General features: G+C 41.1%; 1 protein-coding gene and 1 pseudogene across 4 annotated transcripts; both read right to left on the reverse strand.

Moving 5' to 3' along the window:
- Nucleotides 1-12080: 12080 nt before the first annotated feature.
- SAMD13 (sterile alpha motif domain containing 13) lies at nucleotides 12081-60587 on the reverse strand. Of its 4 annotated transcripts, none has more exons than XM_029229739.1 (4): nucleotides 60515-60587; nucleotides 55680-55764; nucleotides 29193-29304; nucleotides 12081-13710 (listed from the first exon to the last, which is right to left on the reverse strand). In XM_029229739.1, the coding sequence occupies exons 1-4, from the start codon at nucleotides 60522-60524 to the stop codon at nucleotides 13567-13569; spliced, it is 351 nt and encodes a 116-aa protein (XP_029085572.1). In that variant the 5' UTR covers nucleotides 60525-60587; the 3' UTR covers nucleotides 12081-13566. The 4 variants fall into 4 exon arrangements, with proteins under 4 accessions (XP_029085572.1, XP_029085575.1, XP_029085574.1 ...); XM_029229742.1 differs by lacking the exon at nucleotides 60515-60587 and adding an exon at nucleotides 57165-57258; XM_029229741.1 differs by lacking the exon at nucleotides 60515-60587 and adding an exon at nucleotides 56272-56313.
- LOC114899224 lies at nucleotides 17228-18351 on the reverse strand (annotated as a pseudogene).
- Nucleotides 60588-60948: the final 361 nt, after the last annotated feature.

The following is a 60948-nucleotide window of genomic DNA, read 5'->3' on the forward strand; positions in this document are numbered from 1 at the left end:
GCTTAATCAGTAACTGCCTACATCCTTGCCCCCTGCCCCAGCTGCTGGTTTCCCAGGTAAGTGATGAGCCAACCTGACGTCAATTCCCCCTATAAATGGTGGCCTCCTTCTCCCCCAAGAAGCGAAGATCGCCGCCATGTCCTGCCTGCCGTCTGCCGGACGCGGTGGACCCTTTGTTTTGGACGTGTAAGACCCCCTATCCCCTACCCAATAAGCCACTGATGCCTCTGTCACTGTCTCTGGGCTCTTTCCTCATTCTCAAGGCCGGGCAATTACAAGGCTTGCAGGCCTGCAGGGTGCAGCCCAATAGATGTCTTTTTGTGGTTAGAATTGTAAATTATATGCAGAAAACCAGGCTTCCTGTTTCACCTGCTCCTCTCGGCACTGGCAGAGGAGCAGGCTGTCCTGAGCTGCAAACACCTGTGAGGTAATTTGTATCAAAACACTTTGTAATTTTGTTATGGAGGGTCACATGGACTCTATTCCAATTTTCTGGGAAGCAGAGCTGCTCTCACAGCACTTTTCCCTCTCATCGCCGCATGTTTAGTCCAACCCCTCAAGTACTTTCATAGAGGAATAAAGCAGGCGATTCTAGCCCATTCACTACCTGGGAGGCAGTCTGCATGGTCTCGGTGGAGCAGCTGTCACATGGGGCTTGGGGTTTTGGCAGCCAAGATTCTGACTAAGACTTATTCCAAATCCTCTAAATCTCATCTCATAGGTTTTCATAGAGACGGGCTCAGAAAATGTCCCTTCCTTTCCTTTTTACAGTTAGACTTAAGTTCATACCATTCTTTACTCTTAGTAACCTGCTTTTTCTCCCTTTTCCCCCCCAATATAATAGAAATAACTCTTGAGACAACATTTTACTTTGTCATTGAAACAGAATATACCCTTTTCAATCACCTGCGAGATTCAACTGCAGAAGTCTGAATTTCTCTAACCTCCTAACCCTCTATTCAGAGAAAGCACTCTCTTTCCTTTGGACGTGGGGCTGTCTGGACTTCTCGTTTTGTAGTCTCCTTTATGAAACCTTTGTAACTCCTGCTTCCTCACCTGCATGTATGAGGAAACCAAAGCTTATTTCTAAAGACATGGATTTCCAGTCTTCTAACCAGACGCACTGGGTTATTCCTGCTTCCAAATACTGGAATCTTCATCTTTTATTTTTTATAGTCTTTGTTCTTGCTTCTCCCAGAGCTCAGGTGCCTCTCATTCTTCCATTTGCCCAACTCTGTCTCAGAAATTCTTAATGTTCTTTGGAGCCTATGGAGACCCTATTGTACATATAATGGCTATGGACCTTCTTCTCAGCAAAACATTCATTCACATCTCTACAGATGCTCAACATCTGCTAAGGAAAAAGTTTACACTCTGTCTTTAAAGTATAAAGGATTCCATTAGAAATTTACCACGTAAGGAATATATTCAATCAAATGTAGAAGAAAGGCATACTGATTACCTTTATATGAGAAAGGATACATGTGTGTTTAGAATAAAAGAATGGTCGCAGATGTATTAATTTACTGAGGCTACTGTAACAAAGTAACACAAAGTTGGTGGTGTGCATAACAATAGAAATTTATTCCCTTATTGTTCCGGAGGCCTGAAGTCCAAAATCAAGGTGTTGGCAGGGTTGTGCTCTCTAAAGGTGCTAAGAGGAGATGGTCTTTACTCTTTTAGCTTTGGGTACCTTTAGGGATTCCTTGGTTGAGGCTGCGTCACTCCAAGCTCTGCCTTCACAATCACATCACCTCTTCTGTCAGTCTCCACTGTTTGACCTTTATAAGAACACTTGTCATTGGATTTAGGGCCCACACAGACAACCCAACATGTTCTCATCATCTCAAGATCCTTAACTTAATGACCACTACAAAGACCTTTTTTCCACATAAGGTCACACTTATAGGTCCTGGCAATTAGGATGTAGACACAGGATTTTGGAGCCACCACTCAGGGAACAGTAAGCTTCCTGAGGGCAGCTCTTCTGGTAAATATTGAATCTTTAGCTACACACAGGCTACTGCTCCTTTCAGATCTGGGGATGTCACATCCCCTTCCCAGTTTGATCACATAGATGTTTTTAAAATGGAAAAGAGCATGGACTTTGGATTTAGATAGTGTGACATTTTAGACTAGGCTCCAGCAATTTCTAAGCTGTATGACCTTGGAGAAGTTACCCTAAACTTTAATTCTCTAATTTTGAAATGGGAGTAATAATACCTACTTCAGAGTAACTGAGGATTAACTGAGATAATGCATGCATGGGTTAGAATGCTTTTGGTTGCCAGCAACTGAATACCTTACAGTGTCTTAAACGGAAAGGCCTTCTTATTAAGTTTAGAGAGAAGCTATCCAGGATTGATCTGGCAACTCGGGCTCATGCCATCTTTTGCTCTGCTGTCTCCAGTGTGTGGTAATGGTTCCCCCATGGACACAACATGGGTGATAAAGCTCCTATTAAAGATGCTGTAGTATATTACCCACCCAGGTCTCCCTTGGGACCAAAGCACTCAGATGGCAGAAGTGTTGGTCTCTGATGGCCTATAGTTGGCTCCCTCTGCAGGAATTGCCCTTGGCTGAAGGAGGTTGTCTCACCCAAGTTTAGAGCCACTCCCCAGGAGCAGCTCATATCCAGTGCTGGTCAATGTGGGAGATACAAAATCTTCATTCTCTTGCCTCAATTGAGACAACCCATCAGGGGCATTCCAGCTCCATAGCTCCTGATTGGCTGAGGCTTCAGCAACTGCATCATAGCTCAAATTCTCCCTCTGCCCAATCCTGCTTCCCTGTCTGCTCACAGGCATTGTTCTGGAGAGCACTCCTCACTAAACGTCCTGCATGAAAATATCAGGGTCTCACTGTGTGTTTCATGGGCAAGACTATCTGTGATAGCAGGGTATAGGAAGGGGTCTGTAAAATGGGATTTTAGGAGCTGGGACACCCATTGGCCAGCTGGCAATGAGCCCCTGGAATGTTGTAGTCATGCCATTGTTACAACTTTTACCAGAGTTGAATTGGGATGTGATACTAGAGGCCAGGAATATACTGGCAGGGGCAATATCAGATGTTGCTGATACAGCCAGATGGCAGAAAGAGTTAGGACTGGGCCCAGGACTTAACTAAGAAAAGCAGAGCTCCAAGAAAGATTGAGTTTTCAACCCTGACAGGTCTGCCACCCCAAGGTTAGGGTCCTGACTGATGCATCTGACATCTTGAATCCTCAGATCTCCCTCAGCTCTCTGGACCTGCAGAAGTGACCTAATCCTCCCTGTTAAAAGCTAGCACTGCACTCCTTGCCTGAAGACAAGGCAGAGGCTTCTGCCTGGCAAGGAAACATATGCCCCCTTGAGATGTATCCCCACCTCCCCTCCTAGCTACCAGACCTATAAATAGGATCAATTCACATCGTACACTACCCAGAGACATGCTGGGCCTGCTGCAGGAGGAAAGGGACTATAGGCCAAAAGAGTAGCAAAGACTCGATCAATATATACAGGATCTGGAGGATTATACATGGGACTTGATACTGAGGGTGCTGATGGGATAAAACCTATCAGACTTTCAATCAAGGAAGAAAAGAAGTGGTTTCCATTTGCATGGGATGGATCATTGTACACATTTATGGTTTTGCCCTAGGGCTACATTAACTCTCTTGCTATTTGTATATGTGACCTGGACCATCTGGACATTCCTCAGAACATCACATTGGTCCATTGTATCCATAATATCATGTTAATTGGACTGGAAGAGCAAAAGTGACATTTGTTCTCTGGAGAATGGTAGAGAAACCCATCACAGGCCTACCATATTAGTGAAGTTTTTAGGAGTCCAGTGGTCTAGGGCAAATCTGTCCCACAACCTATTTTTGTAAGTTTTAATTGGAACACAGTCATGCCCATTTCCTTATATATTGTCATGGTGGGTTTTGTGCTACAATGGCAGAGTTGGGTAGTTATAACAGGCCGTTTGGCCCACAAAGCCTGAAATATTTACTCTGGCCCTATATAGAAAATGTTTTTGATCCCTAGTCTTGGGCATTCCAGGACATCCCTTCCAAAATAAAGGACACATTACTGCATTTCAAATTTTCTACCACGAAGAAGAAAACACTGTGCCTAGTAGTCTCTCCGGGTTTCAGAGGCGTCATGTTCCACTGGGATATCCCAATGGGAATATTCACCCAACCCATTTACTGAGTGACAAAGAGGGCTTCCAGTTTTGTGTGGGCCCAGAGCAGTAAAAGGCTCTGCGACAGGTCCAGGCTGGGTACGAATATTCCTGCTACTTGGGCCATAGGAATCAGCAGAGCCTATGCTATTAGAGGTGTCTCTGATTGTGGAAGATATGGGATTTATGGTAAGTCCCAGTGGGAAAATTATAAGACAGACTCCTAGGATTCTAGAGAAGGTCTATACTATCTGTAGCAGAGAATTACTGACCGTTTGAAAAATAGCTCCCAGTGTGTTATTGGATTTTGGTAAAGACAAATGTCTGACTAAGGGGAAGCAAGGGATTCTGTGGTGGAGCTGGTTTCTATCAAACCTATCAAGTATTACTGTCTGGCGGCCTAGCAGCAATCCATTGTAAGATGGAGGTGATAGATCCAGGATTAGGCACAAGTAGGGCTACAGGGCACAAGAAAGGCATATGGCCCCAATCTCCATGTCATATACCACTGCTTCAGCACCTCTCGTGGCTGTAAGAGCCACAGTCTTCTTGTGACAGTGGTGATGGGAAATCCTTCTAACGAATAAAGCTTCAGGAAATGCCCCAAAGGGTCATCTACTTTGGGGGAAAAAAGTGGTTTTAGATAATATATATAAACTCATGGGCAGTGGCAAATGCCCTGATTGGTTGGTAAGGATTCTGAAAAGAGAAAGATTGGAAGGCTGGGGAGAAAAAAAGAGGCTTGTGAATGGATCTGTGTATATTAATCATGTTTTTAATTTTCTGTATTTTATGTTTTGACATCTTGGGGGCCTTAAAGACCCAGGGAGAGATTGCTCCTCCCACAGGTAGCTAGTACCTAAAGAGAGAAAACAACTTACTTGACAGCATGCCTCTCATATGCAAGTCAACCACCTCCTTATTGAACAATCAAACACCAAGCCAATACTTCCCCTGCCCTATGTCAACCCAAGGCCAGGAACCAGAGAGCTAGAGATAGCCCCTATGCCCCAAAAGCCTGCTGGAATTATTCAAACCAGACAACCTTACACTATTTACTCTGCCCTGCCTGGTCTTTACAGCGGTTACCCCAACAAAACCTAGGCTTTCCCCTAGCTTCTGCTTCTGCCTCCTAACCAAAACCTTATGTTTCCATTGTGGCCCTGCATGGCATGGCTTGCCCCCTTTTCTCAGGAAATGTAGGTAATACATTTTTTTAAGTTAAAACCTGGGCACAAGTCTCTGTGGGAGTGGTCATTAAATGTGAATATTTTTGTATTGCATAACCTCTACCAAAGGGCATCAACCATGGAAGAGGCACTGGCCAATCAAGTAGACAGAATGACTTGGCCAGTTGATGTCAGTCGGCCTCTGTCATTGGCAATCCCAGTGCTGGCACAATGAGCTCATGAATAGAGTAGTCATGGTGGCAGGGACAGAGGCTATGCATGGACCCAAAAGCATGGAATCCTGCTTTCCATTACTGATCATAACTGTTGCTGACAAATATCCAACTTTCTAGTGGTAGAGACCCATATCAAGTGAGATCTCTATGGCACCAATCCTTGAGAAGACTGATCAGCTACTTGGCAGCAAATTGAATACATAGATTCTTTTCACTCTGAAAGGAACAGTGACTCATCTTAACTAGAACTGATATATATTTTGGATATAAGTTTCCCTTTCCTGCCAGTGGGGACTCAGCCGGCAGCACTGTCCAAGGGCTTACACATTAATCTTGCATAGCATTACTCAGACTAAGGGACGAAAATGCCTATTTTAAAGGAGATGTGGCAGTTTGTAAATGACCATATGATCCACTTGTCCTAGCACATACTGCACCATCCAGAAGCTGCTGGCCTGATAGTGATGGAGTGGTTTTTTAAAGGCATAACTGGGGCTCCAGGTTGGGGATGATACTATGTGATGATGGGGTATCATCCCCCAGGATGTAGTACATTCCCTAAACACTTGATTCTTAGATGGTGCTGTGTCTCCCAAAAGTAGAACACGTGGATCTGGTAAACAAAGTGTAAAAATAGAAATGGCCCCACTTACCATCATCCGAGTGACCCACTTGGGAAGTTTGTGCTTTCCCATCCTCTCAACTCCAGGCTCTGTTTGTGTAGAGGTCCTATTCATAGAGAGGAGATACTTCCACCATGGGTTTAAAGTGAGAGTAGTTTAAAGTGAAAGCTACGGGGTTGTACAATAAGCAAATTTGACAATTCTCAAGAAAGGCAGCTGTTTCCAGCCCACTACACAGCCAAGAGAGAATCGTAATCAGACTGAAACCACAGGACATTTATGAAGGGGAAATGACATTGTAAAACGTGACAGTGCTGTGAGTTTTAATCGAATGGTGGAGAGAAGCAGTGACACATATAAATCAAACAATTGGATTCTTAGAAAATCAAAGACATTGAGTGCTGAAATAAACTTCTAGTTGAACCTTTTATTTTACATGGGAGGCAGTTGAAGCAAGAGAGGTTGAGAGGCTTGTACAAGGTCTTATATAGATAAGTCGGCAGTGGATCCAGGACTAGAACCCAGGTCTCCGGACCCCTAGGTCCAGTGTTCCCTTCCTCTTCTGTGGATTCAGATCTGCAGTTTTCCCTTTTAACTATGTGTGGATTAGGCCAGTGTTAACTTACTCCGCATTCTACGTGCACACCACACAGAAGGCTGATGAACAACCTACAGACATTCCGGTGGCTGGGAGAAGTCACGTTAGCATTAAAAATCCATTATAAAATCAGCCCAAATAGACAATTAGACAAACTGATGTCAACCTAATTGGCTCAAATTAATGCAGATCTACTGATATTTTTTAAAATTTTATTAAAAAAATTTTTTGGCTGTTTATTATTGACCCACACGTCTTCATTAAAATCACAAAGGTATCAGAGGTCTCCCTTTCCTTTGTCTCACAAAACCATTTTGAATGTCATTGAATGTTCATTTTGGATTAGGAAGAGGATGTATTTAGAATGCACCAAATGCCTCAAACTAACTTCTCTACGTCTTTGGGGACCAATAAAAGCTTATATACATTTTGCTGAGCACATTTCCCTTAACTCAGCATAACAATTTTTCATGGAGCTTAAATTATGCAAGTTTTTTCCTTTTATGTGCCTTTATGAAGATAAAGCATCTAGAACCACCCAATATCCAAGGACCTAAGAAAGTAATTATTTTATATTTCAGTAATATTAGGGTGCACCAGATGAACAGTATTGGAGTTTAGCATGTGTTTGTTAATTCCGGGACTGGGCTGGGTTTAAAATGGAGTGAGATCATAGTGATAAAACCACACTTTAAAGCACTCGTCATGTAATACTAATGACTGTATAATGTACTCTCAATCAATCCTCCATCAACCTTATGAGATTGGTAGTATGGAAGGATTGCTAGCTTCCCCCCCAGTATCCATCCTCCTGTCCTTGTTTAGCTGAATACTTGGCTGCCTGAAAGAAAGACTAGATTTCCCAGCCTTCCTAGCAGCTAGGTATGGCCAAATGACTAAGTTCTGGTTAAAGAGATGCAAGTGGAAATGCTGTATGAAACTTCTCATAATAGGTGTCTTTCTCTCCTCCACCTCCTTCTTGGCTAGAATACAATTGTGATACTGAAGCTTAAGCAGCCATCATGGACCACATAGGAAGCTATGTGTTGAGGATAGTAGAGCAAAATTCTAGAAGACTGGGACCCAACGATTATGGAGCCATAGCAACTCTTATCTGCTTACCTTGAGACCTCATATATACTGCAGAGAAATTCTGTCTTGTCTAAGTCACTGTTATTTGGGTTGTCAACTGAAATGAATCCTAACTGATACATTGAGGCTGTCTGTCCTGAGATGTACTGTAAGTATAAAATACACAGTGGATTTTGAAGACCTGAAGAAACGATTGTAAAGTACATCATTAATAATTTTTATATTGATTACATATGGAAAATGGTAATATTTTGGATATACTGGGTTAAATATATTCTCCTGTTTCCTTTCACTTTTTAAAATGTGACTACTAGAAAAATTTAAATTGCGTATGTGGCTCATGTTTATATTTTTATTGGACAGTGCCAGGCTAGTGCTGCTTTGCTCTCTGTATCTGCACTAGAGAATAGGTGAGGTACCTGAGGCTAAGAGGAGCCGTACAACTTACCCAAGTTCCCATGTCAAGTCAATGATGGGGCTGGATTCATGCTCAGAACTCTCTGGAGCAGCCCCAGTGCTTCCACCATTGTACCACAGTGCTTTTCAACTGGTGTCACTGGGTTCTGGCACAGCAGAGAGGATACTGGCCTGAACATTCTTTTTTTTTTTTTTTTTATAAATTTATTTATTTATTTTTGGCTGTGTTGGGTCTTCATTGCTGCGTGCGGGGTTTCTCTAGTTGCCGCGAGTGAGGGCTACTCTTCTTTGCAGTGCGTGGGCTTCTCATCGCGGTGGCTTCTCGTTGCAGAGCATGGGCTCTAGCCACGTGGGCTCAGTAGTTGTGGCTCGCGGGCTCTAGAGCACAGGCTCAGTAGTTGTAGTGCACAGGGCTTAGTTGCTCCGCGGCATGTGGGATCTTCCCAGACCAGGGATCGAACCCGTGTCCCCTGCATTGGCAGGCGGATTCTCAACCACTGCACCACCAAACATTCTGAAGCCCCAAACATTCATTCTTAAAGGCAGGAACTGCTGGTTGTTTGAAGAGTGTTACTGAGTTTTCCTCAAAATACATTTCTATTCTGATAAATTTTATAGTCTTATTTTCAAATTGTCTATTTCCCAGTATATAAAAATAGAGTATAATCCACTTTACTTATTCTGTGGAAGAAGGACATATTTTTTATTTGGAGATTGCCTGGCACCCTCAGCTTTTGTGATTTCTCCCTAAAGACAACTGTAAACAGGAACACCCGGTCCAACTAAGGTAAAGAGACATCAACCTAGCTACCTATTGTGGGTAGCCAAAAACTGCTCTTGCTTTACTCACAGAGTCCTCCATTATTCTGCCCCTCTGTTAGACTAGACACTATTTTCTTGAGGTTCACAAAGACACGGCAGCCACAGTCACCAAATGAGCCTGGATGTGATCATTTTAATCTCTTTCTGTCTGTATAGAACTGCCAGTACTGGCCAGAAATGGTACACAAAATACTTAATTGCCTACAGAGCTACAGCATGAAGCTAACAAGCTGCTCATTAATGCACCCATTGCATGCTCTTTCCTTCCTGTAGATTCTGTTCCTGGTTTAGAAGCAGAATTAACAAGTTTTTTTCTAAGAGGCACATCAGTCCTATAGCAGTCAGGTATTTGAACATTTAACTTCATCTTGCAAATCATTACAGAAAACACTTAATGGCTCTCTGCCCAGACCTGACCCCTGCAGATCCCATTTGTAATGACCGTCAAAGACAGATGGTTCACCATCAGCAAGTACTTTTTGCATTCGGCTTCTAAATATGGGAGTGGTTGGGCAACTCTAGGTCGTTAGACTTTTTCAAATTAAATACCTTCAAAGATATATTTCACTAATGCAATAGAAGGACACTGTGTGCCTCTGACAGTGGATGCTAAGCTCAGAGGGACAAATTCCTGCTCACATAGGATATTTGTTGAGGACAAAATGAAGAGACTGCTACCAACCGGTCTCTTTTTCATTGTCATCCTACCCACTAGGTATCAAAAAATGATGCTTAAGCCTGCTGCACATTCCAATGCAATATGCCAGCATGTTTTCTTTTCAGCTAAATCTACATGCAATTTCTACCTCCTGAATTAACTTACTCTAAGGAGGCTCTTTGTGTGTGTTCTTTGTTTTAGATCAGAGTCCAGTTAGTGTAAAAGGGCACAGCTGCTTGTTGCAAGATATTAGGGAAGTAAAGAGACTGTAATAAATTGGAGCTTTCGGCCTCACTTAGAAGAACACAGATGTAGTTGTAAAAACATACACATACTGCACTGGCCAAAGGAAAACACGTCGGCTTAGATTCTACTGAAAAGCAACCGGTTTGTGACCTTGCCTATAAATCAATTCATTAAATGTCCTTTGTAGAGTCTGGATCTGAGGTTCAAATGTGGGGAGGGGAGGTGGAGTGGCAATTACTTTTTAAAATCCCTCGTGATTCCGATATCCTGTCTGCGCCTCTGGTTGAGAATAATCAAATTCATCATTAAACAGTTCTCACATAAAATATATTGCCATCAAGGCAAGCTCATTCCCACTTATACTCATGAATTGCTTCCTTATGTAGCATGCGTTTTTGCTGTTTGTTGCAGACCCAGATCACATTAATAGAAATCCAGTGTGATCTGAAAAGAAATCAGACATCTCTGGTTTTACAGCTGTCTGGAGACAAAGGCTGCCTACCTGCTGAATTTCAAGTACTTCCAGCCTCTCTCTATGGCCTATTTTGATCACACTGCTTTTCCCTGGATGGGGTGGGGGAAGGAGGGAGGGAGGAAAGCACCTTCAGATATTGCCAAGGCACTCAGGCCTGCCTGTCATAGGCCTTTATTCTGGGTATAAGAAAGGCAGACTATCTTTAATTTGCTAATTTTGCCTGAAAGCTGTCAACAGAGACTGAGGAATGATTTGATTTTTTTTTCAGTTTGCTTTTCAATTAAGATATTTTCCTCTCCTTTTTTTTTCTTTTTTTTCTGACAAGCATTTATAGAGTAGTCCAGGTCTAATGATTAGTTGAGTTAGGTTGGGGGTAGTGAACAAGGCTTCCAACAGCTGTGAAAGGTAACTGTGATAAAAAAATATCCAGAGACTGAAGGGAATGTGGGCCCAAGTTCAAATCTAGAGAAAAATACAATACATAGAGAAGATACATAGAGGAAAATACACACTTTCAGTGTCATTTCCTCCAGTGTTCAACAGCCGGCTGACAGTGTTAACAGGCAGTTGTCCCCTAATACCCCTTTTCCTTTGTCTACAGAATAATGGGACTTTTGAATTTTAGTTGGGCCCATCGGCTCTAAGAAACAAGCCTCCCTTGCAGCTTAGGTATGGGAATGTGACTGAATTTTGGATAGCAAAATATAAGAGGAAGTAATATGACTTCTTACTACAATTTCTTGGAAGTGTTCTTAAAGGAAGGAGGTATGTTCCTTTCTCTTTTCTTCTCCCCACTAGTTGGAATTCAAGTGGTGATGGTGAGAGCTGAAGCAGCCATTTGGGCTGTGAAATGATTCTGGGAATGAATAGCTGCATGATGGAGCAAAAAGATAGGAGGGGCTTACTTCCCTAACATCATGGAGGGCCTTACGTCCTTAGCCCCTCTATCTGGACACTTACATAAAGAAAAGCAAGCTTCTGTTTTGTTTACATTACCTGGCGGGGTAGTGAGGCAGGCAATTTTTTTTTATCATTCACAGCCAAATCTTTTCCAAACTAATACAGAAGGAATCAGGTAGATGCACAGAAGCAGGGCTCGGACATTCCTCATGCTATCCTTTTGAAGTAGAGAGGGCTCAAACATCATCACTATTTCACTTGTGGGAAACTCCTTCAGAGAGGTTAAGTCCTTCCTTCCATCTTCTTTCTGTCTGATCTTCTGTCCCTTCTTTCCAACCCAGGTCTCCAGCAGGTGTAGTCCTCCTGTTTTGCCACTATCACACCTCACAGTACTTTACTATATTCTGCCTTTTGGTCTTATGTGTTTTGTAGACTGTGGAAAGTTGGGGATGGAGAATGTCTCCTTTGTAAATCCTTCTCCCACTTATGCAAAACAAAGCATTACGTAAGTTTCAGGGAATTCCCTGGCAGTCCAGTGGTTAGGACGCCGCACTTTCACTTTCACCGGGATCAATCCCTAGTTGGGGAAAAATGTGAATTAATTTGGAATACGTTTCTGAACCCCACTCACTATACCATTTCCTCTGTTTCTTTTCACTCTCATCTTTTTAGACTTTCTTTCCTTTAGAGAAAATATCTCCACAGGGGACTGAATTATAACACTCTCTAAAATCAGGACTATTAACTTGAGGAGGGGAAAGAGGGAACTCTGGGGAGTCCATCAACTCTGCAAAGTTTTGTATGTGGGAATATGAGCTTTCATCTGGAGGGAGGGTCCAAAGCTTTCATCAGAATTTCAAAAAAACCCCACAACACCCCTTCCCCCACTGGCCTACAGCAAAAAAAAAAAAAAAAACCACTGGCTAAAATGACACCTAAACTTGGTTGTTGGATGGGGGTAAGGAATAAGGCCTAATAGACAATTCAGTTCATAAAGAAGATAAATCTACATATAGATCTATATGTTTTCAATATCTAACGTTTAGTTTTTAAAGAAGGCTTAACTTTCTCTCCATGGTTTCAAGGAGTTACCTTAATCCTTAAGCCCAACCAAAGAGGCAACCAAACTGAAAAGATCAAAAATAAATACACTGGGAATAAACTGAAGCAATGCTTTATTGTGACCACAAAGCACCAATTCAACAAGGCATTGACACACAGAGATTGAACAAATGTCTCTTTGAACAGAGATGTAGCAAGCCCACTTTTTCAAGTTCTTAAAAACAAGTACTCAAATTGGAAATCAAACAAAGCATCAGAGCAATTAAAAAAATATTACACCATCATGAAGGAATATATATATAAAAATATTCTGTACTAGTAACAAGGCTTTTCAATCTATAACTCTTGGCAAATTTCTTCAGAAACAAATTATTATAAATACAAACCATGAAGTGAAAAAAAAATGCTTTCTTCAGAAACAAAGAACCAATTTTAAAGCAGATCTGTGCAGAAAATACCATTACCCCCATGAAAGCTAGCTGAAGATGGATGGATGTCCCCAAAATACAACAGAGTTTCTCTTTTCAGAGCTACAGTCTGCTCCTGAAGGGGCCATGATGCATGTCCGTTTCAAACAGCACAGCATATCCCAGTGAAACCTTAATAAGGTCAAGTGGAGGACCCTCTACAAAAAAGGGTGTCGGCAATTCCATCCAAATAACACAAGCTCTAAGGAGCAGAGGAATTCAAGGGAGGCACAATCCCTTTCTCTTTCTCCCCCTCCCCAAGTTCTTGCTTTTGATCTTCCTACATCTGTAACTGAAAGATGCTCATACCATTCGATTCTTTTTTCAGGAATTTGGGAAAGCAAACTATGAAGAAAATCCTCTTTGTGGGGAGGTCTGTCTAATCTCATCAAAGATCATTCTATTTGACAAACTCCACAAGGTAAACCATCCTGTCCACATGTCCTCGCTCCTCCTGGCTGAGTTCAGGTCAGCCGATGGATTGCCTAGTCTATCCAATAGGATAACGTTTCATTTGATTGAGATTCTTTACATATACACATGTATGTATTCTGTTTACAAAGTTTCATCACATGAAACTAAATTATGTCATTATGTATTTTTTGAGGTCCAAGACCCCAATTTGACTATACTATGAAGAGTTGTTCTTTAAATGCTTTGTCTGCAGAGGTTTTACGTGATACTCATAGATTTTCAGAGCAGGCCCCAATTTTAACTGAAGTCCTGTCAACACATCATTTCTTGTCATCAGTAGCAGGGATTTTCCATCAATTTCCTATAATGGAAGCAGAGGGTAAAGCTCAAGGATAATGAAGGAAAAAAGCAAGGTCAAAGGAAGAAGTCGTATTGCTTGTCTCCACGCCAAAAACATTATTTTTTTAATAGTGCCAAAAATGGAATCTTCTACTTTTATCTTCCACCTTTTACATTTATTTTGGAGTTAAATATAATCTATAGCTGATCTTGTTTTCAAGATCACATCACAAATGTCACATCTTAAGAAACTGACAGCAAGCTTGGAGGATGTACCCTGAAGGATCAAAGATGCTGCTTCTGAAAGGAATAATGACACTTTCCACTTGTAAAATCTGTTGAAGTTTATGCAGATTTTTTGTCTAATTCCAAAACAAACCCTATAAATTAGGACAGGCAGGGATTGCCATCTTAATTTTATGGGCAAACCAAGGATCAAGGCAAGAAGTTAGCCTGCCCGAGAAGTTAGGAAAGGGTGGCCCAGAATTTGAACTCCCATCTGCCTACGGCCAAAGCCGATGTTCTTTTCATAACTCACTTCTGTTTCTCTTGACACTTAGAAGTAAATATGTGTTGTCTAGATGGACCAATGGGAACCAGAGCCTTGGGTTTTCTGAAACCTTTTCAATCGTAACAATGGACACTGGAAAAATGACTTACTCTCTGTGAACTTCTTTCCTGTCCTTTAAAAGGAGAACCATCCTGCCTCAACCTGAATATCAAGTCTCATGCTACCCCACTTCCTCTCGGTGGAGCCTCAAGATTCCAAAGAAGGTAGCGAGGGGCAGAGCTGTGCCCACCACAGATTCCCTCCCCTATTCTCCTCGCAGTCCACTCCCCACTCCTCTCAAGTCCCCAACCAGGTGGACTTCACTCCAGGTACCCTGGAGACTACAAACCTTTGGAATGAAATAAAAATAGGCTTCTCGTGAAAGAGATAAGGACCCCAAATATACAAAGTCTACAGTTTGAAAACCTTTGGAAAGGATGCACTGAGAAGAATGCCGAATACCACCTACTTTTTGTTATTGTTTGTTGTGGGGAGAATCTGAGCTGGTTCTTAGGAAACCTGGGTTCAAGAGATGGACCAGCTGCACATGCTCAGTAAGCCTCGACACAGCTGTTCATGATTTTACCCACCTCCCCCACTGCTGGACAGACAAGGAGGCACTGTGTGCAACTGCAGCTACATAAAACTGTGACTCCCTCCTACACTGTCCCCAAGAGGGCCATTCCTCCAGAGTCTCTCATGTATTTTGCCAGGCTGTGAGGAAGATGTGCTCTGAATGTCTGAGTATGTGGGAGATACAGCACCGGGCTAGGGGCTGAAGAAACACCCACTTTGTGACCTTAGGCAAGTCCCTTCCTCCTCTGTCTCCTCGGTTGATAATATGGGATATTGGGTTTTGACAGGATTTCATGAGATACCACCCTTGCAAGTGCTCCCTGAGCTTTGTGTTACACAATCACACGTCAGTATTCCGGGACAGACTGCAGCCCTCATTTTACAATTATTTAAGGACAAAGGAATTGACTTTTCAATCCTAAAGTATCTTTTTCTATTTAGGCAGCTAGTAATCCCAAAGACTGTCCATCAGTAAAACCTGCAAGTATGAGAGTTGGAGAGGAGCCCTGACACCCGGAAACCACTGCAGCAGCTCTGAAGGCATTGTGAGGTCACAGAAATCTGAATCGCAGGTTACATCAAAGCTCATGCTCTGTCTTACACACTGAGATGAATAGTGATTCACTCGGGCTGCTTCCAAAAACAGCAAAGCCCTTCCTGCTCTCCATCTTTCCTTTGCTGTTGTTTGCTCATATTTAACTTACCACATATTTTAAACGGGGGCCAGGAGGAGATGCCACTGCTTTCATTTCTATACAAGAAAACTTCCTTGACTAACTGCAAATGAATTTTTTTACATCTTTGTTGGCAAAAAGTCCTTCTACAACTCAGCATTTCTGTCAAAAGCCAAGTACGTCTGTGAAAAATGCTGAAATTTGGATTTTATTTAAGACAAAATGGAACATCATGTTTCATGCTCCAATTTGATTTTCCTTTGTTTGGTAGCTACACTGCCGTTCACCTCAGATGAGGGTTGGTAAAAGAAAGCTCCATCTGGAATTCCTCATTTAAAAATTTTTGAAATGAATATAATTCATATATACAACAAAACTTTCCTCTTAAACCATGACTATGGCAGCTCCGATGAATGGGAGTGGAGATGGCATAATGGAAATGGGAGCTTCCAGGTCAAACAAACTGCAGTCTGAACACTGTCTCCACAACTTATTGTGTGGCTCTGGGTAAGGGACGTAACTTCCCTGAGCCTCAGTTTCCAAACTTGTAAAATGGAAATAACCCCCTGAAGAATTTTGGAGGTTAAAAATGATTAATTCATATCAGGCACCTAGCACCGTGTCTGACATATAGGACGTTCTCAACGACTACTAAGCGGAAATGTGTAGGCTTTGAAAGAACTGGGATGTGTTCCAATTCCAAATCCATCTTCTGTTTCTTTTCTGGAAGTATGTCCCCTGCCTGAAAGCTACCCCTTGCCAGAGGGATGCAGGAATATTCTTGTTCAAGTTCAGAAAATTCACTGAGATTAAAAAAGTTCAAAGACTACATAAAAATGTGTCTCATAAAAATCACAAACATAGGAAAGTTCCTTGATTAAGAAAGCTAATCATTTGTTATGTTATTTCTAGAAAAGCTTGCAAGGCAAATGAAATCCAACTTTTGCCAGTCAGCATGGTATACTAGGATGCGCGTGAGACTGGAAATCGGGAGACAGAGGTTCTAATGCAGACTCCATCAGTAACTTTCCACAAGGAACCATTCCTCTGGAGCCTAGTCTGTGTATAAATGAAGGAGTTGGAGTGTGACCAGATCCAGTTAAACAAACAAATGAAAAAATCCCATGATTTTGCATTAACAATCCAAAATTCAAAACAAAAATATAATTCACATCTTGGGATTTTGTTTACATTTCTGTGTTAAGGGATAATTGTTAGTTTCAGTGAAACTTTTTACATTGCTTCTGTCTTCTGTCTTCATGTTAGAATAACCAAGTGTCTGCTGGGCAATAATACTCAAAATGCTTGCCTACTTAAGTTCCCACAAGTACTCATGCATGGAAGTAAGGTTTAGAGATGACAGGTGTAAATTTCCAGTGAGGCCAAGACCCTAGATCTAAAAATAAATGAGTAGAATCCGTAGATGTTATAGCTCAGGAGATAAGCATGTGTTTCAGAGTAAGACACTATGTTATTGCTTATTAGGCGGGGCCTGGGGCAAGTTACTTAATCTCTCTAAACCTCATTTCCTTATCTATATGGGGGTGGGGGGGGAAGTAGCTACTGTATCTCACTGCTGAAAAGATCATTGAGATAACACGTGAAGTAGAATTCCTTACTTCTACTGAGCAGTCGATAAATCCTAGCTATTTTTAAAAGTATATTTAAAAATCTTAACCCATTTACTTTTCACTCTTTCTCTGACAACTTGATACAATAGGTGACTCTTTCAATTAAGCTTAACTATGATATGGTCCATTGGAAATGGGGAAAAAGAAGAGGTGGGGAGAGAAGAAGCAAAGAGAAAGAGGCTAGGAAGAGAAAAAGGGCCATCAAGAAAGAGGCAATGGATAATAACGAGGTAGGGCGGGAAAAAAAAGGAAGAGGAGTCAGTGGGATTTATAATGGTAGGGCCCTGCAAATGTCTCAGAAGGCCATATCTGTGGTGGTCTCTACTGTCCCAGATAGAGAACAGGGGAAAAGAAGGCTCAATTTAGAATCAGAAGACTTGGGCTGGAAGCCAAACTCTGCTGCTTCCTAGTTCCTATGGAGCATCTGGCCCATTATTCCCTCCCTCTGTGAAATGAGAAATTTGTATTAAGCTGACCCCTGTCCATTCCAGTTCAACACACTCTCAGATTCCAATTCTGTCTTTGATAAGCATCAGGCTCACCAGCCTCACAGCAAAGTCTCCCCATGGAAGAACACGGCAGCAGCTCCTTACCAGTGGCGTGGAGGAATCTGATGAAACAGGCGTTCTTTTCCCACTTCAGTCTTCCGCCTCACATATTCTAGAACTTTCTTTATAACAACTTCCTTGCCATTCACTATCTGGCTACAAGTAGTGACCAGTTTGAAGTTTCCCATTCCACTGCTTATAAAAGGTATAAATGTCACAGAGGAAGGGGAATTTGGTCCAGAGCCCAGGGATACAAAAGTGGAAAATCCTGTGTCCAGTATGGGGGTCACATAAAAAAAGGAGGAGTGGAACCTCCTGGCCCTACCCACATGGCCACTGGGAAAACAGTCTCCTGAGAAGGGCTCTTTATCTTCAAAGACATTTTGAAAGCCACAGTGTGGCCTCTCAAACCACAGTTCCTCCTTCAAATCATCCTTGTCCCTGCCATCTCCTGTTTTCCCTTTTGATGCAATTCCTTCTGGACTTGTCATAGTTGTTGCGTTTCTCGGCATCAGACAAGACGGCATAGGCCTCTGCTACTTGATTGAACTTCTCCTTAGCTGCCTTCCGGTTTTCTGGGTTCTTGTCTGCGTGGACCCCAAGACCTAACTGGTGATAAGCCTTCTTAATATCAGAGGAAGAAGCATTTTGTGGCATCCCCAGTACTTTGTAGTAATTCACCATGTCTCTTTAAAGGACTTTTCCTCACCAAGACACAGAGTTTATTTTCTGAAGAATTTCCAGGTAACTTTGGAAAGGAAGATGGCAGACTACTCAAGTCTACAGCAAGACCTTTTGAATCATATCACATGGTTCTTGGGACAAAGGCTCTTCTGGGGGAGAAATTCCTATTTGGGGCTGGTACCCTCTACAATGTCCCCACCCCTTCCCTGACCTCCGCAGCTCATTGTGGGTGGAGTGACTATGAGCTCAACACTATCATCCAATGACTGTCAGCTGATGCTGTGCTTGCCTTGCAATCCTATTGGTGGAAAATTTGGGGTGGATAATATACATCTTGGAGGACAGAAACTATCTGTGTGGCTCAAAAAGAAGTCTTTACCTCATTTGTTAAAGTAACAATTGGAAGCAACATGGGTCTTGCATTTATATCAGACACAAAATCCATTTCTGCTCATTATGCAGGCTCATGCCTTCAGTAATGTAATGGGTATCTCCCTGTGGATATCTGCTGCGGGCACGAAATGGGTGATAAAGGGGCTCTATTCCAAAAAAATCACGTACACATTTCTGATGAAGGAAAGAGACTGAAACTCATGTCATCAAATGAGGAAACTAGGTTACAGAGAATTCTGCCTAGATAAGAAAGAAAGAATAGATTGAAGGAATAGAATTAGAAGTGAAGGCTTCCCATGTATGGTCAGATAAGGCTTCTTCACTTCAATTGATCTCTTAAAGTTAGTCTTTTTGAAATTTATCTCTGGACTTAAAGATAGAACTAAGTAGCAGTGTCGCATCAGCCAATGCTTTAAAGAATGGCTTTAAAGCTCAAGTGTAGCAAGGCTGCTCTTTTTCCAGGACACACAACTACACATTTCCCAGACTTCCTTGCAATCCGGTGTGGCCGTGTGACCACATAGTGGCCAACGACATGTGAAGGGATGACGTGCACCTCTCTCCAGCCTGGCCCATAAAACCACCACGTGTGCTCCTTCTTGTGCTTTATCCTTACACCAACTGGATGTCAGTGCCCAAGTGATCTTGAAAGCATACAGCTGAAGATGACAGAGCTCCCATCAGCCTGGGACCTTGAATTACAGTGGAGCAGAACACCTCCACCAACAACCTTGGACTATTTATATTAAGAAACTTCTACTATAGTTAAGCCATTATATCTATTTTCATCTACTTGTGACAGCAGTTGATGTCTACTCTAATACACCAACCATTTCTACAACTTCACCTTCCTTATTAGAACCTAATCTTATAATGTCGTCCACCAGAAGAGTCCCACCTCTGCCACGCTGGAAGTCCAATATCCTAGTCTATCTCTCACTCCTCCCTCCCATTATACCCACTTTTTCATTTCAACTCCTCTTTCCCCAGGGTAATGAGTCCCCTGCAGACTCCTCTTTTGTATCAAATCTGCACCCACTGGTTGGCCCTTGGAACCATTCTTTTACATGCCCTCTCGAATCACCCTCTTAGGCTATTAGCCCTCCACTGTGCCCATGCCATAAACACTCCATCCAGGAGCAGTCTAGCAATCAATCCAGCTTCTCTGATTCCTATACCTGGTGAAGTGGGAGAAAAAAATCAAGAAACCAAGAAGATGAACACTAAACATGTGCAGTGTACCAGTCTCGGCTGGCTCAGGAGAATATATCAACACTTCTTTTATTTACCGTTGCTCAGCTCTCTCTCCCATTCCCCTAGGTGGCCATTCTTAACCTTCACTGCTCTCCTCTAGTTCCTTAGTAAACTTCTACCCATCCTGTCCACTCCAAGCAGAGGAGCTTGCCTCTTGGTTAGCAAAGAAAATAGAAACTGTCAGGAACTGCCTGAATGTCCCTTAGGACAAGGGCCATCTCAGCTGTATCTGCACACATCCTTACCTATGCTCCCAGAGCACAGGAAGGACAGAGGAAGATGTCCCTGTCTTGCTCAGAACTAATTCCCAAAATATTTTTTTATATTGACCAAATTGAATCTTCATGTATATTACCTGACATTACATTTTATTGCAGTAAAATATATATAACATAAAATAGGCCATTTTAACTATTTGTAAGTGTACAATTCAGTGGCATTAGTGATATTCACAATGTTGTACAATTATTGCCACTGTTTTTTAAACTCTTCCATCACCAAACAGAAATCCCATGAAGCAATAACTCCCTCCTCTCCACTAGCCCTTTATAACCTCTAATCTGCTTTGTGTCTCTATGAATTTGCCTATTTTAGATATCTCATATAAATGGAATCATATAATATTTGACTGGCTCATTTCACTGAGCATAATATTTTCAAGGTTCATCTATCTTGTAGCTTGTATCAGAACTTCATTCCTTCTTATGGCTGAATAACATTCTATTGCATATTAGGTACCACATTTTATTTATCCATTCATCTGTTCATGGATACTTGGGTTGTTTCCACCTTTTGGTTATTGTGAATAATGCTACAATGAACATTTGTGTACAAGTGTCTGTTTGAGTCCCTCTTTTCAATTCTTTTGTGTGGAATTGCTGGGTCATATGGTAATTTTATGCTTAACCTTTTGAAGAACTGCCAAACAGTTTTCTATAGCGGCCACACTATTTTATATCCCTACCAGCAATGTATGAGGGTTCAAATTTCTCCATGTCCTTGCCCCTCCACACTCTTTTGATCTCATCCCTTTCATTGTCCTCAGGGATTTTGCTTCACTGAACTGTTCTCAATTTCATTCAATTTTAACTTGTCCAATTCTTCTGGCTACTTTCCTGCATGTAAATAAGTTTGAGCATCTCCTCTCTTAGAAAAGAGCTCTCAGGTCTTCATGACCCTCCTACTGCTGGAGCTCCCTCCACTTGCCTCCCACTCACTCCTCAACTTGGAGGAAAGAGTCCTCCACCTTCCAGTCCACCCCCAGCTCCAGTGAAACTCCAGTGTCATTGGCAGACCCCATTGGGCTTCGCCTTTTTGAGGTATTTGACCTTGTTGATCATTTCACTTTTTTTGAAACTCTTCCTGTCATTGGTTTCTAGACAACCTTTCACACTGAGTATTTCTCAGATGCTTTTGCCAGTTCCCTTTCTTCTCCTAACAATTGAAACCTGGGTGCTCTCTAGGGTGCTGTCCTTGGCCTTTTTCTTTTCCCCTTTTAAATGCCTGTCTCATCCTCACCCCTTCCTATGACTGCTGATGACTCTCATGTCTCTCTTTCTAGGCCTCGCCCTTCCCATGAGCTGTCTTCTAGATATATCCACTAGATGCCTACATGCTCTCAAACTGAACATGCCCCAAACTGTACTCATTCCATCTGTCTTAAAACTGACCTCTTGGGGCTTCCCTGGTGGTGCAGTGGTTGAGAGTCTGCCTGCTAGTGCAGGGGACACGGGTTCAAGCCCTGGTCTGGGAGGATCCCACATGCCGCGGAGCAACTAGGCCCGTGAGCCACAACTACTGAGCCTGCGCGTCTGGAGCCTGTGCTCCGCAACGAGAGGCCGCCACAGTGAGAGGCCCGCGCACCGCGATGAAGAGTGGCCCCTGCTTGCCACAACTAGAGAAAGCCCTCGCACAGAAACGAAGACCCAACACAGCCATAAATAAATAAATAAATAAATAAATAAATAAATTTAAAAACAAACCAAAACAGAACTGACCTCTCACTAAAGTCCTGGTTAATGACACTTCTTTGCAACTAACAAATCCAGACATCTAGCAGTCGTCACCCAAGCCTCCTCCCTCTCCCACACTGAGCAGTGAGCTCAGTCCTGGGGCTAAGGTAGAGAACTGAGACAGGACAAATCTTCACCCTCCATTGCCAATGATCCACCAAATTCTCTTGACCATCTTCCCCAGATGGTCTTTCTAATCCATCTCTTCCTTTCCATCCCCAATGGAATGATTATATCAGCTTTCCTGCCTTCTGTCTCCTTGTCTTCCAAGCCACTCTCCACATTGTCACGAGACTGATCGTTCAGAAACACAAATCTCACCCTGGCACTCCCCACTCAATATCCTTCAGTGGTTTCCTAGTCCCTCTCACCCAAACAGACTATCTGTTATCTGGACCCCTGTTTATCTTTCAGTCTTATCCTTAGGCATTCCCTGCTCCACACCTCTTATGCCAAGGTACTGGGAGTTCTCAAGATAAATCATGTTTTTTCATGCCCCCATGCCTTTGTATCTAATCCCCCTTCTGCCCAGAATCTTCCGTGCTTCCTTCAAACAATTCTCATACCTACAATAGTTTCAGGTGGCCTTATTAAAGTAAAATAATACTTGTAATAATGATCATTATTTTACTTTAATAGTTTCATTTATTTTATTTTTGGCTGCATTGGCTCTTTGTTGGTGAGCACGGGCTTTTCTCTAGTTGCGGTGAGCAGGGGCTACTCTTCGTTGCGGTGTGCAGGCTTCTCACTGCAGTGGCTTCTCTTATTGTGCAGCACAGCCTCTAGGTGCATGGGCTCAGTAGTTGTGGCTTGCAGGCTCTAGAGCGCAGAGCTCAGTAGTTGTGGCGCACAGGCTTAGTTGCTCCACCACATGTGGGATCTTCCCGGACCAGGGCTTGAACCCGTGTCCCCTGCATTGGCATGTGGACTCCTAACCACTGTGCTACCAGGGAAGTTCCAACTTTAATAGTTTTATATTTATTTTCATAAGTTTAGGAAAAGCTGTAACAGCTATGGAAACAAATGAACAAGTGAATAAGCCAAAGAAGCACCACATACCTGGCTATCTTATAATGTATTATAACTTCTCATTTCACATGAATGATTTAAACAACAATTTGGGGGTTTGGTCTATAGAAATCTATTCTATTTCAATCAAAAAATTCAAAAGGTTCTTTCATTATCAGTTTTGCTTCCATTCTCTTTGCTGTTTTCTTATTGCTAGCATTACCCATTTGTTTCTTAACTCTTTTCTAAATTTTTGTGGGCTGAAAGGACACATCAGCAGAGTCTAAGTTGCCACTTCCCCTGTTCATTATGCCACAAAATCTTTTAAGCATTTCAGACTGTTAAGAAATATCAGGTGTCAAATCACCTCGTATATTTCCAGTACTTGGTATTATAATATGCTGAAAAGGTAATAAAAGTTATGGTCAATTTGTGGGATTTTAACTGGTCTAATTCAGAGCTGGATTTATTTATTTATTTGTTTGTTTGTTTATTTATTTATTTTTGGCTGCATTGGGTCTTCCTTGCTGTGCACGGGCTTTCTCTAGTTGCGGCGAGCAGGCTTCTCATTGTCAAGGTGGCTTCTCTTGTTGCGGAACATGGGCTCTAGGCGCGCAGGCTTCAGTAGCTGTAGCTGTGGCACGTGAGCTCAGTAGTTGTGGCTCGAGGGCTCTAGAGCACAGGCTCAGTAGTTGTGGCACACGGGCTTAGTTGCTCCATGGCACGTGGGATCTTCCCAGACCAGGGCTTGAACCTGTGTCCCCTGCAGTGGCAGGCAGATTCTTAACCACTGCGCCACCAAGGAAGTCCCAGAGCTGGATTTACCATGAAGTTAATGAAGCTTAATTTTTGCCTTAGCAATTTTGTATCATGATTTTGTACTTTTATTCCAAAGGAAGGCTCTTAAAATTGTATGATTTTAACCTCCCTCTCTCCCCCAACCTCTGCAAACCTGGATTTGTCCCGGGTCTAATTAGAACTATCCATCTAGAGCCACTACAGTTGAAGTCCATCCAACTATAACTTAGGACCATGCTCGTGGTTACTCTGACTGGCCTTTCCACTTTACTACTCCATTTGAGGAGGTTAGTGTTACTTGGCAATTTGTAACAATAAAATATTTTATTTATAGTTACTAAGTCAGTGGCCTCAGAAACGTATCAAAAGTTAGCAATAAGCCATCTGAAAAGAAATGTCAGTCTTGGAATTTCAGGCAAACAGCTTAAACAATCAGCTGGACATCTCAGAGTAAAATACTGTTCTTATTCGTGTGGTTTAGGGGAAGTGAGGCGATATGGAGTAAAATTAATTTGTCACCATGAGTTGCATATTATTTTGTCATGATACTCTGAGAAAAAAATTCTCAATGATTCATATTGTTCTAGAAACAGATGCACTGATGTCGCTCACTTGTGAGTTTGAGGATCTGAACAATATGAATTAAGTGACCTTCATTGAATGGCCCCTCTCCATGTCCATCTTCTTCACATACATTCTGAGTGAATGAGTCAGATAGTGAAGAAATGAAGTGACTACCCACAACGGGCACACTGTCTTTGCGACCTGCAGTTAGGGTCTTTCTCTAGTTGTGGTGAGTGGGGGCTACTCTTCATTGCGGTGCATGGACTTCTCATTGCAGTGGCTTCTCTTGTTGAGAAGCATGGGCTCTGGGTGTGTGGGCTTCAGTACTTGTGGTGCATGGGCTCAGTAGTTGTGGCACGTGGGCTCTAAAGTGCAGGCTCAGTAGCTGTGGCTCACGGGCTTAGTTGTTCTGCAGCATGTGGGATCTTCCTGGACCAGGGCTCAAACCCGTGTCCCCTGCATTGGCAGGCAGATTCTTAACCACTACACCACCAGGGAAGCCCCTGGGTCTTCCCTCCTGATAAGTCTTTTGGTTTGCACCTGTGGCTCACACAGAGGCTCAAAAGAGGTTGGCCAGAAGAAAACCTGATGGAGATAATTGCACTAGTGGGAAACTTAATGGAGATAATTGTTAGGTGTCAGTGTGCCTGCATAGACAAAAGGAGGTTATACAAAGATCCCCCAGTTAATTCAGCTGCCCCTCCATACCACAGGAACATGGGACACTCCTGCACTTTGGACAAACCTTGCTCAATGGCCTGACATCTTCCAAGGGAGCGTGTTGCTAGAAATCCACCTCTGAGTCTGGTTACTATAACAAGAGAATATCCAGTAACGTACTGTGAGATCATACCAAGAAGACAGACACTCTCATGAAAGTTGGCACATGGGATGGTGGACATGTCCGATGTCAGGGTTAGTGTCCTAGTCAGCTTAGGCTGCTATAACAAGACACCATGGATTAGGTGGCTTAAACAACAGAAATTTATTACTCACAGTCTGGAGGCTGGAAGTCCAAGATCACAGTGCCAACATGTGGCTCTTGGTAGGGCCCTCTTCCTACCATGCAGATGGCTGCCCTTGTGCTATATCCTCACATGGCACAGAGGGAAAGAGAAGCTCTCTGGTCACTTCTTTTCAGGGCACTAATCCCATCGTGAGGGTTCCAGCCTCATGACCTCATCTATCTCCCAAAGGCCCCAAACACCATCACACTGGGAGTTAGGGCTTTAACTTTAACGTGAATTTTGGGGGGACACAAATATTACATCCATAACAGCCAAAAAATCAAGCTCTCACATCAACTGAGACATGCTACCCTTGGCAACCCTTTCTGAACCTGCCCTTTTCTAAGGTGGTTTAGGGGATGTTCACATCCCTGCCATGCTTCCATCAGATGGCAAGGCAAAGCCTCCCTTAAGGAGATTTCAGGGTGTGACCATTCTTATTGTTTCTCAGCTGCTGTGACCTAGAAGATGTGCCTAAAAGGGTCATGTGTTTGGCCTGGGGGTGGCCTGCAGTCTTCCCATCTGGGATGATTGGTGAGTGACAGCTGACTGCTTGAGGTCCATTGCCGGGAAGATCCTTGGAGGTGAAAGACTGAAGGCCTCTGAATCATGAAATGGAAGAGGTAGGTTAACATAGTAGAGGATCTTGATCCTCAGTCCTCATGAAAATCATAGCAGCTGCTTGTCATATCAGCCTGAGCCTGGCCAGTGGTTCCCTCCTTGCCCTCTACCTCCTTTAATGAGAAGAGGAAAGACAATGAGAATTTCAAAGCAGGAGGAAGATTTGAATCACTTCCAGAAAATAATTCAAGGCAGACTCTTTTCCCCGCCCAATTGCCTTTCCACAAGAATGAAGAACTTGAGCTTGTAGACAATGCTTGCAAAATTCCAGTCCCCTGGGAATTCATTTCTCAGGCTCCAGAGTTGGAGAAGCAAGACGGTGCTCCTTTCCTCCCTTGAAGGACTTCTGAATGAGATGCCTTGGGAAACTGTGTTCCCTTTTGCCTCCCACTGTCACTGGTGCCAGAGTGATGTCATCCTTGGGAGAAAGTACCTGCTCCTGGGCCAAGCTCAGAGCTGGCCGGTTCCATTCCAGTATCTGGAAGGCCCAAAGAACATCCCCACCCCCAATCTGGGACATCTGCCCCAGAGGAGTCTGAGCAAAAGCTCATTCTGAAAAATGCTTTTGGACAGCAGGGAATCTGGCCAAGAGACCTTTTAGCTAAGTCCCTTTTTTTGTTAACCTTTCACAATATTCCTTAAATTTAATTTTAGAAGCGAGTTAACTCAACTACAATGACACAAATGGACTCTATATCATTAAACCAAAATAAAATATGTTCCAGCTGATCAGCCTTCCACTTTCCAACCTGAGCTACTTCCCCCCACAATTTTATTGCAAAAATTTTCAAACATAAAGTCGTAAGAATATTATAGGGAACACGCATACTCCCACCACCTAGATTCTACAATGAACATTTTCCATACTTACTTTATCATATGTCTATCCAACTACTCATCCCTCTAGCCAACTATCAATCCACATTTTGATGCATTTCCAAGTAAGTGGCAAAATCAGCATACTTCTCCCCTGAATACTTCAGTTTGCATACCATTAATTGTTTTATTTTTTTACAGTTCTTTTCATTTTGAGGAAAAATTTATTGGCTATGTAATACACAAATCTGAATTGTTTGCATATACCTGTGCATATGTGGTGACCAATGCATATACCCATAACACAAACCCTTATCAAGACACAAAACGCTACCATCACTCAGAATGTTCCCTCATGCTCCTTCCCGGTCATTCCCCTCTCCCACCTATCCAGAGGCAACCACTGCCTGATTTTTTTCTTCCACTAGTGCATTTTCCTGTTCTCATCATTTGTCTGAATGGAACTGCTGTGGTCTATTTGTGTCCCCCCCCAAATTCATATGTTGAAACCTAACCCCCAATGGGTCTTAGGGATATTAGTAATGGTATTAAGAGGCGGGCCCTGTGGGACGCAATTAGATCACGAGGGCAGAGGCCTCGTGAATATTTGTGCCTTTATAAAAGCAGCCCCAGAGACCTCTCTCATCCCTTCCTCCATGTGAGGACACAGTGAAATGACAGCTGTCTCGGAAGCAGGCGCTCACCAGATACCCAATCTGATAGTGCCTTGATCTTAGACTCCCTACCTGCAAAATCATGAGAAATAAATGTTTGTTGTTTATAAGCCACACAGTTTATGGTATTTTTGTTATAGCAGCCTGTATGGACTAAGACAGAAGCCATTCAGAATGAGCTCTTTTATGTAAGGCTTCTTTCACTTAGCATAATGTTTTGAGACTCATCCAAACTATTGTATATATCAGTACTTCATTTTTCTTTATTCCATTGTATGAGAAGACCAGAGTTTGTATATTCACTCTCCTATTGATGGACACTTAGGCTTCCAGTTTTGGACTATTATGAATAAAGCTATTTGAACAATGTTGTACCAATCTTTGGTGGACATATGCTTTCATTTCCCTTGGGTAAATACTCAGGAATGAAGTTGTTGATCATGGGGTAGATGTATGAGTGTTTATTTTACACTCCCACCAACAATGTAGGAGAGTGCGGTTGCTCTACATCCTCACGAACATTTGCAATCAGTCTTTCTAATTTTAGCTATCCTGGTGGCTGTGAAGTGATTTAAACTGTTATTTTGGCAAATTTTCCAAATTAACAAAAGACACATATGCATAGGGATCAGGTTGAAGGAAATACTGATTGAAGGAAATCTAGAGATTGGAATATATGGTATTAGAAAAGTGCAGTTATCCAAACCCAGCTTGAGAGAGTAAGAAATGGCTAAAGGGATGTGCAAGAAGCAGCCAAACACATTGCTCGCTTTATAATTCTCTCAATTATATTACAACATTAGAGAAGTAAACGTAATGCTTAAGAGACTGCAGACTTCATTGACAGGGAGATGGGAACTCTGTGTTTTCCTACAGAGCTGGTCTGGTGTGGACCACGTGTACCCCGATTTGCTTCCTCATGGTCAAAGCCCTTTGAGCACCATCTCTACAAAGCTGGCCCAGCTTGGAAAATGGAATCGGGACTCACCCAGACAATTGGGAAGGACCCCCTGCTCCTCCTTCCCTCTCTCCAGTACCAACCCTGGACCTGAGCGAGGGAATTAACTTTTGGGGGCATCAACGTTGGGCCAGCACCTATCCTAGGCACTGTGCCTTCGCTGTCCTTTAATCCTCACGGCACCACCCTACCAAGTTAGGCATTGAGAGCCTCCTCTTACAGATGTGAAACCAAGACTCAGAGAGTCATAGTAACCTGTCTGGGGTCACACAGAGTTACAAGAACTAGGATCTGAGTCTATCTGAGTCTAGTGTCCTCTTTCCATTAGACTTTGCTCAGCACCCAGCAAGCAAACTGGAGGAGACTTGATCAACAGCTCAGGTGGTGCCAAGCCCAGAAGCAGACGAGGCTGCCTGTCTCTCAGCCAGATTGGTCCCTCCTTTCTCTTTCTTTTCTGCTCTCTAGTGTGTTTGTGTGGAAGGTAGGGCTGTGCCGTCTTTCAGAAGATGCAGATGTTAAGGAGACTGAGCCCTCCTCTCTGCAGCTGTGACTGTGTCTCCTCTCCTCTCGGGGCTTGGGTTTTTCTCTTGCAGGAAGGAATCGGTAGCTTGTCACTCCTGTCCTGCCCTCTCCCACCCCCTCAGTTTCTCAGGGGCTGGGATGGTCGGGAGCCTCACTCAGCCTTCACCAGCGGGAGGTGATCATGTTCATCATGTGTTTCTCTAGACCGAGTTACCTGTTCCTGAAACGCACTAGCTTGCTCTTCGAATCCTACGGTTCGGAAGTAATTGACGACATCCATCACGGCCCAGTCTGCAGGATCGGGTGGCCTCCCATTCTCCATGGAACTGCAAAATAACAATCAAGATGGCTGTCAGGGCAGAACATGCAAGTGTGTGCGGCTAGGCTCTCCACTCAGCCTCCCAGGGGCAGGCCTGGCCCAGCTCACTGCAACCAGAGGCCCAGATACCAGTGTATGTGCCTCAGAACCAGAATCACTCATGCGTTTCTTGGGCTCAGAAGATCACTGCTCTCACTGGCTCAGTCACTCCTTTCTCTATGAACCTTTAATATAAAGTATTTCCTCATGTATTGTTTTTTAATCCAGAGATATTAAGAGGGGTCCAGGGCTTCCCTGGTGGCGCAGTGGTTGAGAGTCCGCCTGCCAATGCAGGGGACGCGGGTTCGTGCCCCGGTCTGGGAGGATCCCGCATGCTGCGGAGCGGCTGGGCCCGTGAGCCATGGCCGCTGAGCCTGCGCGTCCGGAGCCTGTGCTCTGCGACGGGAGAGGCCACAACAGTGAGAGGCCCGCGTACCGCAAAAAAAAAAAAAAAAAAAAAAAGAGTGGTCCAGCGATTTCTGGCGGCCCACAATATGGCATTCATACCCCTGAGCTAAGAATACCAGACCTCTTACAATGTGGCCCCAACATGTCATCACTTTTCCCATCCCCAACCCCGCACATCCAGGGCTAAAGCCATTCCCCAACACACCATGCCCTTCACATGCTGTTCCAGCCACTGAATGCCCCCTCATTTTCCAACAAAATCCTACCCTTCCTACCAGTTCAAATGCCACCATCTCTGTAAGGCATTTTCTGGCTGCACCTGGGTAAGTGTTTGTTATAACATCCTCTGAGTTCAAGACCTCCATTCTAACTCCAACTGCAGCACTTTTCCCACTGGATTATACTCCGCTTATTAGACAGTCTCTAGGAGACTGTCTAATCTTTCTACGGAGATGTGGGCTGGAGAGGTACATTTGGACCAGGAGATGTGGGCTGAAGAGGTACATTTGGACCTGGACCATTTCTCACTTTATTATCCCTTGTGTCAAGTACATAGTTAGGAATTCAATCAATGTTCAGACGACTAGATGTTGATCAAGCATTAGTTTGAGAGGGTCTCTGGGTAACCTCCTCAATGGATTTAGAGAGGAGGGGAGGAAAGGTGGAAGAGAGAAAGAGTGGCAAGGACCTGCAGTTACTGTGACTCTTATTTCTGTGTTTCAAGAGTATTTGTCTAGATTTCTCTATGCCTCGTCTGCAGTGATTCTTCCAGAGTGTACATCCCATCACATTGTTCCCCTGCTTCCAATCCTTCAAAGACTTCTTCCCATTGCCCTTTGGATAAATTCCAAATAGTTTCACTTGGCTCAGGAGGTCCTTCAGGACAAAGCCCCCTCCTAGCCCTCCAGCTGGGAATATATTGGTGAGTAAAACAGAAGGGTCATTACTCTTGTGAATACACAGCACTGTTGGGGTAGACCCTGATCGGTAATCATACGACTAAATGTACAGCCACACAATGTAGCTGAAGGATAGGCACTCTGTACTACGGCAGTTTGAGGGGCTAGGAGAGGCTCTCTTGTGGAAGTTTCTTTTGAGGTAAGGTCTAGAGAGCAGACAGAAGGTTAACCGTATAAAGAAGTAAGCTGAAGATTATTCCAGGCTCTGTAGCAGGAATATACAGCCCAGGGAGCCATGCTGGTGTCAGAGGCCACATCAAGGATTCTGGGTTTTTGTCTATGAGCAATGGGACTTGTTAAATGGTCTGATGTAATGGGTGTGACCTGATCTGACTCACATTTCTAAAAAGAGGGTATTGGAGAGGAGCCAGAGGAGAAGAAGGGACCAAGCAAGAGATCATGGTGACTGAGACTATGGTGGAAAAGGAGAGAAGCATGTGGATTTCAAAAATATTTAACCAATAGAATCAGCATGACCTAGTGGTGGACTAGACATGAGAACAAAGGAGATCGAAGTGTCCTGGAACTGGATGGATGGTGGTAACTGCACTTAGACTGCATCCCCAGGTTTGGTTGGACACACTGAATGTGGGGTACCATCTATATCGAAGTTGAGATTTAATGTGGAACATGGGTCTGGAGCTCAAAGCAGACGGGTGGGCTAGAGGTACACAGCGGGGAGCCAGAAGCGTTTAGATGGCATGTGAAACCTTGGGAGGGGACGAGAGGAGAACTGGGCCTAGAATCAAGCTTGGGAAGGTCCAACATTTAGTGCAAGTTGAAAAGATTCATGTTACTTTTAATGGAAATGAAATTGCCCAGACTTTGGGGATTCCTGAAAGTCTTCAAACCTGTGTCTCTGCCTTGTTCCCAGGATAATGTCTTGCTCATAGTAGGAACTTAAAATATTTGATTAAAAAAAGAAACCTCTCCTAGTTAAAGAAAAGGGAGTCACTAATCAATGGCACATGTGATCAACTACTTATCAACATAGCACTTAATTTAAAAACATTTAGAGCCAATGCTTGCTAGTTATAAGGAATTATATAAGTTTTGGGCATAGAGATTGTGAATCTATAAATACTGCCCATGTACATACACACTCACGTACATGGTCACTCACACACGGCATGTGCCCCCCTGCCACCCTCCTACCATTTAACAGTCAATATACACGGGGAAAAACTATTTTTTACTCTAACATTGTTAAACATTAACATGTACTTTCAAATCAAGACTAAATGTGTTTTTAAAAAATTATACACATGCTGGGATTTTCCATCATCTCTTTAACATAAGCAATCATGAGCTGACACAGGGGACTCTCTTTTAGGTACCATTTTCCTTCCCTCTCTTGCTTAAGTTGGGCTTGAAAAATGTTTGGAAAGGATTCATTGTTTTAACAAATCTTTTAAGTTTTCTAGTCAGCTCGCTTCTAGCAGTGAGCACAGCGCCCCATCAGATGCACTTTTAAGTGCCCCAGAAAACATCTGAACTCACTCTCTCTGTGGCTGACTTCAATTAGCTGCCTTTCTTCATAAAGAATTGTTATCTAATTATGATAAAAAAAAAACTATGCTACATTGTAATTTTAGGATGGGAGGCTTTCCTGATTCTTATTCTGCTGGGATATGACATCATCACTTCCTCAGTTCTGAAATATTCTTGAGTACCAGCATTGCGGCAGAGAACAAAGGCTTTGCAAAACCGCTGGCAGTGTACCATGAAGAGCACCAGTAATGAGGAATGTCTCATACTTAGGGTGAGGGGATACACAGAAGAAGCCAGTGTTAGACCACTCACATCCTGAGAGGAGAAACTATCTGTCTCCATCTCTGCCTCTCTACAGCTCCCAGCACAGGTTGGACTGGTGTGTACAGTTGATACATGGCAAAGATCTGTTACATTAATGGAGTAACAACCAGAGAGCATTTAGAGTCTACAATGTGCTTTTCACGCATAATCTATTATCAGCCTCCCAGCTCCTTGTGAACTGGCTACTATAACCTGTTTTTAGGAAACTAAGGCTCAGAAAGGTTAAGAACTCATCCCAAATCACATAGTGTATAAAGCCAGGATTGGGTTCCACATATGCTTGCCTCCAAATCTATGCTTTTTTTCACTCCATGCTCATTGATACAACAGATATTTACTAAAAGCCTACTGTCTTCTCAGTACTGTGCTAGAGGCAGGGTTACCAGGATAGGAATGCATATCCTTCAAGGAGCTGGCACTCTGGTGAGGGGAAGCAGCATACTCTAAGTATTAGAACTGGGTGGGGGGTGGGGGTGAACTGGTGCTATTGGGGATGCACGCACTGGAGGGCCCAGATAATTCTGCCTGACCAGGACACTTGAAGATTTTTAATGCAATTCTGAAAGGCATCAATTGCTTCAAACACACACTAAGTTCCTCCGTGAGAGGGCATGGCTTGCAGAAGCAGAAATATGCAGGCACACATTGTCACTTCTAGGTGATGTTAAAGAATGATGGATGATTTTGCTGGACCCGTCCAGTGGTTTCAGCAACAGTTTAAACGAGAAACCTGGAGATTAACCAAGGCCACATGATGGTGGGTGTTGGGGAGGCCAGAGTGCCAAAGCCAGATAAAACTATGAGGACATTTCAGAGGATGGATTTAAGCGTCACCTTTCTCCACTGGTAAAGCCAGTATGTCTCCTCAAGGACTGTTATTTGTGGCCAAACTGAGATACTTTGTTCCCTTTTAAGGGGACCATTCTCTCCAAATCTTTTCTTATAACTCATACATGTCAAATTCCAGGAGGAATTTAAATGGTGCTGTTTAAAACACCTCCCAGATGGTGGTTCCCACTGTGGCTGCTAATTCCGCACTGATGAAATGAGATGGCAGATATAAACGTTCCATTATCATTTGATACTTATTATTCATTATTGTCATAGCAAAATATTTCCTAGACTATAAGGTATAAAGATGATAAATTCATGAATATTTTTCCAAGCATGGAGGCTTTAAAAATATATATGTATGTTACCTTATTACAAAAAACTAGCAAGAAATGAAGGGCAGAATTTGTCTCCAATCCCATCACTTAATCAAATCAATGTCTCCATTTAACATAGTCACCTTTCAGTCCCTGTGCATATGGTTGGGTACATCATGTATGGATAAAAATTACATAATGTGTGAATAATTCACACTAGGAACTGATTATCCCTTAATTAAACAATCACCTCACTTTTAAAGAGAGCTAAAGAGACACAATCATGAGGACAGAAATGCAATAAGTAACAAATTTGGCAGATACATGCAGATCGAGACCTTATGATAAACGTTTTCATGTTGGCACATGATAATTTTAAGTGCTGGTGGCAAAAGTCTCCATTTCCCCTTTATATATTAGTGGAGGCAGATGAAAAATAGTTGAAACCCTTTCTCAGAATTTAGCGTGTGTATATTTTATGGCATTTATGATATTATAGATTCTGAGGGTTGATCAGACCAAAAGGAAACTCTGGATAAATACAGCCCATATGTGATTTCAAAACCCCATTATACTTATTAATTGCATTTCTGCTTTAAATTTCAGAGCAAAAGTTACCTCCTACTAGTTAATTATGGTGATATATTTATTTATCATGCTACTCTTATAAAGCTAATTCTCAATGTTACTTGTGTTTCCACTCAGAAATGCACTCTAACTTTGTACTTCCTTGATCTTTATAACTTATTTTCAAAATTAAATTAACCTGCTCTTTGCCCATATCTTAAATCAGCCTTTGGCTAAAAACAATGTAATTCTGATTGTAATAAATTAACATTGATCTCTCGGCCTAGGACATAGCTAAGAATGAAGAGACCAAATGAGCTTTAGTTTTATCTCCATTTTTTTCTCCCTCTCCCGTCATCCTAACAAGCAGGGATCTGGCTGAAAGACAGTGGGAGAAAGAGAAAGGATGATTCAAAGTTTCTTGACAGGACATTTTTCATTTTTTAATATCCAGCTAAATAAGAGTTGACTGCATTTAGCTGCAGCATACCCAAGCAACGAAAGTATTGAAAAAGCAAATAATTCTTCTGTATTTTTCAAATTCTTTAGCTTGGCATTCAGGGATTTAATTCAAACATAACTTTCCAGGCTTCTTTCCAATTCCAAGTTTGTACTGAAATCCAACCAGTCAACATCCTGGACTTTCCCATATCCACAGCTTTGGTTATGCTACTCAAAGCCCTGTCTGTTCAACTGCCAAGGATTAGAACCCTACTCATTTTTAAAAGATACTGGTTAAATGTCTCCTTCCTAATAACCCCAATCAATCTTCCATTCTAATAATGAATTAATTTTAACCTGCCCACAATGAGCCGGGTACTTGATAAGCCTTGGGAACTAATCTAGTGAAAAGGAAAATCTCAAGTCAACTGCATGATGAAGATGGTCATATGTGTTCCCTGTCTTCATTATTTGTAGTGAGGTGGATGGACCTAGAGTCTGTCATACAGAGTGAAGCAAGTCAGAAAGAGAAAAACAAATACCGTATGCTAACACATATATATGGAATTTAAGGAAAAAAAAAAAAGGTCATGAAGAACCTAGGGGTAAGACAGGAATAAAGACACAGACCTACTAGAGAATGGACTTGAGGATATGGGGAGGGGGAAGGGTAAGCTGGGACAAAGTGAGAGAGTGGCATGGACATATATACACTACCAAACGTAAAATAGATAGCTAGTGGGAAGCAGCCGCATAGCACAGGGAGATCAGCTCAGTGCTTTGTGACCACCTAGAGGGGTGGGATAGGGTGGGAGGGAGGGAGATGCAAGAGATATGGGAACATATGTATATGTATAACTGATTCACTTTGTTATACATCAGAAACTAACACACCATTGTAAAGCAATTATACTTCAATAAAATGTTTAAAAAAATAAAATAAAATGAAAAAAAAAAAGCAAGTAAAGAACAGAAGGACTAGCTAGATGGAGGAAGGAGGGCAGTATGAGTCAGGCTGTGCTAGGTGTGTGGAGCCCTGAAACAGCAGTAACACCATGATCAGGTCCCAAGAACAGACGAGCCATCTTCCTGCATCATTTCTTTCCTCTTAACAGGCATCTTGCCTCAGGCTCATGGCTTTCCTCTGAAATCACATGGCACTCTGTCCTTGGCATATCTCTGCTGCGAATGTCTTCTGAACACCCCACCCCATCTTTGTGAAAACAAATCTGCCTCTTTCCTCACCTGCTCTCAGCTTTCTAGTATAAAGACCTCTGAACTAGTGTAAATAAGGACACTCCTCTCAAGAGGACTCATGAATTTCTGTTTTTCATTTACTATCAGGTACAATTCATGCCCACATTCATAATAAACAAAAACATATGCACATTTCATATCCCGATCATTAATACTAAAGAAAACTGCATACAGATTGCCGGAAGAACTTTCCTTCCCTGCTCTGAGCCATGGCACAATGGTCACTATTCCAAAGAACTTAGTGTGGCTTTAATGCTGAGACAAACTCAGGTTTCCTTCAGTAGGGATATCAGTAGCACACCAGAATCTATGTAGAAAACAGCAACCCTTCAGAACTTCTAATGTATAGAAGATAACGTAATGCATGTTTGTGAATTCTGCTGGCATCAATTGGAACTCCTGTTGTTTTCACACTTAAAATATGATGATATGCTTAGCTGATTCTATAGTTTTACTCATTTTACTCTTTTGAAATGTATACTTCCTTAAGGCAGTTATTTACAATGGACAAAATTGTACAAGTCAAAAAAGTGAACAGACTCAATTCTTAACCCAAGTTGTCATTTAAGGGAATAACCAAACATAACCAAACTTTTAGCATAAGACCATATGATAAGACTGAATTGTGTCCCCTCCACCCCCAAAATTCATATGTTGAAGCCCTAACCCTCAGTGTGATTCTATTTGGGACTAGGGCTTTTAGGACATAGAGCAATTAAGGTTAAATGAGGTCATAAGGGTGGGGTCCTAATCCAATAGGATTGGTAGCCTTATAAGATCTGCATGCATGCAGTGAGGCAAGTCCATGTGAAGACATAATGAGAAGGCAACCATCTACAAGCCAGGAAGAGAGCTCTCTCCAGGTAATGAATCAGCCAGCATCTTGATCTTGGGCTTCCCAGCCTCCAGAACTCTGAGAAATACGTTTATGATGTTTAAGCCACCCAGTCTATGGCATTTTGCTAGGGCAGTCGAGTAGACTAATACACCATATATCAGAATGAGCAGACAGCCATAAAATACTAAGGAATTAACTTTGGCTTCACTAAGAAAAATTAAAATGCACCAATTAAAAGTATCACTATTGGGCTTCCCTGGTGGCACAGTGGTTGAGAGTCCGCCTGCTGATGCAGGGGACACGGGTTCGTGGCCTGGTCCGGGAAGATCCCACATGCCGCGGAGCGGCTGGGCCCGTGAGCCATGGCCGCTGAGCCTGTGTGTCCGGAGCCTGTGCTCCACAACGGGAGAGGCCACAGCAGTGAGAGGCCCGCGTACCGCAAAAAAAAAAAAAAAAAAAAAAGTATCACTATTCACTACCATATATTCTCTGTATTCAAGAATCCGTACATATGGCACTCTGACTTATTCCACCAAACATATCTGCAGAAGGGTTATGACATCAGATCCTGATTAGAAAGGTCATTTTTCAGGTTTGAATTAGTGGCTCAGTTTACTCCCCTCCTTTCTTCTCCTTTTCTCTCCCTCTCTCTTTTCTTCCTCCTCACTTTCTTTTTTCCTCCCTTCCTCCCTCCCTCCCTTCTTTTCTTCCTAACAAACTATCTGTTAAGAAGTATTTGGTATTTAGCCACTTATACTGTCTTGGGAGTTCTATTTTTCCATGCTTTTACTATAGTGGTATCTTACATCATGATCACTCCCTGTTCCAGATTGCTGTTCCCTGGAAAGAACAGCATCCCAGGAACCATCACTCACTGTGTTCAGGTAGAATTGGGCAGTGTGGTTGTGGGGTTTGGGAAAGGTGTATGAAACAGAACACTCAGGAACTACCTAGCAAGCTGGTTACAATCTCCTCGTGGCTTTCAAAGAACATACATCTAAGGACTGCTGATCATTTACTTGACAACACAAAAGGACAGAAATATGAGTAAATGAACAAAAGCTGAAGCCAGTGATCAGACACACAATTACTTCTAACAGTTTCTTCTTCCTCCTTCCCTAAGGAGCCTGGCAAGACTTCCAGGCAAATAAATAAATATCCTGTGAAGTTATTTATTTAACCCTAGATGTGACCACTTCCGTTAGAGTTAGACCCCTGGCTGATGTGTGGGTTGCTGTATGTGTAAACACTGTTGGATTCTTTTTTATGAGGTAGTAATAGTAGCCACTGTTATTTTTGTTATATAAGAATTCTCTTTGATAATTCTACAATGAAGTCAGAGTTTTGAAATTCTAGCAATACAAATAATAATTTCTGACTCTACCCTAACATTTTACTTCTATCATTCACCTCCTAGTTCTCTAATTCACATGGGCAAAAATGACAACCTCTTTAAATTAATAACTATCTTAATATTTAACAGTTAACAGCCTTCAGAGAGGGCTATTCTAAAAGTTAGTGTTAATGCATATATGGCCAATTAATTTATGACAAATGAGCCAAGAATATACAATGGGGAAAGGACAGTCTCTTCAATAAATGGTGCTGGAGAAACAAGAGAGCCACGTGTAAGAGAATGAAACTGGACCACCATCTTACACCATACACAAAAATTAACTCAAAGTGGATCAAAGATTTGAATGTAAGACCGTAAGACCTGAAACCATAAAACTTGTAGAAGAAAACATAAATGGTAAGCTCTTTGACATCAGCTTGGCAATGATTGTTTTTTGGACCTGACTCCAAAAGCAAAGGCAACAAAAGCAAAATTAAACAAGTGGGACTGCATCAGACTAAAAATCTTCAGCACAGCAAAGGAAATCATCAACAAAATGAAAAGGCAAGATACTGAATAGGAGAAAATATTTGCAAATCCAAAATATATAAAGAATACATATAACTCAACAGCAAAAAATCAACAATCTAATTAAAAAATGGGCAGAGGATTTGAATATACATTTCTTCCAAAGATATGCAGATGGCCAACAGATATATGAAAAGATGCTCTACACCATTAATCATCAGGGAAATACAAACCAAAACCACAAGGAGATATCACCTCATGCCCTTTAGAATGGCTATTATCAAAACAAACAAGAAATAACAAGGGTTGGCAACGATGTGGAGAAAAGGGAACACTTGTGCACTGTTGGTAGGAGTGTAAATTGGTGCAGTCAGTATGGAAAACAGTAGGGAGGTTCCTGAAAAAAATTAAAAGTAGAACTACCATACAATCCAGCAACTCCATTTCTGGGTATCTATCTGAAGGAAGAAACCACTAAATCAAAAAGATATATGGACCCCCACACACACATTCATTACAGCATTATTTACAATAGCCAAGACATGAAAGCAACCTGAGTGACCATCAATGGATAAATGGATAAAAAAATGTGGTATATATACACAATGGAATAGTATTCAGCCATAAAAAGGAAGGAAGTCTTTCCATTTTTGACAACATGAATGGACCTTGAGGGCATTATGCAGGGGAACTAAGTCAGAGAAAGACAAAAATATATAATCTCACTTATATGTGGAATCTAAAAACAAAAAATTAAAAAAAAAACATTTTAAACCCCAAATCATAAATACAGAGAACAGATTGGGGGTTGCCAGAGGTAGGGGTTGGGGGTACACAAAATGGGTGAAAGTGGTGAAAAGGTACAAACTTCCAGTTATAAAATAAAAGTCATGGGGATGTGACATACAGCACAGTGACTATAATTAATAATACCGCACTGTATATTTGAAAGTTGTTAAAGGTAGTAGATCTTAAAAATTCTCATCACAAGAAAAAAAATTTGTAACTCTATATGGTGATGGATGTTAACTACACTTATCAAGGTGAACGTTTCACAGTATACAGAAATAATGAATCATTATGTTGTACATCTGAAACTAATATGCTATATGTCAACTGTATCTCAATATTTCAAGTTAGTATTTTAATATTAAAGTGAATTTAAAACTTTCCAACATTCATTACTAAGAAAAGTATCACTTGACTGATTTTAAAAGAAATGTTATTTCCAAAATTAAAAGAGTCATTGCTTCATAATAAAGCAACAAACTGAACACAAAGGCAGAGGAAGATGGTGAGATACATGTGCAAGAAAAGGCGTGGTTTTAATAAGGAAGAGCTTCTTTTGAAAGTCGCTAAACTTTGTTGCTGTGAACTTTCTCTTGCAGTAGAGCTTCTCCACTGAGGGCTGAGGGGCATGGTGGTGGTGGGGAGATAAACCACTTGTTGTTGAGAAGCTGCTAACTTACTATTAGCATCTATTGTGTGGGAACATTGGTTCCTACTCCATCCTAGGAGAAAAGGGAAGAAGGGAAAAAAGACCAACTGATGAAAAAGGGAGTAAGATTAAGTGAATGGGAAAAAAAAAATTCACATTGTATACTTGTAAGTTGTACAGATATGAACATACATGTGAAACACCTAGAATTTTTTTTAGAATTTATTGAAAATTCTAACATGGATCTAACATGGCTAAACATAGATCAATGGTAAGAGTGTCATGTACCAAGGTTTTGATTAACCCAAAAATCTGTGTATCTGAAATCCACAAAAAAAGAACACTATGATCCCATTTGTTCAGTAAAGGTTTATGTGTACTTTATATACATATACATATGGATACAGAGTATTTGTACAGAAACTGTCTAGAAGGACACATTCCAAACTATTACGATGGCTCCCTCTTAGATATTTAGTTATTTTTAAACTTAACAAACACTATGAATCCACCAGGCAAAATAAAACCTATAATCTTGACAATAATTATATCTATCCCATGCCTGTGTCCCCCACCTGAGGTAATCATCCTCAACCTTATATTCATTTAACCTTTCTCCCTGTGCACATGTGCAAGAGCTTGTCTTGGCTATATACCTGTGCAATATGGTAGCCTCTAATCACATGTGGCTGTTCAGCATTAAAAATTTGACTAAGAAACTGGGTCTTTAATTTTCTTTAATTAGCTTAAATTTAAATTTTGAACTGGTATAAATTATGTTTCTGATAAACACAACTTCATTGTTTTGGTGTAACAACATTTCACTTTAACCACTGAATCACCCAGGATACTACTGTTGAATTGAAGTTCTATCAGATGCAAGTCTCCTCTCTAGTTTTACACATAAACACATGGCAATCTAGTTGGTGTCCACACATTGACTCAGGTCAAATGATCTTTTCTATGCACCCATGTAATATTGTAATGTGTTTGATGCAGACAGCGCAAGTTATGAAAATCTCTTCATGTGCTGTACTGGTAATTAATAGTCTTACTATTTTAATTTTAATATAATTAAATATTTTTTAGTTAAAAATAAGTATGTATAAATTTTAAAATTTAAAAAGGAGGCATAGGAGGAGTCAAGATGGCAGAATAGGAGGATGCAGAATTTGTCTCTCCTCACAAGTACATCAAGAGTACATCTGCAAATGGAACGATTCTCACAGAGCACCTGCTGAACATTAGCGGAAGACTTTGGACACCTGAAAGGACAAGAAAAATCCCCTCACAACTGGGTAGGACAAAAGAAGGAAAAACAGAAAAGAGGAATCAAAAAAGGGACCTACAACCCTGGGGCATTTGTGGGAAGTGGGAGGGGCACCCATCTGAGCAGGCTTGCCCGCCCCTCAAGCCAAGGTCACCTTGACCCGCATAGGCTCCAGGGTCTTGAGCACCACCCATTCCAAAGCCTCCTTGGGAAACAGACCTGGGCACCCCTGCCTGAGACAGGAATCCACCAGTGCTGGTGGGGGCTGAGTGCTAAAGCGTGAGGTTAAGAGAGCAGATCCAGGGAGAGGACTGCTGTTGGCTGTGCAGATACAACAGAGGGGATGGGAGTAAGGGGCTCTGCGGCTGGGAATGCCCCTAGCAGAAGTGTGGTCTGCCTAGGAAATGAGGTGCCATCGTTGAGTGGCATGCAATGGGTGGGGCCACCACCAGCCTCACATGCCAGCCCCTGCCTCCGTGCGCACTGGGAAGGACTCCACCAGAGCGAGCGTGCCCCAGTCTGTTGCAACCGCCTGCTGGTCTCTGCCGCCACAGGCACTTGGTGCCTACCCCAGTTGTGGCTGCCACACCCCTCCCTGGCCTGAGTAAGTGTGCCCCAATCAGCCACTGCTTTTTCTCCCTCTCGCCTGGGTGGGGAACAGACGCCTGAGGGTGGTGCACACGGAGAGGTGGGGCCAAAACAAAAGCTGAGCTCCAGGGGCAGTGTGACTACACAGGCCATGGATTAAGCCTCCGTGATCAGCTTGGTAAATCCTGCATATGGGAATATATGAATAGACAATGAGTGTTCCCACAACTGAGACCAGTCCAACTTTAGCAGCAGTGGACTCTGGGTGCAGGTACAAGCAGTAGTTTGGTCAGGTGAGAGTCTGAGTGCCCCACTGGGCCCACAGCAGGTCCAGAGACCTACTTAAAGGTACTGGAGAGCCTCCTGGGGAGGCAGGGGTTGGCTGTGGCTCACTGTGGGAGCAAGGACGCTGACAGAGGAGGCACCAGGAAAATATTCTTATTACTCCTTTTTAGTTTGCTTCATTTTGTTCAGTTGTTGGTGTTATTGTTTTCATTATTTATTTTTATTTTCAATATTTTTAATTTTTCTATTTTTACTTTTGTGTGTTTTTTTCCTGTTTTTGATTTTTTTGGGATCCTTTTTATGTGTTGGTTTTATGTTTTCTTTGTCATTTGTAAAAATATTAGTTTGCTTTCAGTTTTTGTTTTGTTTTTCATTTTTTGTTTTCATTAGTGTAGTCCTTATTGATTGTTCTCATTTTTGAGTTATTTTGTTTGTCTGTTCTCTTGTTTTTTGTTTTCTATGTTTTGTTTTTGTTTTTTCTGTCTGCTTCTTTGTTTCTTTCCGGTTGTTTGGTTTTCTTTTTACCATTTGTCTTGGGCTTGGTTTGTCTGTTTTCTTCTTTTTGTGTGTGTGTGGGTTGTTGTTGCTGTTTGTTTGTTTTTGCTACTTGTCTTGGGGTTTTTTTGTCTGTTTTATTTTCCTTTCTTTTTTCTCTGGTTATGCTACGTAGTTTGCAGGCTCTTGGTTCTCCGGCCAGGGGTTGGACCTGGGCTTCCGGGGTTGGAGCACCGAGTCCAGGATGCTGGACCACCAGAGAATTCCAGAGCCCAGGGAATATTAATCACTGTGCACTCTCCTGGAGGTATCCATCTCCACACCAAGACCTGGCTCCACCCAACTACCTGCAGGCTCCAGTGGTGGAAACCTCATGCCATACAAAAGAAAGGCACACAGCCCCACCCATCAGCAGACAGGATGCCTAAAGTCATACTATGCTCACAGACACCTCAAAACACACCACCTGATGTGGCCCTGCCCATCAGAGGGAAAAGACTCAGCTCCACCCACCAGAGCACAGGCACCAGTCCCTCCCACCAGGAAGCCTACACAAGCCCCTGGACCAAACTCACCCACCAGGGGGAAGACAAGAGAAACAATGGGAACTATGACACTGCCGCCTGCAAAAAGGAGACCATAAACACGGTAAATTCAACAAAACGAGACAACAGAGCAATATGTTGCAGAGGAAGGAGCAAGGTAAAAACCCACAAGACCAAATAAATGAAGAGGAAATAGGCAATCTACCTGAAAAAGAATTCAGAGTAATGATAGTAAAGATGATCCAAGATCTCAGAAATAGAATGGAGGCATGGAATGAGAAGATACAAGAAATGTTTAACAAAGACCTAGAAGAACTAAAGAACAAACAACCTGTGATGAATAACACAATAAGTGAAATGAAAAATACACTAGAAGGAATCAATACCAGAATAACTGAAGCAGAAGAACGGTTAAGTGAGCTGGAAGATAAAATAGTGGAAATAACTGCCAGGGAGCAGCATAAAGCAAAAAGAATGAAAAGAATTGAGGACAGTCTCAGAGACGTCTGGGACAACATTAAACACACCAACATTTGAATTATAGGGGTCCCAGAAAAAGATGAGAAAGAGAAAGGGTCTGAGAAAATATTTGAAGAGATTATAGTTGAAAACTTCTCTAACATGGGGAAGAAAATAGTCGCTGAAGTCCAGGAAGCACAGAGAGTCCCATACAGGATAAACCCAAGGAGAAACATGCCCAGACACATATTAATCAAACTAACAAAAACTATATACAAAGAAAAAATTTTAAAAGCAGCAGGGAAAAGCAACAAATAACATAAAAGGGAATCCTTGTAAGGTTATCAGCTGATGTTTCAGCAGAAACTCTGCAGGCCAGAAGGGAGTGTCAGGATACATTTAAATTGATGAAAGGGAAAAACCTACAACCAAGATTACTCTACCCAGCAAGGATCTCATTCAGATTTGATGGAGAAATCAAAAGTTTTACAGACAAGCAAAAGCTAAGAGAATTCAAAACCACCAAACCAGCTTTAAAACAAATGCTAAAGGAACTTCTCTAGGTGGGAAACACAAGAGAAGAAAAAGACCTACAAAAACAAACCCAAAACAATTAAGGAAATGGTAATAGGAACATACATATCGATAATTACCTTAAATGTAAATGGATTAAATGCTCCAACCAAAAGACACGGACTGGCTGAATGGATAAGAAAAGACCCATATATATGCTGTCTACAAGAGACCCACTTGACACATACAGACTAAAAGTGAGGGGATGGAAAAAGATACTCCATGAAAATGGAAATCAAAAGAAAGCTGGAGTAGCAATACTCATATCAGACAAAATAGACTTTAAAATAAAGACTATTACAAGAGACAAAGAAGGACACTACATAATGATCAAGGAATCAATCCGAGAAGAAGATGTAACAATTGTAAATATTTATGCACCCAACATAGGAGCACCTCAATACATAAGTCAAATGCTAACAGCCATAAAGGGGGAAATCGACAGTAACACAATAATAGTGGGGTGCTTTAACACACCACTTACACCAATGGACAGATCATCCAGACAGAAGATTAATAAGGAAATGCAAGCCTTAAATGAGACATTAGACCAGATAGACTTAATTGATATGTTTAAGACATTCCATCTGAAAGCAGCAAAACACAATTTCTTCTCAGAATATTCTCCAGGAACATTCTCCAGGATAGATCACATCTTGGGTCACAAATCAAGCCTCAGTAAAGTTAAGAAAATTGAAATTGTATCAAGCATCTTTTCTGACCACAGTGCTATGAGATTAGAAATCAATTAAAGGAAAAAAAACTGTAAAAAACGCAAACACATGGAGGCTAAACACTATGCTACTAAATAACCAAGAGATCACTGGAGAAATCAAAGAGGAAATCAAAAAATACATACAAACAAATGACAATGAAAACATGATGACTGAAAACCTATGGAAGGCAGCAAAAGCAGTTCTAAGAGTCAAGTTTATAGCAATACAATCCTACCTCAAGAAACAAGAAAAATCTCAAATAAACAGCCTAAACTTACACCTAAAGCAACTAGAGAAAGAAGAACAAAAAAACCCCCCAAAGTTAGTAGAAGGAAAGAAATCATAAAGATCAGAGCAGAAATAAATGAAATAGAAATGAAGAAAACAATAGCAAAGATCAATGAAATTAAAAGCTGGTTCTGGTTCTGTGAGAAGATAAACAAAATCGATAAATCTTTAGCCAGACTCATCAAGAAAAAGAGGGAGAGGACTCAAATCAATAAAATTAGAAATGAGAAAGGACAGATTATAACTGATACTGCAGAAATACAAAGGATCATGAGAGACTACTACAGGCAACTGTATGCCAATAAAATGGCAACCTGGAAGAAATGGACAAATTCTTAGAAAGGTACAACCTTCCAAGACAGAACCGGGAAGAAATAGAAAATATGAACAGACCAATCACAAGAAATAAAATTGAACTGTGATTAAAAATCTTCCAACAAACAAAAGTCCAGGACCAGATGGCTTCACAGGTGAATTTTATCAAACATTTAGAGAAGAGCTAACACCTATCCTTCTCAAACTCTTCCAAAATATTTCAGAGGGAGGAACACTCCCGAGCTCATTCTATGAGGTCACCATCACCCTGATACCAAAACCAGACAAAGACATCACAGAAAAAGAAAATTACAGGTCAATTATCATGGATGAACATAGGTGCAGAATCCTCAACAAAATATTAGCAAACTGAAACCAACAACACATTAAAAGGATCATACACCATGATCTAGTGGGATTTATCCCAGGGATGCAAGGATCCTTCAATATATGCAAATCAAACAATGTGATACACCATATTAACAAATTGAAGAATAAAAACAATATGGTCATCTGAATAGATGTAGAGAAATCTTTTGACAAATTTAACACCCATTTATGATAAAAACTCTCCAGAAAGTGGGCATAGAGGGAACCTACCTCAGCATAATAAAGGCCATATATGGCAAACCCACAGTAAACATCGTTCTCAATGGGGAAAAACTGAAACCATTTCCTCTAAGATCAGGAACAAGTCAAGGTTGCCCATTCTCACCACTATTATTCAACATAGTTTTCGAAGTTTTAGCCAGGACAATCAGAGAAGAAAAAGAAATAAAAGGAGTCCAAATCGGAAAAGAAGGAAAACTGTCACTGTTTGCAGATGACATGATACTATACATAGAGAAGCCTAAAGACACTACCAGAAAACTACTAGAGCTAATCAATGAACTTAGTAAAGTTGCAGGATACAAAATAAATGCACATAAATCTCTTGCATTCCTATACATTAACTACGCAAGATCAGAAAGAGAAATGAAGGAAACAATCCCATGTACCATCACATTCAAAAGAACAAAAAACCTAGGAATAAACCTACCTAAGGAGGCAAAAGACCTATATGCTGAAAACTATAAGATACTGATGAAGGAAATCAAGGACGACACAAACAGATGGAGAGATATACCATGTTCTTGGATTGGAAGAATCAATATTGTGCCCTATCAAATTACCAATGACATTTTTCACAGAACTAGAACAAAAAATTTTACAATTTGTATGGAAACACAAAAGACTCCGAATGGCCAAAGCAGCCTTGAGAAAGAAAAATGAAGCTGGAGGAAACAGGCTCCCAGAGTTCAGACTATACTAAAAAGCTACAGTAATCAAGTCAGTATGGTACTGGCACAAAAACAGAAATATAGATCAAGGGATCAGGATGGAAAGACCAGAGATAAACCCACACACCTATGGTCACCTAATCTATGACAAAGGAGGCAAGAATATACAATGGAGAAAAGACAGTCTCTTTAATAAGTGGTGATGGGAAAACTGGACAGCTATATGTAAAAGAATGTAATTAGAACACTCCTTAACACCATACACAAAAATAAACTCAGAATGGATTGAAGACCTAAATGTAAGGCCAGACACTATGAAACTCTGAGAGGAAAACATAGGCAGAACACTCTTTGACATAAATTGCAGCAAGACCGTTTTTGACCCACCTCCTAGAGTAATGAAAACAAAAATAACAAATGGGTCTTAATGAAACTTAAAAGCTTTTGCAAAGCCAAGGAAACCATAAGCAAGACGAAAAGACAACCTTCAGATTGGGAGAAAATATTTGCAAACGAAGCAACTGACAAAGGATTAATCTCCAAAATATACAAACAGCCCATGCAGCTCAATATCAAAAAAACAAACAACACAATGCAAAAATGGGTGAAGACTTAAATAGACATTTCTCCAAAGAAGACATACAGATGGCCAACAAACACATGAAAAGATGCTCAATATCACTAATTATTAGAGAAATGCAAGTCAAAACTACAATGAGATATCATATCACACCAGTCAGAATGGCCGTCATTAAAAAATCTACAAACAATAAATGCTGGCGAGGGTGTGGAGAAAAGGCAACAGTCTTACACTGTTGGTGGGAATGTAAATTGACAAAGCCACTATGGAGAACAGTATGGACATTCTTAAAAAACTAAAAATAGAACTACTATATGATCCAACAATCCCACTACTGGGCATATACCCAGAGAAAACCATAATTCAAAAAGACATATGCACCCAAATGTTCACTGCAGCACTATTTACAACAGCCAGGACATGGAAGCAACCTAAATGTCCATCAACAGAGGAACAGCTAAAGAAGATGTGGTACACGTATAGAATAGAATATTACTCAGTCATAAAAAGGAACGAAATTGTGTTATTTCCAGAGACCTGGGTGGACCTAGAGACTGTCATTCAGAGTGAGGTCAGAAAGAGAAAAACAAATATAGTATATTCACACTTATATGTGGAATCTAGAAAAATGGTTTAGATGATCTTATTTGCAAAGCAGAAATAGAGACACAGTTGTAGGGAACGAGTGTATGGATACCAAGAGGGAAGGGGGTGGTGGGATGAATTGGCACACGGGGATTGACATATATACCCCACTATGTATAAAATAGGTAACTAATGAGAACCTACTGTATAGCTCAGGGAACTCTACTAAGTGCCTTGTGGTGACCTAAATGGCAAGGAAATCCAAAAACGAGGGGATATATATATACATATGGCTGATTCACTTTGCTGTACAGCAGAAAGTGACACAGCAGTGTAAAGCAACTATAATCCAATAAAAATAAAATGAAATAAAATAATGAAAAGGAGGCATACTACTGACGCAGAATCTAAAGGAGATGCAGAAAGTAGCACTAGAACCAGAATAGTAAAGAAAAAGGAGCCTGGCTAAAAGTATGTCGGAAATTTCATGATGAACAGCAATTGCAATTTGTTGGAGCAGAGCAAAAGGAAAAAAGCTGTTTGTTTGTTGTGTAAAAAATGGACAATATTAAGAGACATTTTTAGCAAAGACATAGTGAATTTGGTAACTTGCTTCTCAACAGTCAAAAAGAATCGATGACATTAGTCACCTGTAATCAAAATTAAATGTACAATGAAACATTTTGAAGCGATTTTAAACAGAATCTGAGCTGATTCTGTATCTGTATGATACTGATGTTCAGTCTTCTGAAGCAGATTCCTGAAAAGTGTCATGTATACCATTGTTAAATCATTCAGTAAATATTTGCAAATGCTATGGATCAATGCCAGACAATGGAATTCTTAAAAGAAATAGAACACAATACATTTAATATCTGTGTTCTTTGCCTGTACTTGTTGGTTAAGTCATGGAAGAAATATACAAAGATTTATTGTATTGTTAAGTCCAATTCAAGATTTCATTAAAACAAAAAAATGCTCTCCAAATATTCAATAATTAAAGACAAAAAATACTTAAAGACAAAAAAGTGGCAGAGTAATTTATATTTTCTCATTGATATCAGACTACATGTAAATGAGCTTAATTTGAAGCTCCTAAAAATAAGGAAATGCTGATTTGTAGCCTAGCTAACCTAGCTAAACAGGCACAAAATTTCGTGTTAAAATTGAAACTTTTCAGAGTACAATACAATGAAATTAATTTTACACATTTTCTAACATAAATCAATTTTAAGAAAAAGTTGAAGAATGATTTGCTGACATTGATAAATTTATAGTTGCTTATAAATTTATGCAATACCCTTTTGAATTTAATGTTAAAAATATGACGTAAGTATCAGTAAACTTATTTAACTTGGACAGAGATAGTTTTGAAACTGATGCTATTGCTTCAAAGTCAAATCAAATCTTCTAAAAAAAAGAAGAACCAGTTGTGTTAATGTACATGCATGCATTAAGAGAAAATAATTTTTTGGTACGTGATTAATTTATTGGGACTTTTAGGTATGTTTGGAATTATTAGGGTATGTGATTCTGCTTTTTCAATTGCAAATTTTATGAAATCTAATAGAGATCAAGCATTTCTAATAAAAATTTGGCATCCAAATTGAGACATACTCTAAGTATAAAATACATAGTGGATTTATAAAATTTAGCATGAAAAATGTAAACTATCTCATTCATAATATGCTATATTGATTACAGTTCAAAATGATAACATCTTGGGTATTTTCAGTCAAATATAAAATATACTAAAATTAATTTCATATGTTTAAATATGACCACTAGAAAATTTTAAATTACATACATGTCTCAAATATCGTTTCTACTGAGCAGCACTTGTATATATCCAGAAACGGAATGGCTGAGTTATAAAATATTTTATGGTTCTACACTTGAAAATAATGCCAAATTGTTTTCCAAAGTCTCTGGATTATCAGCATCAACATCACCAGAGAACATGTTAAAATGCAAATTCCCAGGCTGAATCAGAAACTCTGGAGATGTGGCCCAGCAATCTGTACTTCCAAGTGACACAAACTCAAGTTTGAGAAATCACTGTCCTAGTACTTAGAACAGACTTTAAAATACTCTGTACTTAGAAGAAATATGCCATTTTGGAAAGGGAAGTCCTGTCTTTGTTATGGTCATATTTTTGAATGTTTGCAACATCTACAAATCTTGGAGACAAAAATAGGCTTTTATAGCCTCCTGGTAGTGAGAGCCATGCCTCTGGTGAAAGTGACTGAAAGCCACCTTTAAACAACCTAGTCACCCTAGTGCAGAAGAAAGGACTCAGGCTTCAGAACCCGAATACCAGCACCAGCACTCCTTAGTTCTGAACTCTTAAAAGGTCTTTTACCTCCTGGAGCTTTGGTATTCTCCACTATAAAGTGGGAATTATAGCATATACCTCAAAATATGGTTGTGAGGATTAACAAGGCTCACACAAAGTGCTAGACACAGAAAAGGGACATCATAAATAGTAGCCTTATAAAACTAAAGCTCTGATCAGGAGCATGTGGCCAGTGAATAAGAGCCATTATCCTAGGCTTCTTTGGAAATGACCCTTTGTGAAGTACATTCCCTAGTAAAGCAACTATATTTTCCATATCTGGAAAACAAAATGGAAGCAACTGTGAGCCCCAGTTTGGGCAGATCTCAGAAAGAGCCTTAAAACTCTATGTTTAGGAATTCTGTATTATAATCTAACTCTACCCTGCCCAACATGTTAGCCGATAGCCACTTGGCTATATAAATTAACTGCAACTTCTATTTCTGATCAAGATGGAGTAACGGGGCCCAGATTTACCCTTCTGCCTAAAACAACTAAAAAAGTAGACAAGATGTATGAGAATGGCACTCAAGGCATTCACTGGACATAGGCAATAAAGAACAGTGACCCCTGAGGGATGGGAAACAAGCAAGGTAAGCCGTATCCACTTTCTGCCTGAAGAGAGATTTTAGGCTGTGCCCAGGAAACAGTTCTAGAGAGGAGAGAGCTACACAGAGAGAACTCTGGAGAGGTGTAGAGGCTTCCCATCAAGTGCTCAGCAGAGTACTGATTATCACATACACATGAGGAAACAGGCTGGGGAAAGAACCACGAAAAAGAGACAACAATCCTTAGAGATCACACAGAGATGGGAATGGTGCCTGTTTCCATCTGCCAGAGAGGAAAATCTCATCATTCAGGAGCATTGGTTAGAGTACAAAGATGGGTCTTACTTCAATAAAAGGGGAAAAATACCCTTAAATACAGCTCTAGTCCTGCACAACAATGCTTAAAAGAATCAAATTGTTTGTTTCCAAGTAATTTAGGCACATCCCAGGACAAAGATCAGGAATATTTTTAGGAATACAAAAATATCCAACACCTAACAAAGTAAAATTCACAATACCTGACTTATAATAAAAAATTACCAGGCATGCAAAGAAGCAGAAAAATATGACCCATAATGAAGAGAAAAGCCAATCAACTGAAGCTGACTGAGAAATGATAGAATTAGTAGACAAGGACGTTGAAACAATTATTATGAATATATTTCATATGTTCAGAAGCTAGAGGGAAGAACATGTTAAGTGAAGACATGGAAGATATAAAAAAAAGACTAAGTTGAACTTCTAGAGATGAAAACTATATCATCTGAAATGAAAAATGCATTGGGTGGGATTAACAAGAGATTATACATTTCAGAAGAAAAGATTAGTGAACTTGAAGGGGAGGCAGTAGAAACTATCCAAAATGAAACACAGAAGAAAGACTGGAAAAAAATTAACAGGGCATCAGTGAATTGTGGGGCAATATCAAGCGATTAAATAAACCTATAACTGGAGTCTCCAAAGGAGAAGCGGAGGGGGACTAAAAAAAAATTTAAAAATAATGGTTGAAAACTTCTAAACTTGATGAAAACTAAGTCCACAAATCCAAAACACAAAACAAACTTCAAACACAAGAAAGATGAAGAAAACTACACGGAGTCTCATAATCAAATTGCTCAAAAATAAACGATAAAGAGAAAATTTTAAAAGCAGACAGAAAAGAAAGACACATTTATACAGAAGAATAAAGACAAGAAAAAGAGTAAATGTTTTCTCTTAACATCAGGAACAAAATTAGGATGTCTAATCTCACCACTTCTATTCAGCTTTTTACTGGAGGTCCTATTCAGTGCAATAAGGTAGGAAAAAGAAATGAAAGGCATCCACACTGAGAAGGAAAAAGTAAAACTGTCTTTACTCACAAGACATAACTGTCTATGTTAAATATCTGATAGAATCTATGAAAAAGCCACTAGAAGTAATAAGTGAGTTTAGCAAGGTTGTAGGATACAAGGTCAATATAAAAAAAATCAATTGTATTTCTATATACTACAACAAACAACTGGAAATTCAAATTTAAAAAGCACTACCATTAATAATAGCATAAAAATATGAAACATGTAGGGATATAGACAAAAGATGTGTAAGACCTGCACACTGAAAACTATAAAACATTGCTGAGAGAAATTAAAGAAGACCTAAGTTAACAGAGAAAAATGCTATGTTAATGAGTTGGAAAACACGATATTGCTAAGATGTCAATTCTCCTTAAATTGATCTATAATTCAATGCAATGCCAATCAAATCACCAGCAGGCATCTTTCTGGTAGAAATTGACAAGCTGATTCTAAAATTTATATGGAAATTCAAAGGACTAGGAGTGCCAAAACTAGTTCCAAAAAGAACAAGTTGGATGGCTAATACTACCTGATTTCAAGGTATATTATAAAGCTATAGTTATCCAAACAGTGTTGTATCGGCATAAATATATACAAAAATATCATTTGAATAAACTAGAGTCCAGAAATAGATCTACACATATATGATCAATTATTTTTCAACAAAGTTGCAGAGACAATTCCAAAAATGGTGCTGGAACAACTGGATATCCACAGACAAAAAAAACAACCACTGTGACCACCACCAAAAGAAAGACTTTAATCCTTATCCCACACCATGCACAAAAATTAACTCAAAAATCATAGTCCCAAATCTAAGAAAACATAAGACAAAATCTTTGTGACCTTGGGTGAGGCAAATATTTCTTAGATGTGACAGCAAAAGCACTATCCATAAAATAAAAAATTGATAAATTGGACTTCATCAAAATTTAAAACTTCTGGTCTTTGAAAGGCACTGTAGAGAGAACGAAAAATAAACAAATCACACACCACAAGAAAATATTTTCAAATCATGTACATGATAAAGGATTTGTATCCAGAATATATAAAAACTCTACGCAATAATATATTAAAAAACCAGCCCAATAAGAAATGGGCAAAAGATGTGAACAGTATTTAAGAAGTCTATGGATAAAATAAGCACATGAAAAAATGCTCAATATCATCGGTCATTAGGGAAATGAAAATTAAAACCACACCTAATGACATAAAGAGCAGTGATCACACCAAGTTCCTGAGCATATAGAACAACTGGAACGCTCACACTGCTGGTGGGAATGTAAAATGGGACAACTAGCTTGGAAAACAGTTTGGCAATTTCTTACAAAGTTTAACATACACCTACCACACAGCCCAGCCACTTCATTCCCAGAGATTTATCCAAGAGAAATGAGTATGTCCACACATAGACCTGTACACAAGTGACCAAAGTGGCTTTAATTGTAATCCCTAAAAAAATGGAAACGATCCAAATGTCCATCAACAAGTGGGTGGATAAACAGTGAACAAACTATTGTATATCCATACAATGAAATACTACTCAGTAATGAAAAGCAACAAACTATTGATACACACTATAACATGAATAAATCCCAAATTAATTATTCTGGGTGTAAGAAATCAGACCCATTCCCTCCTCCCAAAAAAGTACATTATGAATAATTCCACTTATATAAAAATCTAGAAAAAGTAAACTAATCTACAGTGATAGCTTATCAGTGGTTGCCTGGGGATATGAGGGAAGGGAAGGGCAGGAAGGAGAAATTACAAAGGTTTATGAGGAACCTTTGTGGGTGATAGATATGTTTATCCTAATTTTGGTAATGGTTTCATGGCTGTATACAAATGTCAAAACTTATCAAATTTTATACTTTAAACACATGCAGTTTATTATATGTCAGTTATATTTCAATGAAGCTGTTAACTTTTAAAGTTGATTTAAACTGAGTAAAATTAAAAGTTCAGTTCATCAGTTACACTAGTCACATTTCAAGTTTTTAATTGCCACATGCAGGTCATGGCTATCATTGTGGACAGTTCAAGTGTAGGACACTTTCATCACTGCTCAGAGCAGCTGATCTAACTAACACATTGAAAAAGCATCTGTTTCTTTCATTCCTCCTCCATCTACCTACCCCAAACTTCAAAACTGGAAATAAGCATGGCAGCATGGCACTGATATATAAATTACGGGAGAAGTTTTTTTGTTTTTTTTTTTTTGTTTGTTTGTTTGTTTTGCGGTACGCGGGCCTCTCACTGTTGTGGCCTCTCCCGTTGCGGAGCACAGGCTCCGGACGCACAGGCTCAGCGGCCATGGCTCACGGGCCGAGCCGCTCCGCGGCATGTGGGATCTTCCAGGACCGGGGCACGAATCCGTGTCCCCTGCATCGGCAGGCGGACTCTCAACCACTGCGCCACCAGGGAAGCCCACGGGAGAAGTTTTAAAAGCAGATTTTATTAAGTTTAATGTAAGTTTAATGTAAAATACACCTTCTATTCATAAACATATATAGCACACTATTTCCTCACTTAGGTATCACAGCTTCTATGGATTACATTTAATTAGTTTCTTCCAAAGCTCAAGTTGAAGGCAATTTTAAACTGACATGGGAAAAATGAAACAGACAGCACTGTCTCGAAACATACTTTTACCTTGTAAGCCAAGTGGTTATAGCTAAAATATAACTCATAAAAGAGAATATACATTTTTTTCATATACTTACAGATATTTTATGAGTTACTCTGAAATACGTAGCGTGTTTCAGAATACGCTACATAATGCAACTAAATTTTCTTATTTAAAAGAATCAAGCATATAACTCACAATAAATATAAACACAAGTTTCAACTGTAAGAACAGATGTAAAAAGAGAAGACTATGGTATATATGGAAATGTTTCACATTCAAGTTCATAAAATTAGGACAGAGAAGTCGTTAAACTTAGTATTCTTACTGACACTTTTTTCCTTCTCTCCCTATAGCTTTCAGTTTTGAGAGGGGTGATTTTATTAAAAAAGACTCAAACTCTCTTTTCTGTTTCCTCCTACCACCACCTCACCCCTCCGTGTAGCCTGTGGACTTGGGAGGCAGAGTCTATGTTTGCTCTGTGTTTTTGTCTCAGTATACAGAACTCAGGGCTGGAATCTTCAACCCGCCCTGTTCCAAAGGCTGATACACTAAACCTTGATGCACAGTTTGATGTCTGAGTCATCTCTGTCTTAGAAATGGATACAGAAAAAGGCAATTGGAGCTGGGGGGAGAGGGGAGGTTGGTGGCCAGTGCAGACCAATCAACCAAGACAACCCCCAAACAGTGTATTGTACTCGATAAGCAAGAAGTATAAAAATAGAACCCAAGTCCCTCTGTTGTTTGTAGAAGCAGAACTCACAAGCCAGTTTCACTTACTTTTTTACACCGACAGAGCCATTTTCCTTGTTTTCCATGTCAACAGATAGCATGGGGAGGCTGCAGGTTTCCTTTACTTCAGCAACTAATCAATAAGGGAGAAAAGCTTGTGTTTAATTCTTAGAAAGTGAGAGAAGAATATATATTCTGAATCGGAAACATAATGGCCCCTTTTACAGCCTCACACCAGTTCACGTATGTTTGCTTACATCTCTAGTTCCCTCAGCGACCGGAGAGACGTGATTAAACCTAAAGAACTGGAGGAGACTATTGGGGTGTGCTTTCATCTGTACTGGCACTCCCTGCCTTGACAATAAGCATTTGCAAATGAAATTGAATCCTCGTTCAAAACAAGTGCTGTGTGAACTGGCACAGCTTCCTCCAGGTGCCAAGCTCTCACTTAAGACATTGTAACTTATAAATGAGTCAAAGTCGAGAAAAACAATCCCCCTTTTCCTCCCCTTCCCACCGCGGGCTATGATTTCTTCTTTTCTTACTGTATTTGTTTTTCTGTCCACTCCCACTGCTCCTCTGTTTTTTCATTGCGATGCAAAAGAGCACTTAAAGCTTTCGTCAGCAAGTATTCCCCTACCTCACATATTCTCAATGAAAACCTCAAAAACCCATCTGTGAGATGGCCACACTGTGGTAAATCTGGAAGCTCACAAAAATGTCAGATAGCCCTTAGCACAGAAAGGTGGTGCTGGTGTGTGTGTGTGTGTGTGTGTGTGTGTGTGTGTGTAAGAGAGGGTAGGCAACTCGTTAGATTTATATAAAAATCATCAAAACATTCAAGGAGATATAGTAGCATCCATCACTTTGTCTTTTTGTTTAGTAGGAAGAGGACTGAAAAAATAAAATCCCTCCACAATTAATATGCAATTAGCAAGATGAAAAATCTATGAACAAAACTGCTGGAAAAAAAAAAAAACTAGTTCTGAAACGTGCTTGTTCTTCTGCAGCTGAAGCCATAAATTAAATACATTTCCTCTCAAATCACTTTATACTTCGGCACTCCTTCCCCTAGGGATTACTCTGACATGACAAGTGCATCATTCATTTAGTATATTCACAAGATTTTATCACTGTTAGAGAAGTAGATGATTAACAAATAATACTGTTAAGTGTGGGATTATCTTCACTGCTGATACATACACACGCGCACGCACACACACACACACACACACACACAAACTTCCAGTCGCTAAACCACTTAGATCATCCATAGAGAAATCCAACATTTAAGATACATATAGATATGAACATACATCCACACACCGTTACAGAGTAGACAGAAGACAGTGCAGCTTACTCCATGTCAAAAGAATGATTTCACTTCAGTTGGAAACTGTTACACATTCACCATTTTCTAAGCATCTCAGAAACAAAACAAAACAAAACACTCACAATGATACTCTGCAACACCACACTACATTGTCTTATTATTATTTTCTTTTTTTGTGGAAGAGTAAAAAGAAAACCTACCTAGAAGCAACTAAAACATGTCATTTTTTATAGGCTTATCAAGAACAGCCAAAGAAACCCCAATGTTTTCTTTCACAAAGTAGGCTGGCAAAGGAATTCAATAAGGAGGTACAATTTGACACAGTGAAATAAAACCAGGCTGGCTCTCAGCCAACATGACGTTAGGAATCACACACAAGCTGCACCAACTGCCTTCTGGTTCATGGCTGACTTTTTAAAGCTACAGTGTGCCTGTTCACTTTTGCTAACTACCTTCAGCACAATTAGTGGAAGTGAGTGAATCATGAGTCTCCAAACTGCAGAATTCTCCCTGCACCTGTCTTGTTCAAAGAAAAACAAGCTATATCAAGAGCCTCTTATTTTCTCCCTCCCCTTCATTGTTTCTGCATCATATGTCTTTGCTGCTGTTCTGAGCATGAATGCCATGTGTCAAACTATTTCTTTTTCTTTCCTGTAGGAGAAAAGAGAAAATAAGAGAAAGCCTGGTGCTTAGGCGCTATACCCAGTGAACACCCAGAAGCTGCAGTCCTGTTACCCTTTCTTCCTAGTTGAGACTTGCCAACAAAGTTTCCAGGGCTGGCTTTTAAGTAATCTCTTTGTGAGAATAAGGAAAGCACTGCCTAGATGAAAATCCTTTTATTTCATTATGCAGGAAGTAACATATTTCAGAGAGGATGCAAAGTAGATGACCAGATCTCCTGAGAATGCCCACATTCTTTAATTTTGGCATTCATCCTACCAGATGAAGTCAGCAAAAAATTCAAAATAAAACAAACCTTATTCTACAAAACAAAAACAATTAGTCTGGGAGGTTTCATTTTAACTGTTTATCCCAGTTGCGTAAAAAGCATAATTCAACAGATTCAACACTTATTTTCTATGAGCACCTGGTACTATATTAGTTACATATGAAAAAGAAGATCTTGTGCCAGCCCCCAAATTCATAGTATCTTCCACCACCATCCTAGGTCCCAGGTCTGGTAAGTGGGAGATGGAGTAGGGGCTGGGCACGATCTTTTGATTAAGTTACCCCGGTCAACCTCACAGTTCTCTTGCTTGCTTGGCTGGGAACTAGTGCTCAAGGGAAACATTACCATTCCACAAATGTGCTGTACATACACTAGAAACATAAATGGTTGTCAGTGAAATAAACACCAATCAATATTTGCACACTTTTAGGTCAAGATGTCAACAAAACCTCTCAAGGTAGGGCAGAGAATTACAGGTTCTCAAGAAGGATCCTAGAAAAAGTCATCTGCTGCTGTAATCGTGTGTAGACTTCAGGCAGAATTGAGGAGAAACCTGCTGGTCTCCCTTTTCTTTAGTACTTTTTAAGGGTACTAGAAGATCAGCAACTATGATCCAAATTTGCAACCTGAATTTCAAAGTCAAGTTTTTCCCCTTACTTATTGCAGAAATTATATTAGAAATTTTCAACTTCTTGAAAGATCATCGCTGAGAAAAATTTCAAGGGCTGTCTCTGCCCATCTTTGCCATTGCCCCCTTGAAAGAGCAAATAATAATAATTTAGGAAAGAATTCTAAATGTTCTTATATTTTTGAGTAACGTTTTTTAAGCACGGCTCAAACAGGTGGGTTTTTTTTGTTTGTTTTACCACCACTGATCAAAATGATGAACTCTTCTGGAGATAGAGCACTCTTTCACCAACAGATTCCATAACGCTTTTGGGTTTGATCTGAAATTTCTCAACTGTTCTACAACTAAATTCAAATGGAAGGGCGCTGGGCTGTGAGTCCTGAGGGCAAGGGATAGAGAACAGGGTGTCCTGACAGCACTATCATGCCACTGCTCAGAAAAAAATCAGGTTCAGCACGCCACTCTTGAAAGGAAAGAGGCAAAGAAAATGTAGTTATGCTGACTCTTCCTTAGACACACTCACAGGAGAAAGGATTCTGTGAAGTTTCTCCAGGAATTTCTTCCTACATATAGAAAAGGACATCCCTTCCTGTCTTGCCTGCTGTGATCAAAAGTTTGCCTGTTACACAAGGGTATGGGTTTCAGGAGGTGTTGTGAAAAATCAATCCCATTTTATACAAAATGAGCCACAAATTCTGACAACAGGAGGTTTCACTCATCAGCTAGTTTCTAACTTTGGAATAAACTGACATTTGTGGGTATAAGTATATATACTAGTACTCAACCACTTCCTCTTCACTCCCTCCACCAAACTGTTTGATATTAACCCTCTTCTCTGCTAATAAAAATTGTGTATTTGTGTGTAGTGTGGTGTCTGGTTGTGTGTGGTGCATAGCATAAAGGCAATGTGTGTGATGAGTGTATGTGTACGCTGTGTAATATGTGCGTGTTTGTGGTGTGTGTAGTGTGTGGTATTTGTGTGTTGGCAGAATGTGTAGTGTGCACGGTGTTTGTGTGTATGTGTGTCTGTAGTGTGTAAGCGTAGAATGAGAGATACACATGCAAACCGACAAGACCTTCTGATCCAGGATATCATGGGATGTGCTAAAATAACTTCGGAGATCCTTGTGCTAGGATTCTGGAGCAGAACTTTCCTGGACACTTGGGAATGGGCTCAGATAGCAGGGGAGATGGGTCAGAAAGGACGGGAAACTGGCGCCTCGATCGGCTGCTTTTATTGATCCGCACTCATCCCCCAGAGACCCAGTGCCCTCCCCCAGGAGCCTCCCGCCGGCCTTGTCTCCAGGAGTGGGCCCACAGGCGCATCCAGCCCGCGTCCCAGAGCGCAGACCTGGTGCACAGGGCTGCAGAAGTAATCTCGAGAAGCCGCCCGAGAGCACGGCCGAGCTCAACGGGTCCCCAAGGGCATCTCAAGGAAAACTAAGGAGGGCCTGGAGAGGGGGCGGTGGGGGCAGAACAGAGGGCAGCAGAGGAAATGCCAGAGAGCCTCTTGGACCAGCTGGTCCCGTCCGATAGCCAAACGACTCGCTTGTAGCACTGGTGACAGAGGGGAAAGTTTCTGGCTAAGACTTTCAAGAAGAAACCGTTCGTCCTTGAGACTGGGGACTCCCCGGGGGAGCTTGTCTTTGGAAAGGGAGTAGGGGGGTGTGGCGCTCGCTGTGCGCCCAGCCGAGCCGTGCCACCTCCCGGTCCCATCCTGCGAGCTCTGCCCCGCAGCCCGCGGTGAGCCGCAGCTCTCCGCGGAGCCGGGCACGCTTCTGCCCCCAGTTCCACTCCAGGGTGACAGATTCCACGCTCGGGGGTGCAACAAGCTGTAGGAGCACCGGACACACAGCAGAGACGAGGGAGGGCAGGGCGGTTTTTATTGTGGCTTTCTTCGTTTCCTTCCATCCTGGAGAGGGGGGAAGACGGGCGCGTTCCCAGCGCGCTCGCAGCACGAGCGGATCACTTACCTCCCCGCATGGCCGGCGCCGGGAGGCTTTACCCCGCACAGAGCTCGCCGGCCGCCACGCGCCCAGCCCCAATGCAGCCGGCCGGGCGCGCTGGGCACGCCGGGACTTGTAGTCTCCGCGGGCGGGGTAGGGGTCCAAGGGCTGGGGCGGCTCGGAAGCCGAGAGGCCCGGAAGGGAAGGGACGAGGTCGGGGCGTTGAGAAGGTAAGGGAGGACATTTGCAAGAACTTAAAACCTCCTGGGAGCTGGAGGTGGGAAACACTCCTAGAGAGACTTTTAAATTGGGGGTCTTCAGGCTGGTACCATTTTTTCTTCCCGTCTGACTCGCACGTGGCAACTCTGATGAAGTTTTTAGCTGGGTGTTTGGCAGTTATAAGTAGAGATTTCCCGGGCCAAGCCCATATTGTTTAGGGCCTTACTCTGCCTTCACCCCGA

This window comes from Monodon monoceros, unplaced genomic scaffold (assembly GCF_005190385.1).
Source record: "Monodon monoceros isolate NGI ecotype Baffin Bay Population unplaced genomic scaffold, NGI_Narwhal_1 Super_Scaffold_18, whole genome shotgun sequence".
In the NCBI taxonomy this organism is placed as follows: domain Eukaryota; kingdom Metazoa; phylum Chordata; class Mammalia; order Artiodactyla; family Monodontidae; genus Monodon; species Monodon monoceros.

What these genes read in the sequence shown, in the direction of transcription:
- SAMD13 (XM_029229739.1), bottom strand. An exon ending in GGCTCTGTCGGTGTAAAAAA is followed by an intron (nt 29,305 to 55,679) that starts GTAAGTGAAACT and finishes GTTATTTTGCAG; the next exon opens with TTCCATGGAGAATGGGAGGC. An exon ending in CTAGTGCGTTTCAGGAACAG is followed by an intron (nt 13,711 to 29,192) that starts GTAACTCGGTCT and finishes CTTCCATTATAG; the next exon opens with GAAATTGATGGAAAATCCCT.